Genomic DNA, 72,089 nt, shown 5'->3' with positions numbered 1-72,089 from the left:
ATGCCATATTGGAAAGTGTCCTTTCATCAGAGTGATAGAGATAGGAGAAATGTTGACTGGTTAGAATAGAGAAAAGGGGAAATAGATGCTAGGGTAAATCACTGTTTGAGAATACAGGCAGTGAGATAAATAGGAAACTAGGATCAAGGGATTACCATTAGGTTCAAACATCATGTTATAAGATTAGGAAATATTGCATTACAATATATAGGAAATATTGTGTTGTAATATTTAGTCAAGTAGATTGCATGCTTGCAGACAAAAGGGAAAAAGAGAATGAGAAATGAAAGATCCAAAATAAAGAGAGAATAATCGAAGGACAAAAGGAGATAAAAAGAGGGGACCGAGGACCCTGGCTGAAGCAATATCCCTTTAAAGCTGTGATAATGCATCTTTTGATAAGCCTGAAGAGATATGTTATATGGTAGGTTTACATCAGGATATTCTTAGCTATCTCAAATTTATTTTGAAATTATATATGGGACAAGTCAATCAATAAAAAACAGAATCGCTTCAGTCATCTTTATGTTGTAGGAGATGAGATGACCCTAAAAAAAGGGCGGGGCACAAAAGGTAATTTTGCCTGCCTCACAATCTTCCTGATGTTCATTGCTGAGTAAAAATCTGGGTTCTAATGTGTGAATCAGAGTTTGCATGAAGACCATTCTGTCTACATGCCTATTTAAATCAAATAACACATGAAAAGCAAATTGAGCCTTTTTGTAATCCTGAAGAGTTGCAATAGTAGAGCCTGTCGACCAATGTTCTAAACCTACCTGTTTTCATCATTTAGCTTTATGGGCTTTTATTTTTCCATCTTGAAAAGCCAGACATTAAAAGTCTGAAATATTCTGTAATTTACAAACAGCAGAGCAGCAAGTCTGCTGGTTATATTTGATCCCGACTGGTACAGAACTGCTGGTGAGATGTCCTGCCTGTCAAATTTCCTCATTCTTGTGCTGATCTGGTTGCAGACCCTCTGACCTTGCTCTGCTCTTTGCTTCCTTTGAATTTTCTGATTCCTGACTACCTGCTCAGCCGTTCACTCACCCAGCATCTTTTCTAGGAACTCCCTACCTGTGTACTTTTGATCCCCCAGCTGCCTGTCTAGCTGATAGACTACCATGCTCTGACCTCCTGTACCTAGATTGTTGTTGATCAAATATTGCTTACTTGAGTCCTAAATTGCCTCTTCCAACTTGGTGTAGGATGTGTCGATATGTGTAGACTGCCTGCCTGAACTCCTGTACCCTATCTTCAGCAAGCCTTGCTTGGCCTTTCCTAATCCTGACTCATCATCCTCCTTCAGAAAAGCATTTTCCCTTAAGTCCTAATGGAACAGCAATTAAAGAGGATGCCAAGGTTTATTAATCCTGGGTGATGGGGATTAAATGGATAGGAAAGAGTGAAGGAGGTAATGAACTTTGTTGTGGATTTATTTTATGTAGGATTATAATAGATGTCTTATATTGGATGTTCACAAGATTTAAAGTATATTTTCTACTATTTCTCCATCAGGGAGAAAAATCATCAACTAATCTCATTATAATGTATTAGCTATTATCTAGGTCTAGATAGACTGGGTTCTGTTTAATATTTTTTAAGGTCCCAATTGTGGACTATTATAATGAATTGTTTCTAGGAGTTAAAACTATGTAACTCTCTTAAGACAGAACCACTTCAGACTTAATTATGGCTGAAAAAATCTTAATTGATTCTATTATGCACATGTATATCTTACCCATATGAATTCAATAACAGAGAAAGTACCACCAATGTTTCTTTTGCTTCTTTTCTGAAAGATTTATTATGGCATGATGTTTAGGAGAGGGGTAATTATTATTTGTGTATAAATTCTTCATGTAGTTTCTTCCTACTTTTCCCATACCACATGATTCTTAGGAAATGAAAATATGTTAACATGGATCTGAAGAAATGTAACAGGCTTCTCAAGATTTGTGGGGATGTGTTGAGGGCTTCATCTACCCCAAGCCATAGTAACCATTGTGAGAGCTTAGGGGATCATAAAGTCTGCTAAATTTCAACCGGTTACCATACTGGGTTGGAAATTCTGCTTGGGAGTCATCATCCACCCAGTCAATCAACCTGGAAATGTGAGGATTATCCCTCAACTGTCTTTCCCTCTCATCCTCAACCTTCACCAAAACATCTAGAAACATTTTGAATCACTTCCTTCCTTTCTATATCTCTGTGTCTTGTCCTAGTTCAGGCAAAATCATATTTTCCTAGAATGCTTGTTACACTTTCCTGAATTGATCTTCTTTATTCTAGGATTTTCTCCCTTCTTTGACATTGGTCCCATTGCCCCTCTGCATGGAATGCCCTTTCAACAACTACTAGTAGGACTAAAGATTCCAATTTTTGAAACTCAGCTCAAGGGTCACCTTGAGATGACTTTCCTGATACTACACATCTCCACATTAACTTGGTGCTACAAATAGGCTGAGTGCTGCTTCTTTTTCTATAAAACCCTGTACGTATTTCTGCTTCTGCATGTACAACATAGTGTCACTGTTGTTCTGGGTCTACTTTCCCCATTAAACTTAGATTTGATTGAGGGTAAAAGCATATTTTATTGTTTCTCCAGAACTCAGTTTAATGCTGAATATATAGTAGGCACTCCATAAATGCTTGTTAAATAAATGAACGAATATATAGATCTGTCTTTATACTCTATTTTCCATGGGCAAGAGCTCTTATTTTTATGTTACATTTGGCACTGTAACAAATATGTGACAGATGCTTAACAAGTATTTTTTCAATGACTGTCTCGATAAACTGCAATCATTTCCCCTTTCAAGGTCTTATGCAAGAAGAGCTCATATCATATATCTCTTTCCAATAATTTGATTGTACTTTGTGACAAATTTTTAGATTTTACTGTAAAAAAAGGTGGTGGAAAGTTTAATTCTACACATTGTTGATAGATGTGGAAATAAATATAATACTTTAAGAAGGTAATTTTGTAGTAACTATCAAAATGTAAAATATGAATACCTTTTGACCCAGTGTTTTGGACTTCATGCTTGTGTCTCCCCCAAAATTCATATGTTGAAATCCTTAACACCAAATGCCATTGCAATAGTATTGGGAGATGGTGCCTTTGGGAAGTAATTAGGTCATGAAAGTGGGCCCTCATGATGGGATTAGTGCCCTAATAAGAGACTTGAGAGAGTTTGCTTCCTTTTTCTCTCACGAAACCACGTGAGGAGAGTGAGAAAGCAGAGAGCCAGGAACAAGGCAGCAGAACTGTCCCCCATAATTGCACTAATTTTCTATTGCTATTTTGACTTTCTAGAAGTCGTTTGCTCTGCAAGGAGTAAACATTATAGAAATGTGCATTTGTGGAAACATTTGATCTTTTTAACATTTAAAGATATGTATTTTCAGCAATTTAGAGCAGTGCATTTACTTTATCATTCTCTGAGAAATGTAAATTTAAAAAAAGTAGCTTGTAACACAGAACTAAAGCAAACTTCAAAAACCTTTTTCAGTTTTCAATGACTGATTTATTTTCTCCAACCCTAATTTAACTACTTTCCTTTAATCCCCATGTTTTCATCTCAGTTATTTTATATATTAGAAATACATTTTCTCAAAGTACAAATCCAAACAAAATTCTATCATATCACTCATATAGTATAGTTGCTTATCCAGTAACATTTTTAGGTGCTTTCCCAAATACATATGAAGCTTAACTTAGATCTTTAGAGAACTAAAGCAAATTTTCAGTGATAAAATAATGGGTGCAATAGCCCAGATACCTACCATTTTTAAAAAGTGAAAATTGTTTATCTACAGACTTGAGAAAAAAGAGGATCAAGACCTTTAAGGGCCCCAAACTGAAATGTCTTAAGAAGCCATTCAGGTGACTCAAATTGCTGAACAAGGACAGGTACTGGACAACAGGTAGCAATGGGGGTTTTGTTGAATTAATGAGTAAAATTTTGGCGTCAAGAGGTCCTCATCTCCAGACAGATTCAGTATTGCTATACTTTCTTGGATTATTTAAAAAGTAGCTGGAAACTGAACTTTTATAGGAAGTTTCTCAGTTTTTCAAACTTTTGTCTGCTGAATCAAAGGGCACAGGAAGGTTAGATTTAGCTCTCCAGGTCCCCACTTAGAAAGAGTTGAGGTAATGGAAGTGGGGCAGCCTTGAGCTGGAGAACAGAGAGAAAGGGAGCAGGTCACTGGGGATCCAGTAAACTCTAGAGGGAAGAGAAACCATCCAGTCATATCCATGACTATGCTAACCAGCTTAAGACACTGCAGATAAGGCTTTCACAACTATTGGCAATTTTTGAACATTGAGGATATTTTTGCCACAGTGTAGTGACATTTGTTGCTTGACTCCTCAGGAAGATAAGAGAATATCAAAAACCTAGAGCAGGGCTTCCCTGGTGGTGCAGTGGTTGAGAGTCTGCCTGCCGATGCAGAGGACACGGGTTCGTGCCCCGGTCCGGGAGGATCCCACGTGCCGCGGAGCGGCTGGGCCCGTGAGCCATGGCCGCTGAGCCTGCGCGCCCGGAGCCTGCGCTCCGCAATGGGGGAGGCCCACGTACCGCAGAAAAAAAAAAAAAAAAAAAAAAAAGCTAGAGCAACTCCTAGTTCTTGTAAACCTAGCTGCCTTTGAATACAGGCATTTTCAGAACACAAACAAATGAACGAACAAACAAACACAAAAGGGTAATTTCTTTAGATAGAGCTATTTACTGTATATTGTTATTCTTAATGCCATATTACTCTTGATTTTCTTTCTTTTTAGATCTCATTATCAAGCTTTCCTTTGGCTCTTATTTCTTTGGATATTAACAATGGATCAAAGGTTATCATTGACATGTTTATCTTTACTTAAGTTTCAGTGCTAAGCACATGTTTCTGGACTAATACACTCAGAAGAACCTCTCGTCAGGGAATTAGCCTTAATTCTTTTAGAAGCCATCAGTGATTCTGCCATCTTTGTCAGGTCCTCAGTCGTGTGCCTCATTGGATTTCTTTATATCTTCTTTTAAGGAGAACCTGTAATTTCTTCTCTCAATGCTACCCTGGTATTTGGAAACAACACTCGGATTTTGGAAGGGAGAAAAGGAAAACATGGCACTCGTTGGAACACGTTTTTTCTCTCTTCACAGACGGCTTTCTTGTTTTCCATCCATACAATCACTTTTGTTAGTTTTTAGGGATTCTTATTCCATTCACCTTTCAACCTGACTTTCAGATGCATTCCCATGGCTGCTTCCAGTCCCTAGCTATGCTGTCATAAGGATTACACTCAGTTATATAGAAAACAAACATACTTTTCTTCGTATAATTTTACTATAACGTCTTTCTGAACCTAAAGATTCTGTATGCAAGTGTGTATGCACACATACACACACACTCACATAGTCACACAAATAACTCCCCCCTTATTTCCCACATACACCCTTTATGATATTATTTCACATTAATGTGCTCTGCTGTCTCCTTCAAGGTTCCCAGAAGAAATGAATTACTTCTGGAAGCCTAAATGATCTAAATCTCACCATCATTTTCTCCTAATAGTCCAAGGTCTAGCTACCTAGATTATGTGTTGTTCTGTAAAAGACAATAAGTCCAGCTACAAGAGTTGTAGCTGATGTGCAAATGAGGGTCCAATTCAAGGGATACCAATTATTTCATCTTCTGCAAATTTAGTCGATGGTCTTAATTTTATCAATTTCTTCTCTCACAATGCTTCCTCTATTCTAGTGTCTTTAGTAAGGATCCTATTGTCCTTTACTTATATTATTTTGAAGTAAACCTCCCAATGGAATATAACAGTCCCCAAAATATGCAACCAGAAGCATGCTATCACTCATGAATTTGCTCCAATATCAGCAGAATTTATCTAATTATCCCTCAGAATCAGGCCTTTGTAGCCTAACTGAACCGTGTCTCTGCTTCACAGTGATGATCCTGACGTGGGACCCAGTGTACAGAGGACCTCTGCCATTAATAGTCTCATTGCAGTGCCCCATTAATAAATATTACCAGATCAAAAAAATTTTTCAACTAGTGATCTCAAACATGTTTTTATGTTTTCAGTAATTTCTGTTAAAATTCTTTGTCGTCAGTTGCAGGTTAGGAGCATGGAAACAAAATCTGCAATTAGGAATAAGCACAGCTGACAAAACGAAGAGTCATGGGCACACGCAGAGAGCATGGCAGGGTGAAGCTGCCCCTGGAAAAGTTAGAAAGAAAACACTTAGCTGACATTGCAGTATCAGCAAATGTACATGGATTTTTTCCCCCCATTCTTTGTTGTAACTATCAAATTAGCCAGTGTATTCGAGAGAGTGCCATGCTCCTGGGAAGGGGCAATCATTGTTTCTCCTCTCACTCATATTCCTAGTTGACAGTTCCCTAGGGGGACAGCAGAAATAAATTCAGGCTGTCCTGATGAAGGCGAGTCAGCTCATTAGCAGCTGCCATCACAGCACTTTACCTCGAGCTCACAGATGGAGACAAGGGGTCTTTGAAGGCGATTCTAAGGCAGCTTCGTATGGAGCAGCATAAGTCGGGATCCTGTAAAGTGTTGTCTCCCTGGAAACCAAATGCAACAATTACCCTGTTTTCATCAGTTCAGGATGTGTATAGTTCACACATAAATGCCGAGTTTGTGGAGAAATTTGCACAGTGGATTCCTGTGTTATGGATACACATAAACGAGAGATCTTTAGGACTGTCAGTCAGATCCTTTATGAAGTCATGGACCGCCTTTGAAAGAGTGGCATGTTAAAGGTCTGAAATAAATGACTCCTGTATGATGTATGTGTGATACTGAATCCCTATGTGAAATACAGCACTCCCTTATGCAATTCAGAAAGAGGTATCAATTTTAATTGAATTAGATCTTGTTTTAACATAGACGTTTACCTTGTTCATTTAATTCCCAGATTCTTATTTGTGGGAACACCAGTAGTGGAGTTTTATCTTATTTCTCAAGTAACAATATCATCCCAATTTCATGCATATTCATTCGATTTGAAATACAATTAAGAAAAGAGGCATTATTTTCTACAATGCTTTGTATTTAAGCCCATGAAGATTAAAAAAAACTACCAGTTTTTGAGAGGACTCTGACTTTAAATTGTGTGATTTAACCTTCTGAATATTAAGTTTAGGCTATAATGAGTAAAAAGTAAGTTTAAAGAGTTAATAGTTTATAATCCTGGATTCCAGCTATCTCATCAGAAAATAGATGCCATCAAATTAAGATACCAGGAGAGAAGTTCCTCAGACAGGAATTCAGAGAATGATTATTCAAGTAGAAAAGTTTATAAAAATAAGTTGCCCACCCATAGTATAGATTAGAGACATTTTTAACAGTAGCAATTGTAAAGGATCTCTAAACGTCTCTACAACCTAAACACTAAGCTAGAAACTGGCCTTATTTGTCAGCTTAGCTCTTAATTGCATAACATGTGTTTTTAACTAATAATTCAATGTTGATACTTTTATATTTTGGTGTTTATGGAAAATGTTAGTGACACCAAAGATAAGCAGTCTTTATACTGTTTGTACATTTATTATTTATCTTTTCCATATTCCCCATTTGAACCTTCATTCATTTTGAGTGGAATTCGTTATCAAAAGTATCCTAAAACTATCAGGTCCAGGTAGGGATCATCTTGGTTTAACATATAGAGAAATGGGTGGTACCAAGAACCTGTCCTTTATCTGTGTTCACATTAATAGAGCCAGGTCCTCGGATTTTCCTTCTTACCATTTAATCACCAGTTTGCAATAGGCTACAATTCAATTCTACTTAATTAGACTGTATAATCATAATGATTGATTAGTTAATACAGACACATGTACTTATTTTAACTGCCATTTGATCTTGAAATATGGTTTTGCACTGTCTAGACTGTCAAAAGAATGAAACTCTTCCTTTTTTATCTCTTGTATATTAAATCTCCCCTTGGCATTACTGCATTATGGCAGTGTCTGGTCTATGGTTTCTATATGCAAGTAAGCTCAAGTTTTCATTCTTTAGCTGTTAGTCACATAGTTCTAAATGTATTCCAAATAATGCTGATGTTGAATGTTTTTTACTCCACTGTGTGTTTCTAATGGGATTTTACCAAAGAGCATAACCTCTAACCATATTAATAGTTAATCAAGCAATAAACATGCTTTGCTGCAAGCTCAAGCCAACAGACTTTTCTCTGATGATGAATTTTCTATTCAATTGACAAGGATTTCTTTTGCTTTATCTCATTATTGTAAAACTGGGGTAAATGCCTGAGTGTTCAATTCCCAGTAAGTGCCCTAAAGGGCTTCTTCCTAACTCTTTGACCTAAATAAATGAAGTGTCCCAAACTGCACATTAATATATTATCCCAAAGCTTTGCTTCTTTAGAAATAACCTCAAAAAACATGGATCTATTAGATAAAGCGTTTTGAAACAGGAAGACAAAGTAAATGTAGTCATTTATTAAATTTAAGAGCTTGCATTATGAAATATTGAGAAATTAAAAAAATACGAGTGTGCTAAAGAAAACTATGATGATTTATATAATACTAGGAAAACTGGCCCAAAGTGAAAGCAATGTGCTTAGATTGTACTTAGGTATTTATCCTATACAGGAAAGTGAGACAGGGACAAGGTTACACAGTCACCATACTGTTTCCTCCTCCTGCAGACACAGAAAAACATTTACTACATCATCATGTTTCCTACACTTGCCTGCAGTCAGGATGGGGTGTTACTGGCTGAGCTTTGGTCAGTAATTTATGGGCAGAGGTGATGTAAGCCACCTCCAGCTCTTGTTCTTTCTTTTTTTAATAAATTTATTGATTGATTTTTGGCTGTGTTGGGTCTTTGTTGCTGCGCGTGGGCTTTCTCTAGTTGCAGAGAGCAGGGGCTACTCTTCGTTGTGGTGCATGGGCTTCTCATTGTGGTGGCTTGTCTTGTCGAGGAGCACAGACTCTAGGCACATGGGGTTCAGTAGTTGTGGCACGCAGGCTCAGTTATTGTGGTGCATGGGCTTAGTTGCTCACAGCATGTGGGATCTTCACAGACCGGGGCTCAAACCCATGTTCCCTGCAGTGGAACACAGATTCTTAACCACTGCACCACCAGGGAAATCCCACCAGTTCTTGGTCTTAAAAATCACCCTACAATGTCCCCCAGGCTCCTCTTTCCCATATGCAGTAACCTTGAAAGCCTCTTCTTCTAGATGGCGGAGCTACAAGACAGAAGAAGCCTGGGCCCCTGTAGCTTATAAATGTGCTATCTTCCATTAAAAATACTTATGAGACACAGCTAACCTCCTCAAACCTCTTAAAATTAATTTATAGATTGATTCTGGCAGTCATGAAATCAATTAAAACACATAATCCTTAAGTTATCTTTTTGAAGACATTCTAAATTGTATAGTAGTCATGGCAGAGCTCAGTTCATGGGTCAGCCTTCTTATTTTTGTCTTTGTCCTTCTTATAATTAGAAAATTAAATTTATGGCTAATAAATTATCTTCAATATCAAGCAAATTAGTGTGTGTGTGTGTTGTGTCTTACCAAAGTGGGAGTATATTGCTCATCTCACTCCAGGCCTTTGTGTGGCATTTGTGGCTTCAGCTGTGAAAGGAGCAGTTCTGGTCAAGGACTCAGGGACCAGCCTGAGACTGGAGGAACCTCAGCATTGTTGGTCTTCAGGCTTGGTCAGACCAGGGACTATGCTGGGAAGAGTGGAGTTGTACTGGGCTGTCTAATGTTAAACTTGTCGTGTCAGCCTAGCACTGGCGTTGCTTCCATTCCTTTCATATTTTGGGGAATATGGTTGTGATTGCCCAGCATCTATTCCTAAAATGACAGTGCATTTTCAGCGGTTCTTTCGAGAGGGCCATTTTGATCACAATGTTGAGTTCTCTTTGTTTTGGTTTCCCTGATGTTTCTCTCAGTTTACTTTCTCCAGGACTGACTCTAAGGAACTGCCAGAGCAATAATTATTTGTTCAAAAGGAATTGCCCTCTAATGTGGGCCTTGTATATTCCTTCTGTTTATTCGATCAATGTACAATGGTTTGTTTCTATGCATATCAAATTATTAGTCTGCAAAATGAATGAATTTGAGAGTAGTTGGACCTTTGCTCTCCCTTGGTTAAATTCTATCACACAATATTCCCTTGAAAGACTCAGGAGGTCTTTCTATTTGTTGACAAATCTAAGCAGGGGCCTTGGAATGAATGGTCTAAAAAAATATAAATGCTGCAGTAGATTTATTAAGTAGTAGTTCCAAACAAATACTGTGGCGTACAGGAGTAATTGCCAACATTTGTGCTCTTAACTCAATTTCCTACAGAAGGAACAGCTGAAAAAACAAAAACTATTAAAAATCCATTACCTGTTGTTTAAGAAGCAAAATAGCATTTTTCATAAGCTCCTTGTCAAGCAATTGGATGCAGCAGGATGATGAGCAGTGAGAGTGAGGGTTAGGCTGGCATTAACATTTTGCCTAGTAACTTAAGTGATTACACCTTCACTAAATTAGATCAAGGAATTTAATTTCTTTTCAAGTCTTTATGAATTTTCTCTAATACAGAAATGATCCGAGACAGAATGCTCAAGAAAGTTAAACAGACACAACACTAAAAAGAAAAGTCTGCATTGCTCTCTGTGGAGGGCACTCATGGACCATGAAACACACAGAGTCTCTTGGACAATTTTCTCAATACAATTTTCAAGGCAAATTCGGATGTGTTTGCTGTGTACTCACAATGTATTCATGAGTTAAGACTTGAACGGGGCTTCCCTGGTGGCGCAGTGGTTGAGAGTCCGCCTGCCAATGCAGGCGACATGGGTTCGTGCCCCGGTCCGGGAAGATCCCACATGCCGCGGAGCGGCTGCGCCCGTGAGCCATGGCTGCTGAGCCTACGCGTCCGGAGCCTGTGCTCCGCAACGGGAGAGGCCGCAACAGTAAGAGGCCCGCGTACCGCAAAAAAAAAAAAAAAAAAAAAAAAAAAGACTTGAATGGTAGAGCTAAGCCTAAATTGGAAGCTTCCACTCTTTCTTAAGGTCGTGTAAGCTACCTTATATACTTGAAATCTGGTTGCAGTGTTAGTTACTAGGTAAATTCAGTATATATAATAATTTTTATCTATATCTGACATGGGCTGAACGAAATCCACAAGGTGGAAATCAATACAAAAACTGCCACATATTAACATGGGTTATATTGCATATGACAGAGGGCAGAGGGATTTAACATAATGCAGTTATCTTTCACAGCAGCCACAAATGCGCTGTCCCTCAAGTAAGCAAGGTCAGAAAGCTGCCAGGTCTTTCCCTTTGAGGCCAGGGCAGAAAGAGCATCTCCTGCTCCTGAAAGAAGAGAAAATGGGCCTCACAGGTCAGCGTGATCACTGCTAGCCCAGAGTCTGCACTGTTTTATCATCTAAATAATAGAGATGCCAAGGGCAGCTTCTAGGGAGGTTTTAGACTTCCCCTCTAAAGAAAAATAAGTCTCCATTAGCCTTAAAGTCACTCTGTTCATTGTCTGGATGTTGTTTTAAACTATTTAAATAAATGTACAATCTAAATGAAAAAATCCAGGTGCATGCTAATTACAACAATTTGAGGACACTCAATCATTTGAGTCCTTCTAAGCTTGACCCCATTCCAAAGAAATTGCCCAGATTTAAACCCCTTCTCAAAGCATGCTCCACACCTTAGCCATAATAGGATCAGGGCAAAGAAGACATATATATTTTCTTCAGGAAAGAAAATAAAACAAAAATAGAGCAGACCAAGAGTCTTGTTCCTTTAGGTCATACCTCTGTAGACAAAGAAAAACACATCACTGCGGTATAGTGTATGAGCACGTACACACATATACATACATGTACAAATTTAAGGAGGATTTTTATCTGTGAGGATGAAGAGGGAGTCGGTGTATTTGGGCAGAGAGGGGTTGTAAAGGAAGGGAAGTAGCATATATAAAAGTATTTTTAATATTATATGGAAAATTAGTGAAAATAGCATGTTCATTCACTGAAATGCCACCTGATAAAGAAAAAGAAAACTAAGAGCCTCCAATGCCTAGAATATTCTGTACAAAAGCTTGAAAACTTCAGTAGTCAATAGGTTCTCTTCAGTTTGACTCATAGATGTCATTGTAATTTGCTGAGGGTTGTAACTTAAACTATTAAGGAGGTGGCTTTTGTCATTTCCTTTTTTGCATTCTCCTACTGCTTAAAATTAATCGACAATTTAGTATTTTTAAAAACTTGTTAAAGAAAAGCATATTTAGGGATTCCGTCAAACCAGTGAGTCTAAAGCTAACTGCCATGACAAATGGAACTGCTTCAAGTGAAATAAATAGCCATTCCTTTGTGACTATGTGTTATATCTGAGTGATATGTTTTAATATCCCAAACATAGATAGCATATAAAGAACATGCAAATCCATAAAATAATAGACAGTCTGAATTGTTATTTATTTCATAAAAAATATCATGGTAATGGGATTGAAAAATGAATGGTAAAACCTCATCATTCTCAGAACTGACACTAAAGAATTTGATAATTAAGACTTCAAGGTCAAGTGGTAAGTAATTGATGAAGCCTTGCTTTTCATAATATTTTTAGTGAGGATATTAAACTGAAGTGCCCTAAATTTCTTGGCTGCATAAATTGAGTCATGATTAAAATAGCCAAAATAAGGTTTCTTTATAATTTGTTTTTACTCCGTGAGACTGCTGAGTGGGATATTGTGTTAAGCTTTTTTCCTTTTTTTTTTTTTTGCGGTACGCGGGCCTCTCACCGTTGCGGCCTCTCTCATTGTGGAGCACAGGCTCCGGACACGCAGGCTCAGCGGCCATGGCTCACGGGCCCAGCCGCTCCGCGGCATGTGGGATCTTCCCAGACCGGCGCACGAACCTGTGTAACCTGCATCGAGCAAGCGGACTCTCAACCACTGCGCCACCAGAGAAGTCCTGTATTAAGCTTTTATATTCAGGTGTTAGTGTCTCTGCTCAAGAAAAGCTAAGAAGGTGATAAGCAAAGCCAATGATTTTCTAAGGGACACACTGTTGCACTTTTGTCCACATTACAAGATGCCTGAAGTGCTTGCCAGGGTTGTCAGACTCTACTTATTGGGATGCTGGAATCTGAATTGAAGCAGGAAAATGAAATGAAAAATGAATGGCTATATCATTTTGCTTTTCTTGCAGTTCCAAACGTGAACTCAGTGCAGAAAGAAAAAGAATTCTCTAGAGCCTCGGAACCCTCTAATCATGATATAGGTCTCTGTGCCACCGATAAACTGTGCCTAGTTCTTCTGATGAAAGAAACAGATATGATTCCCAAAGCACCAAGACTGACGAGATCAGACAGGAGAGCCACTCCTGATTCCAACACTTACACTGGAGAGGGAGGTGCATCCAGGGTGGCTGCTATTTCCTGCTTTTCACCAAGTGAGGGTGTGTGAAAGGCATACAGTTTCAAACAATCCTAAGGACTCATAGTCATTTTACATTTGAAACTATTTTTCAGAGAAAGGTATTTAGCAGTATCCTGCAAGAACATGAGTGTTTATTTCAGCAGCTTTTACTATGATTTCACTTAGCTCTGCTTGCACTTTAGTTAAGGGTCATTTTTCTGTGAACTTTAATTAAATCCATTGTCTTCAGGGACTGATTTGCATTGGTCCTCCTTTCCTCAAGGTCCCCAACTCATATCAGGCCTCCTTGAAATATCCTAAGTTAATGATATCTGTTAAGGGGATATTTTCTCACCACTGAAAATTTCAAATCATTCAATATATCATTTTAGGCACACAGCTGAATCTTCTGCTATGATGTAGTCCTTGCCATTTTTTAAATATAATAAGCCTCCTCCTAGTTTCTGGATTCTGATGATAATTGGAAAAATCTTCTATTTTTAAATATAGTTTATTTGGTTATCTTTCAAAGTAATTTAGTGAATGATTTGGTCATTACTTTATAAATTATGCAATTAATTTTAAGAATATTATCACAACATTTAAAATGCTTTTGAATTTTCTCAAAATAATAGGGTTAAATGCCTAACAGGTCAATGCAAAAGTTTGAAATTTTTTACCTAAAAATTAAGGAGAGATAGGAAAATGAAATACAATACATATTTATTTGCCGCAAAGCAAATAAAATCTATTACTAGTCACAAAATTTCCATAACAAGCGTATTTCCACATTTTAGTCCCAGTGAAATTTAACGTGTATGTTACCTAGATTAGTTAAATGCTATATCACTTGTTGTTCTTTAAAAACACATTTCAAATCATTGTATGTCTATTAAAATATGTTAAGTTGATCTATGTTTAATGTGGAATACATTTTCATTTTTTTTTATCAATTATAAGGTTTCCAGTCACAAGTAATAGAAATTCTAACTCAAATTAATTTAAACTGTAAGGTAAATTTATTAGCCCAGGTATCTGCGAAGTCTGGAGGTAGAAAAGCTTCTGGGTTGTTTGGTTTAAGCAATAGGATAATATTATCACTAACTTAGTATTATTATTATTCCCACTGCTTGCCCTTCCTCCATCTCTCCTTTCCTTCCTTCCTTCTTTCCTTACTCTCTCTCTCTCTCATATTTCTTTTCTTTCCCTTTCTTTCTTTCTTTCTTTCTCTTTCTCTCTCCTTCCTCCCTCCATCCCTCCCTCATTCACTCTTTTCTCTCTCTCTCTCTCTTTCTTTCTCCTTCCCTTTTTCAGTAGTTTTATCCAAAGGCTGGACTCCATTATGTTGGGAAATTTGCCACAGTCATTCCAGATTTCATGTCTGTCTACCATATATTCAGTAGATTTTTCTTCCCCAGAAGCCTTCAGTATCAGTCTTGTTCAGACAGATGTGCTGAATTGGATCCTATACTTATCAGTATCTGTGGCTCTGATGATGAATTTCAGCAAATTGTCTTAGGCTTCAGCCACATCAGCCACATGCCCCAATCCTTGAACCATGAGGATATCAGTTTCTTTAAAATGTATGGGTTCAATGGGGAAAGTCTGAATATTTAACTGAAGAAAATAGCTATTGGGAAACAGCTAAAAACCCATTAAAATAGTCCAATGAGACTCACCCCACCCTTCTCTCTCTGTGTCTCTCTATCTGTCTCTCCAGGCTTCATCTCTCTCTGTTTTGTGTGTGTGAGTGTGTCTAGAAACTTTGTTCTTATAAAAACCAAAAAGCTTGTAGACATGGTAACATGTTTCTCCCCGTCTCCCAATTGCTTAACCATTTCCATCCTCACTTTTTTTTTTTTTTTTGTAATTCACTTTTTGTTCGATAATACTTTTAGATTTATGGAGAAGTTGTGAAAATAGTACAGGTTTCCATATACCACCACATCCAGTTTCCCCTATTATTTATGTTAACATCACTATGGCACGTTTGTCACAGTTAACACAATTAATTAATTAATTATGGAGACATTGTTATTAATTAAAATCCACATTTTATTCAGATTTCCTTAGTTTTTAACAAATGTCCTTTTGGCGCTCTAGAATCTTACTCAAGATTCCACATGTACATTTAGCCTTCATTTCTCCTTAAGTTCATCTTAGCTATTAACGGTTCCTTAGACTTTCCTTGTTTTGGATGACAGCTTGACCTTGACAACTTTGAGGTTTCAGTGAGTTTTTAGAATGTCCTCAACTGGAATTTGTCCTATTTTTTTTCTTATGATTAGAGTGGGCTTATGGGTTTTTGAGAGGAAGATGTGGAATAAAGTGACTTTTTCACCACATTATATCAAGTATACATACGTCAACATGACATCATGTTGACATGATGTTAACATTGATCGCTTGACAGATAGTGTTTGACAGGTTTTTCCACTGTAAAGTTCCTCTTTTTCACACTTTCCTCTTTGGAAGCAAGTCACTATGTACAGCCCACACTTAAGGATGGGGAGTTATACTCTATCTCCTCAAGAGGGGATTATCTATATAAATTATTTGGAATTCTGCACAGATTTGTCTATTTTCCTTCAATTATTTACTTATACAATTATTTCATATCAGTATGGACTCATCAGTATTTTATACTTTGGGTTATAATCCAAGATTACTTTATTTTTGTTGCTTAAATTATTCTACCTTTGGCCAGTGGGAACTGTTTCAGGTGGTGCCTATTTCACTTTGAAATACTCCCTTCTCCACTGTTTTCTTTTTAAATTTCTATCCTACATGCAGTTTGAATCATTACTCTAGAGTAATGGCTCTCAAAGGTTGTTGCCTAACCAAGAGCATCACTGATGTCTGAGAACTTGTTGAAATATAGATACATCCTGGATATACTGAATCAGAATCTCTGGGTGTGGAACCAGCAATCAGTCTTTTAAGTCCTCTAGGTGATTCTAATGCACAGGAAAAATGAGAACCAGTGACCTAAAGGTTCATGAGAAGAAAGGAGGAGGCAAGTATTTACTCCATTCCACAACAGATAACTGAAGAATAAAACAAGTAAATGATTCATTCCGGCACTCCCAAAATATATTACATTCTGCATGAAATGTGCTGATTTCTAGTCTGACATTTTTTGAATAATAATTTGGATTCTTCTCTTGAAATGACTGTCTTTTTCTGTTTTAATCATTTATCAACTTTTGGGAAAATAGAGTTTAAAATCCATTTCTGTTTATTCTAGATTCTCTCAACTTCATATCATTTCAAATATATTTTTTTATTGGGGTATAGTTGCTTTACAATGTTGTGTTAGTTTCTGCTGTACAGCAAAGTGAATCAGTCATACATACACATATATCCCCTTTTTTTTGGGTTTCCTACCCATTTAGGTCAGCACAGAGCACTGAGTAGAGTTCCCTGTGCTATACAGTAGGGTCTCATTATAGTAGTGTATATATGTCAATCTGAATCTCCCAATTCATCCCACCCTATCCTTCCCCCTTGGTATCTATACGTTTGTTCTCTATGTCTGTGTCTCTATTTCTGCTTGCAAATAAGATCATCTGTACCATTTTTCTAGATTCCACATATATGAGTTAATATACAATACTGTGGGATCTTAGTTCCCTGACCAGGGATCAAACCCATGGCCCCTGCATTGGAAACGCGGAGTCTTAACCACTGGACTGCCAGGAAAGTCCTCAAATATTTTTTATCCTGGGATTTAATTTCTCTTTCATACAATTATTTGTGAGGACAAAGTCAGCAGAATGCATCTAAAACCCCTATGAAGAAACTAAGTACACATATCCTCTGGAAGTGAATATTAAACTATTTTTCTTACTAATCCAAATATCTTTTCGTCTGTGTGTATGTGTGTATGTGTGTGTGTGTGTATGTGTGTGTGTGTGTGTGTAGTTGGTTTCTCACCAAAGCCAACTAATATCACAAGACAAATATTGAGGTGTACTTGGTTTTGGAATAAGTGTTGAAGAAGAATGCGAACTTTTAGTAAAAACTTTCCATTCTGACTCAGGTGAAACCCACAGTCAATACATTCTTAGATTAGTTTTTCTGACATTTGTCTTAATTGCTTATCATATTTTATTTGGAATCAATAATTATTTTGAGTTTAAAAGAGTTTGTTACTGGGATCTTTATAAACTCTCAGATCTTAAAAAAATTAATAATAAATACATGCATAACACAAATAATTTATAATGATATTTACTTTAAATGAAAAAACTTAGTATTATTCCCCATCTCTGAGAAGAGTTTCAAATATCTATCATCTGTCCCACCTGCAAAGGCCATTGTTAATTTGCCACAGAACCCCAAGGAAGATTAAAATATATATGACAAACTGTGATTTCCTACAACATTGAACTTATCCTTTAATGTGTCATTTTTATGTTATTTTTTTCACAATTACCATGTTGAGTTGTAAAGCAAAACATAATGGTTTTATAAAGGTTTTGTATTTCTAGGAAGGAAACAATTAGTGTTATTAGGTTAAGTCTTTTCCATTACCTTTCTATTATTTTCCAAGTTTTTATATACATATTTTTAAACGAGTTGGATAATAATACACAATTCAAAACTATTTCTTTGAGTTGAGTTTTACTCTATGAAGTCTGAAAGTCTTATGTCGTAAAGGATTCTAACATTGAGGAGGTCTGTTTCTTTTTGTCTCACTCACACCTCCCAACTTCACAGTACTCTATATAGAAACACAGCTGTCACTGCCAAGGACTTCGGTGCTTCCACTTTCAGGCTGGATGATATCTGACTGACAAAGTGACACATCAGTCATTACACATGATGACTCACACCATCCTTGTCTTGGCAGGAATATACATATTGCTAACACTAGCATTTCTCTGGAAAGGCTGAAGCATTAATGCATTCCTATTTTTATTCTAACCAAAAGCTCCAAATCATAGGAACATTGCAAACTTCTCTTACAACCGTACAATTAATCTGGGAAGTTTTAAACTGTAACTAGAGGGTGCATTTTATTCTTTAATGACATTCTTATAATTTGTTCTTAAACACTTAAAATTATTGCCAAATTATAATTATACTTATGGTGTGCTTGTATTTGGATCTTCTTTGGTGTCTATTTGTGATTCAAAATACATTGGTTTCATTATTAGGTTAATAATTTTAATTAAGAAAATATTAAAATAAATGAAAGGAAAGCTTTCATATGAATAGTAAATCTGACACTCAGAAATCAGAAGATTTAAAATACTAAAATTTTTTGTTCATCTAATAACTTCTTTCTTTTCTATTTAGCAAAATTTTCAATCAAGATAAGACTAAAAGCAGAGCTTAGTATATAAAGCATCTTTCTATTTCAAAAAAACATATATTTGATCTGCTCTTTACCTTTAGTTTCTTTATGGTGTGACTCATTTTTAAGTGCACAATAGTGGTAATTTAAAATTAATTGCAAACCATAAAAATGTATAACTTTATACTGAATATAATAGGTATATTATGTGCCATGTTTCAAATACTGTATCATTTTTAACATATATAATGTTTAAATGATCTCTGTGGTAGTTTAAATTGATTTTTAATGTAAAATGAGAATTAAAGATTTTAGATTATTAATTATTCATCAAAGGGCATATAATGGTTCAATTCAGCTGGTATACATTGACATGACAGTCAATAATGAGCTGAAATTATTAAGGAAATAATATCAGTCAATATTAATATGAAACAAGTAACGGCATTTCTTTCTTAGGAATAACTGCTTTATCTATTGGGTAGTATTTCAAGAAGTGAAATGAACAAACTCTTGTTGTAACACGTCTTCCCAGGTTTTATTTTAGTTCCAAAGTAGAGGACAATCCCAGGGTGCAGTCAACCTGATTTAATATGATTACCTGATTTAGAGGTGGTGTGTAAATCTTGGGGTCTAGAATATGCCATTTCCAAAGTTTAATCACTTAGCACATTTCAGGTGACCTTCTCATGTGATGTTTCCACTACTATCACTTTATAAATTATTTTTCTTAACTTTTATTATATTCAGTATTTAAAGAGTGTTTATGTTCTTCTCTAGGAGAGAGAATCAACAGTCAATAGTTGTCAGATAATAAATTCGTATTTAGAATTCCATGTGATTGGCATAATCACCTGGTGTTTTTTGAGTGATAACCAAGATGAAATATTTATTAAAAGTATTCTTAGGGGTTTCCCTGGTGGTGCAGTGGCTGAGAGTCCGCCTGCCGATGCAGGGGACACGTGTTCATGTCCCGGTCCGGGAAGATCCCACATGCCGCGGAGTGGCTAGGCCCGTGAGCCATGGCGGCTGAGCCTGTGCGTCCGGAGCCTGTGCTCTGCAACTGGAGAGGCCACAACGGTGAGAGCCCCGCGTACTGCAAAAAAAAAAAAAGTATTCTTAGGTTAAAATTAAGTGTATAAAAGTACAGCGAGACACCCTACAGAAGGTGTTCAGCAATCACAGCAGCTTACAAATATGTACATTTTGAAAAACTTCAAGAAACCTTCCTCATATCTGCATAATCTTTCATTATTATATTCTTACATTTTTCTTATTTTCCAGGTTCTTTCCTGAACTGACTTACCTGTAAATTCAGCATCCTATTCTGACACGGTAGGATTATAATCAGTATGTTTCTAGAGTTGTAGATGTTGTATTCTGAATGGTAGATGTAACAGAGGCATCTAGGAATAGCACATCATAGGAGAAAAAGCAGATGGAATATATTAGTACATATTCATGCCACATATATTTCATATATAATAGAAAGCACCCTAGATTGTTACATGCCAAAGCCATAGAGATTCACATATCTGTGGGGCATGATATAAAAATTATACATTGTCCTGCTGGACAAAAGCAAGTTTTCAATGTGTTTTGTAGAATTAATGCATTATGACTAAATACAAAGGATAGGTTGGTTGATCAATTATTGTACAACTGAAGGAGTAAGTTGAATCTCTTAGAAAAAATCATTTTGCTGGGTACTGGTTAAGCAAGAACAGGAACAACATGATTCAAATGACACATTCTGCCTCCAAAAATATACCAAAACATATTCATAACTGTCTACATTTTTGAGACACCTGTTACTTAACTTTATGTATTTATGTGCTTGCTTATTTATTTATTTTTACAATGTTATTGACTATATTTCCCATGCTGTACGTATCAGTCCCATGACTCATTGACTTTGTAACTGGAAATTTGTACCTCTTAATCTCCCTCGTCTATTTCACTCATTCCACCATCTCCAAACCCTCTGGGAACCACCTGTTTGTTTTCTGTATCTATGTATCCATTTGTTTTGTTCTGTTTGTTCCATTTGTTGTTGTTTTTTATTTTTTAGATTTCACATATAAGTGAAATCATATGGTATTTGTCTTTCTCTGTCTGGCTTATTTCACTCTAGGTCCATCCATGTTGTCTTAAATGGTAAGACATCATTCTTTTTTATGGCAAAGTAATATTCCATTGTATATATACATACCACCTCTCCTTATCTATTCACCTATTCATGACACATAGGTTGCTTCCATATCTTGGCTATACTAAGTAATGCTGTAATGAACATAGGGACACATATATGTTTTTGAATTCACGTTTTGTTTTCTTCAAGGTAACTACCCAGAAGTGGAATTGCTGGATCATATGGTAGTGCTATTTTTAATGTTTTGAAGAACTTCCATACTGTTTAACATAGTAATACTGCACCAATTTACAACCCCAGCAACAGTGTATGAAGGTTCGTTTTTCTCCACATCCTCGCCCATACTATTTATTTCTTGTTTTTTTGATAATGGCTGTTCTGACAAGTGTGAGATGATATCTCATTGTGGTTTTGATTTGGATTCATTTAAGCCTTATGTTTTGAACTCCAATGAAATAATCAAGCTCTTGATTGCTCTTTGAACCCTATACTAATGCAAACTAAAGTTCTGTTTGACAGTGCATTCTACTGGTTCGTATTTAATTTAACACTACTACTTTACTTATTTTTCTGACTCTGATAGTTTATCTTTGAAAAGCAGCTAGTGCTTTTCAAGCTGGACACAGGTCAGTACTGATGATGCATTTAAGTGGGGACTGTCAAATCATCTTTATTTCATATATATGTCAAATATATATATATATATATATATATATATATATAAAACACATATATTATATTCATATATAATGGAATAATGATATTTCCCTTAAAGTATTTTTTCATTTTGTCAACTCTCTTTTCAAATACGTTTTCCTTTGCAAATCACGTTTCATCTAGACTCCTTTTATAGTCTCTAATACCACTTGGACTTCTTTTGTAGCCATAAGGCAAAGTCCTCAGAATATCTTAGTAACTGGTAGCAATTACCGTGATTTTTATTGAAGTCACTATCCTTGCTATTTTTCAGCTTGTTACAAACAACAATCTTCTTTTTACCATGTTACTGTTCTATCTTAGTCTGTTCAGGCTGCCATAATACAATGTCACAGACTACGTAGCTTATAAACAACAGAACTTTATTTCTCAAAGTTTTGGACGTTGGAAGTCTGAGATCAGGTTGACAGCACAGTTGTGTTGGGGCTCTTCTCTGAGTTACAGACGTCTCATTGGGTCCTTACATAGTGGAAGGAGCAAGGGATCTTTCTGGAGCCTCCTTTTTAAGGGCATTAATTCCATTCATGAGGACTCCACCTTCATGACCTCACCACCTCTTAAAGACCTCACCTCCTAATACCATCACCTTGGATATTAGATTTTCAACATATAAATTTTGGAGAGACACAAACATTCAGAACATAGCACCTTCTTATTTCTCAATCTGTTCTTATCTGCAATATTTTTGTACCAGTTTACTGCTCAATACCATTTACATTTCCCTTGCTTATAGGGACACTTTTATATACCTCAGAATGGCATTCAAAGTCTCTTCCCTTAATTGGTCTTCTATCCTAGCTAAACATTGCTATTTTTTCAAATATGTTTACTCCTATTGACCTCAAACACATACTATTTAAGTTTACTATAAAACAATGCCAACAAATTGGTCTTCTTTCTTTGAACATGTAAAATCCTGATCATTTTACATTTAATTGGAAATTTTAAATTATATATTATGATAACTTGTTATCTCAATTTTTATATATTTTCTTCCTCAACTACATTATAAGCTATTAAACAGAAAGCATTATGACTTATACTTGTCTTGCATATTTTATGTAGCTAGCACAATGCTTATGACAACTCTAGCCACTTGACACATCTGCCCAAGAGAATGAATGAATGTAATTCATTACCATGTAAACTGGCTAAGTAATTACTAATCTTCTTTATCATTCCTAAGGGCATACAGCTATACTACATTTCCCAACCATCCTTGTAGTGAGATGTGGCCATGTAGCTGAACTGGAATCAATGGAGAGAGAGTGGAAGTACCATATGTCATTTCATACTAAGGTCCATCAAAACCTTCTATGAATGACCTTCCAAGTTTTTTCTTCCAAGTAGGCTTGATATCAATGATAATGGAGAAATTTTGGAAGTCACACATTGAAGATGGAAAAAATACAGAAGCAGCTTGTACTCCCCGCTCCCAGAAATAATGCAAAAGAAAGAAAGAAAAACACACATGCACAAAATTAGATAAAACCCAATAGTTAATAAAGAACTAGCATTTTGGACTTATGAGGAAAAAAAGAAAAACTTTTATCATGTTTGAAGACTCTCTCTCTCCCTCCTTGAATAACACAGGGATGAAGAACAACAACTTTCAGGCAGCTGAAAATTTGTGTATAACTTTATAGTCAGCCTTCCTTATCCACTGTTCCACATCCTCAGATTCAACCAACTACAGATCATGTAGTAGCTGTAGTACACATTTACTGAAAAAAAATCACATATAAGTGGACCCACACAGTTAAAACCCTTGTTATTCAGGGGTCAACCACATTTAATTTGTTTGTTGTAACAGGTAACATTATCTTAACTAATACATTACATTGCTAATTAGGTATAAGTTGTGGCTACCAGTATTTATAAATAATCTAAGTTTTACCATTGAATGAAGACTTTTAGCAAAAAGGAGATACTTCCAAGTCTGAATACATAGATTTTACCTGACTCTGGCCTTTTCTCTATTCACCAAGATTTATAATCAATATTCCGTATATGTACAACTTATATCTAAAACTATTTGCTTTTATAAATAACAAAAATAATGGTATCATTTTAATGTACAAATTCCTTTCTAAATAGTAAAAGTATGTATCATAATGCAAACTTATGAAAATTAATGATTTTTGCCCATTTTAAAGAATGTGTTGAGCCATTTTCTCCAAAATATGGTGAATGCCTTCTAATCTTTCCTATTTAAAATCTACTATCCTCTTAAAATCCAACTAAAATGCAAACACTTCTGAAATAGCTTTATTCTTTATATCTAAAGATATCTTATTTTGCCCTGTGCTCCCAATGTCTTTTTGGCCTTCCAGAGCAGCTTTTAATTTACACTGCCTCATGTGACACATCTTTGTGCACAGGAGTTCTAACTAGAGAATAGCAATCATGGAAGCCTCACCATTATATTCTGATGCACATGACATATATCTTATTAATAATTGTTGTATTGATGTTATGAATTGACTCTTTTTAATTCCTTAACCAAAGGTTAGATTTCCTTTTTGCTTGTTTTTATTTTTTGATTGTTTTGTTTTGTTTTTTTGCTACACCACTTGCTGAAGAAAGAGTAATAATTTCCAAATGAATTTACCCTTGTGATTTCACTTAACCAGAACTAAAAGGGTATGAATTGATTTTTTTTTATAGGTGAAATGTTTCTCATCTTTTCTTGAGATCTCAGTCTATTAAGATTTGGTAATGTATGTGGTTATATATTTTTTTAAAAGATATTATTCTTACAATCTAACTCATGGTGTCAAAATTCTATGAGCTGCAATTAGTCTTCAGAGACTGTCAACACCATAGAAGACATCCCATTCCTAATCATTTTTATAATAGGAAAAAATCTAGCCTCATTATGTAAGTCAAAGTATTATCTTACCTTTGGAAGGCATGCATGACTAATGAAGGATACTTTAAAGTTACTACATATTTTGTTAAAAAGAAATGAATATTTATTTTATTTTAAAAGCCACTCGTATTTAGGACAGTTAGAAACCAGTGGCTTCTTCTATAAAAGCTATGATTGTTTTACTATTCTTTTCACTAAAGAATAAAACTATAAAATAGTTTTTATAGTTTTAGTCTTTAAATAAAATAAATAAAAAATAGTTTTTATATAAAAAAATAAAAAAAATATATATAAAAAGGATAAAAAATTTAAAAAATGTGGGCTTCCCTGGTGGCGCAGTGGTTGAGAGTCTGCCTGCCGATGCAGGGGACACGGGTTTGTGCCCCGGTCCGGGAAGATCCCACATGCCGCGGAATGGCTAGGCCCGTGAGCCATGACGGCTGAGCCTGTGCGTCCGGAGCCTGTGCTCCGCAATGGGAGAGGCCACAGCAGTGAGAGGCCCATGTACTGCAAAAAAAATAATAAATAAAATAAATAAATAAATAAAAATTTAAAAATGTACTTCCTTATAAATTTTCAAAATGTGAACACAGTCTTATAATCACTGTTCAGATCACAAAGTTTCTTACCAATACCTTAACACCCATACAGCTGCTCCCCACCTTCTTCCTAAAGGTAACCACTCTCCTGAATTTTATCACCACAGATTAGTATTGCTTCCTTTGAACTTTATATATATGGAATCAAATAATAAACCTTATTCAGCTCTGATTTATTTAGTGTTATGTTTTCTTTGTGTGATTTGCCTATATTTTTCATGCAGTGGTTCATTGTTATTATTACATTACCTTTTGATAAACATTAAATTTGATTCCAGTTTGAAGCCATTATGAATAAAATGTACTGAACATGTTTTACATGTGTTTTTGTAATTATATGCAAATTTGTGTATTGAGTACAATTTTAGGTCTTACAGTATGTTCAGCTTTGTTACATACTACCATAATAGCTTGTAACAATTTTTTTTTTAACAGGCAGTGTTTGAAAGTTAATATTTTGTTCCAAATCATTGCTAACACACTATATATCTGTATTATTATCTATTTAGCTATCTGCTTTCCTATCTATATATGCTTATCTAGATAAACCATTATAACATGGCTTGTATTTATTTAATTAATTAATTAATTTGCTTGGATGACAATAGTTTTTATTTATTATTTTTTTAATTGGAGTAAAATTGTTTTACAATGTCGTGTTAATTTCTGCTGTACAATGAAGTGAATCAGCTATATGTATGCCTATATCCCCTCCCTCTTGGACCTCCCTCCCAACCCCCAATCTTACTCATCTAGGTCATCACAGAGCACAAAACTGAGCTCCCTGTGCTATACAGAAGATTCCCACTAGCTACCTATTTTACACATGGTAGTGTATTTATGTCAAATCTAATCTCCCAATTCGTCCCACCCTGCCCCTCCCCCACTGTGTCCACAGGTCTGCTCTCTATATCTACATCTCTATTCCTACCCTACAAATAGGTTCATCTGTACCATTTTTCTAGATTCCACATATATGCATTAATATATGATATTTGAAAATTTGGTTCTTTGAGAAGATAAACAAAAATGATAAACTTTTAACCAGACTCATCAAGAAAAAAAGGGAGAGGATACAAATCAATAAAATTAGAAATGAGAAAGCACAACTGACACTGCAGAAATACAAAAGATTATAAGAGACTACTACAAACAACTATGTACCAATAAGATGGACACCCACGCAGAAATGGACAAATTTTTAGAAATGTACAATTTTCCAAGACTGAACCAGGAAGAATTAGAAAATATAAACAGACCTATCTCAAGTAATGAAATTGAAACTGTAATTAAAGATCTTCCAACAAACAAAAGTCCAGGACCAGATGGCTTCACAGGCGAATTCTATCAATCATTTAGAGAAGAGTTAACACCAATCCTTCTCAAACTCTTCCAAAAAATTGCAGAGGGAGAAACAAACTCGTTCTATGAGGCCACCATCACCCTGATACCAAAAGCAAAGATAGCAAAAAGAAGAAAATTACAGAACAATATCACTGATGAACATAGATGCAAAAATTCTCAACAAAAACTATCAAACAGAATCCAACAACACATTAAAAGGATCATATACCATGATCAAATGGGATTTATCCCAGGAATTCAAGGATTCTTCAATATACACAAATCAATCAATGTGATACACCATATTAACAAACTGAAGGATAAAAACCATATGATAATCTCAATAGATGCAGAAAAAGCTTTTGACAAAATTTAACACCTATTTATGATAAAAACTCGCCAGACATAGGCATAGAGGGAACCTACCTCAACATAATAAAGAACACGGCTTTTAAATTTAGCTCTTCTCTTGTGAGTGTTATGGTATCCAGTTTTGTTTTTAATCCACATGCCCTCAATCACTAATGAGGTTGCCTACTTCTTCACATGTTCACACAGAGACCTTACTTAGGCAATGCATGCATAGCCATACTGCACAGTCTTCTCATGGGATACTATTCTTCTGCTGGCAGAATTCACTTTACTATTTCCTTTATTGTGAGCCTGATGCTGAGCACTTATTTCAGTTTTTTTCTTGTAAAATACAACTGTATTTCATCTTTATTTTGAAAGTTTATTTTCACTAGACATGTAACTCTAAGGTCTTTTTTTTTTTTAGCATTTGAAGATATTTTCAATACTTATGTGACTTTTGTTTCTTTTACTTTTCCTCCCTCCCTCCCTCCCTCTGTTCTTTCCTTCCTTCCTTCCTTCCTTCCTTCCTTTTCTCCTTTTCTTTCTGAGGTCTTAGCTGTCAATCTAACTGTGGCTGATATTTCTCATTTTTAGGTAATGTGCATTTTTGCTCTGCATGCTTTCAGTGTGTTTTCTCTGTCTTTGCTTTTCAGCAATAATATATATATGTTATGTCCAGTACAAGTTTTATTCATATTTATTTGCTTTGAAATTTAAGTGCTTGTTAAAACTGTGGCTTGATGTCTTTTATCAGTTTTGAGACAGTTTTTGTTATTTTTCTCTTCTACATTGCTTTTTCCCCATTCTCTTTTAGAGAGTTCAGTCACTAATATGTTAGACCACTTCACCATTTTCCATGTATTTTATATGCTTTTTCTTTAATTTTATCATTTCTCTAGAGATTTTTATTCATTCATTCTATTTTATTCATTCAATTTTCAACTTTATAATTCTTTTAAACTCTGTAGAGTCTGTTAAAATTATCCATAAATTTTTTAAGTTTACTTATTTTATTTTTCAGTAGAGAACTTTCACTTGACTTTTTTTTAAGTTTCCATTTCTTTGTCAAAATTCACCAGGCTTATGTTATTTTCTTGCACATACTTAAGAGTTATTTTAAGGTCTACAAAAATGGCTTCAATATATGGATGTCCTTATATATTGAGGTGCTCCTATTTTGGGTACATAAATATTTACAATTGTTATATCTTCCTCTTGGATCAATCCCTTGATCATTATGTAGTGTCCTTCTTTGTCTCTTCTAATAGTCTTTATTTTAAAGTCTATTTTTTTCTGATATGAGAATTGCTATGCCAGCTTTCTTTTGGTTTCCATTTGCATGGAATATCATTTTCCATCCCCTTACTTTCAGTCTGTATGTGTCTCTAGACCTGAAGTGGGTCTCTTGTAGACAGCATATATATGGGTCTTGTTTTTGTATCCATTCAGCCAATCTGTGTCTTTTGGTGGGAGCATTTAGTCCATTTACATGTAAGATAATTATCTATATGTATGTTCCTACTCCCATTTTCTTAATTGTTTTGGGTTTGTTATTGTAGGTCTTTTCCTTCTCTTGCGTTTCTTGCCTCAAGAAGTTCCTTTAGCATTTGTTGTAAAGCTGGTTTGGTGGTGCTGAACTCTCTCAGCTTTTGCTTGTCTGTAAAGGTTTTAATTTCTCCATCAAATCTGAATGAGATCCTCGCTGGGTAGAGTAATCTTGGTTGCAGTTTTTCTCCTTCATCACTTTAAATATGTCCTTCCAGTCCCTTCTGGCTTGCAGAGTTTCTGCTGAAAGATCAGCTGTTAACCTTATGGGGATTCCCTTGTGTGTTATTTTTCCCTTGCTGCTTTTAATATGTTTTCTTTGTATTTAATTTTTGACCATTTGATTAATATGAGTCTTGGCATATTTCTCCTTGAATTTATCCTGCATGGGACTCTCTGTGCTTCCTGGACTTGATTAACTATTTCCTTTCTCACATTAGGGAAGTTTTCAACTATAATCTCTTCAAATATTTTCTCAGTCCCTTTCTTTTTCTCTTCTTCTTCTGGAACCCCTATAATTTGAATGTTGGTGCATTTAATGTTGTCCCAGAGGTCTCTGAGACTGTCCTCAGTTCTTTTCATTCTTTTTTCTTTATTCTGCTCTGCAGTAGTTATTTCCACTATTTTATCTTCCAGGTCACTTATCCGTTCTTCTGCCTCAGTTATTCTGCTATTGATCCCATCTAGAGTATTTTTAATTTCATTTATTGTGTTGTTCATCGTTGTTTGTTTCATCTTTAGGTCTTCTAGATCCTTGTTAAATGTTTCTTGCGTTTTGTCTATTCTATTTCCAAGATTTTGGATCATCTGTACTATCATTATTCTGAATTCTTTTTCAGGTAGATTGCCAATTTCCTCTTCATTTGTTTTGTCTGGTGGGTTTTTATCTTGCTCCTTCATCTGCTGTGTGTTTTTCTGTCTTCTCATTTTGCTTATCTTACTGTGTTTGGGGTCTCCTTTTTGCAGGCTGCTGGTTCGTAGTTCCTGTTTTTTTTGGTGTCTGTCCCCAGTGGCTAAGGTTGGTTCAGTGGGTTGTGTAGGCTTCCTGGTGGAGGGGACTAGTGCCTGTGTTCTGGTGGATGAGGCTGGATCTTGTCTTTCTGGTGGGCAGGTCCACGTCTGGTGGTGTGTTTTGGGGTGTCTGTGGACTTATTATGATTTTAGGCAGCCTCTCTGCTAATGGGTGGGGTTGTGTTCCTGTCTTGCTAGTTGTTTGGCATAGGGTGTCCAGCACTGTAGCTTGCTGGTCGTTGAGTGAAGCTGGGTGCTGGTGTTGAGATGGAGATCTCTGGGAGATTTTTGCCATTTGGTTATATGTGGAGCTTGGAGGTCTCTTGTGGACCAGTGTCCTGAACTTGGCTCTCCCACCTCAGAGGCACAGCACTGACTCCTGGCTGCAGCAACAAGAGCCTTTCATCCACAAGGCTCAGAATAAAAGGGAGAAAAAGTAGAAAGAAAGAATTAGTAGAAGTAGAAAGAAAGGAAGAAAGAAAGAAAGAAAGAAAGAAAGAAAGAAAGGAGGGAGGGAAGAAGAGAGGGAGGGAGGGAGGGAGGGAGGAAGGAAGGAAGGAGGGAAGGAAGGAAAAAAGAAAGGAAGAAAGAAGATAAAGTAAAATAAAATAAAGTAAGATAAAATATAATAAAGCTATTAAAATTAAAAAAAATTAAGAAAAAAATTAAAAAAAAAAAAAAAACGGACGTATAGAACCCTAGGACAAATGGTGGAAGCAAAGCTATACAGACAAAATCTCACACAGAAGCATACACATACACACTCACAAAAAGAGGAAAAGGGGAAAAAATCATAAATCTTGCTCTCAAAGTCCACCTCCTCAATTTGGGATGATTCGTTGTCTATTCATGTATTCCACAGATGCAGGTACATCAAGTTGATTGTGGAGCTTTAATCCGCTGCTTCTGAGGCTGCTGGGAGAGATTTCCCTTTCTCTTCTTTGTTCTCACAGCTCCCAGGGGCTCAGCTTTGGATTTGGCCCCGCCTCTGCGTGTATGTTGCCGGAGGGTGTCTGTTCTTCGCTCAGACAGGACGGGGTTAAAGAAGCAGTTGCTTTGGGGACTCCGGCTCACTCAGGCCGGGGTGAGGGAGGGGCACAGAGTGCGGGGCAGGCCTGCGGCAGCAGAGGCCAATGTGACGTTGCACCAGCCTAAGCTTCGCCGTGCATTTCCCTGGGGAAGTTGTCCCTGTATCCCGGGACCCTGGCAGTGGCGGGCTGCACAGGCTCCCCGGAAGGGGGGTGTGGAGAGTGACCTGTGCTCACACACAGGCTTCTTGGTGGTGGCAGCAGCAGCTTTAGCATCTTATGCCCGTCTCTGGGGTCCGCACTTTTAGCCGCGGCTCACGCCCGTCTCTGGAGCTCCTTTAAGCAGCGCTCTTAATCCCCTCTCCTCACGCACCAGGAAACAAAGAGGGAAGAAAAAGTCTCTTGCCTCTTCGGCAGGTCCAGACTTACTAACCCCCTGCAGACTGTGTTCACGCCGCCAACCCCAGTCCTCTCCTTGCGCTCCGACCGAAGCCCGAGCCTCAGCTCCCAGCCCCACCCGCCCCGGCGGGTGAGCTGACAAGCCTCTCGGGCTGGTGAGTGCCGGTTGGCACCGATCCTCTGTGCGGGAGTCTCTCTGCTTTGCCCTCCGCACCCCTGTTGCTGTGCTCTCTGCCGCGGCTCCAAAGCTTCCCGCCTCCGCCACCCGCAGTCTCCACCTGCGAAGGGGCTTCCTAGTGTGTGGAAACCTTTCCTCCTTCACAGCTCCCTCCCACTGGTGCAGGTCCTGTCCCTATCCTTTTGTCTCTGTTTATTCTTTTTTCTTTTGCCCTACCCAGGTACGTGGGGAGTTTCTTGCCTTTTAGGAGGTCTGAGGTCTTCTGCCAGCGTTCAGTAGGTATTCTGTAGGAGTTGTTCCCCGTGTAGATGTATTTCTGGTGTATCTGTGGGGAGGAAGGTGATCTCCGCATCTTACTCTTCCGCCATCTTCCCCTCGTCCCTGGATGTCCTATAGAATAGTTTATGTTCCAGGTTTCCTTTTTTGTTGTTTTTGGCCAATTCTTATTTCATTATTTTTAAATTGAATAACAGATATTTTTATTAAAAATATAGATACGTTTTAATACTTAATATAATATTTTCCTCCATAAAGGTTTGTTTTGACTAGTCTGCCAGTTAGATTGAGGTTATATTATCAAATATTTAACTGGACTTTACTTCTTGTGTTTATTAATGTATACTTTGTTCAACTTACTCCTGAGGTTTATGCACAATTGAAAGTCTGTGTTACTTAACAGGTCCTTCATCCTTGGTAGATCCTCAGCTGCACTTTTCATCCATCCAGCCCTATAAGTTTTCTAATATTTCTGTTCATCCTATCATCCATAGCTTTGTGGCTGGCAAATAACCTAAAGTAGAAGAATATTGGTCTGATATCCATGGGATTCTCTTCTCTCTGATAGCTTGTCTTTTCTCCCCCTCAAGTCCTTGTAACCTTAGCAACTTTCCAATGCTTTTAAACAGATTTTTAACATATGTATATTTTCTTTTTCTTTTTTGTCCAGGTTTTATAGTTCCCACAGTGTGGTTTTTGAAACAGAAGATCTACAACTTCTCTACATAATTCTTTGTACAATCTTCTTATAAATATGAAATTACTTGAAGCAAAATGCAAAATATCACAGTTCTTACAAATAAAAATAACAAATGGAAAGAGAAGTAATGTATTGTATTATGTTGATTATGATGAAGATGTGTTTGATTTATACCACCCATTAACAATTTTAAATTAGACATTCAAAACAATTACTGGAATTATGTACAACATTAGGTAAGACTTTACTTAATATATCTATCTATTTCTTGGTAACTGATCTTTGCACAATAACTTATTATTGATTTTTATTACTACTCACATAAATTTTATTTTATAAATGTGTTAAATATTGATTTTACATAAATAGTTTTCAAAGACCATTCAGTAAGCAATCTGCTGATACAAAATAATATTAAATACTTTTATACTTATGTTTTAACTTTAATTATGTATTTTTGAGCATTAAAATCCCATATATAAATAATTTAAAAACTTTCTTTTTCTGTTTAATTTGTCTACTTTGCCAAAGCAGTTACTGGATAATTATACAATTGTCTCCTCCATGTCTTTTGATGTAGGATCAAAAGTATGTAGGATCATTACTTTTAAAATACAGTCCCAAAAGATATTCCTTTTCACCTCAAGAAATATCCAAAGTATGAAAGGAGGCCTGCTTGGTTTTTTTTTAATTTTCAGATTTCTGTTCTCTAGTCCTCTTTTATATATTTCCTTTAGTGTAGCATGTAAATCACTATACATCTAAAACATTGTTTTGGAAACAAGATCTATTTAACACCATATATGAAATCTCTGGTCATAAGTTATTGATGCAGAAAATAAAGAAAAAATCTCAACAGGCATTACTTGATTATAATCTTTGTGCCAGGCATTGTACTAAGAGTTTGAAATTACACTGGTGAAAAATATATGGCTCTTGTACTCAAGGAAGTCACTGTCTAGCAGATATAAACACATGTAAATAAAAGTAATATAGTGCTATAAAGTGCCATAAAAGAGGACTTTAGAAGGCATTTCACAATAAAATATCATATATCATATGGAGTGTTTACACCAAATTGTGAATTTTGTTTCTGCTAATTAGAAAAAAACTCCTAGCATTTATAGAAAGACGTGAAGTTAGAGGGGTGAGTCGGATGAGATCAGACACAAGGCAATATTTTCTTCTATATTTATACCTTATCTCTAATTAGTGGCTTTGAATATCATTTATATGTTTATAACCACGAAACATAACTTAAACCTTGATTTCTATTGATCTCTAGTAAGCAGTGTGTCAATATTTCATGAGAGACTTGTTATGGTGGGACATTGGAAGAGTCCATAAGAACACAATAATTATGCTACTATATGTGGGTGGATTTGGGGGCTTATTGACAATACTAACACTATTACTACTCATAATAATAGTAATAACTATTGAATCTCAATTTTGATTCATTTAAAATATGGTCTTATTTCAAATAATGCTGTGATACAGGCATTATTTTCCTGGTGTTATAGAGAAAGGTTTGAAAGCATAGAAAAATCCTTAAATAGCTGAGTCAGAATTCAAACTCAGTCTGTCCCTCTGAAGTGGGAGTGTATGTTATGAAATATGGAAAAAAGATAATGGGTTGACATTTGAACATTTTAATTTTGAGAAGGGTTTGGGACACCCACCCATGTGTAGTAAAGAGGATATTGAATATTTTTGAATGAAGCTCTTGAAATGATCCTACATAGAGATTTGTTCTTAGATATCATATAAGGGGCAGGTAGAAGATTGCGTGTTTGAGACTGCTGAGATATTTGTGTAAGGAATAATGAAGAAGTCAAGTATAAAGTCTTGAATAACACAATACTTGAAGGAAAATGAGCAGAGGAAAAAGAATGAAAGAGTTTAAAACTTAGAAGAAAAACTAGAATCTTCTGACATAGAAATCAAAGAGAGTCCTTCAATTAATTGAAGATAGTCAGTGAGTGCCGCAGAAAGATTAAGATGAAAAGTCAGCTCTAAAGTTCAATTTTACTTGGATTCTGCCTCTTCGACTCACCTAAGCCAAAAAGAACCTTTAACTTAGAGCCAAAGAAATTCTAGGATTTTTATTCAGTCCTATATCTCTTCAATTAGGACAAAAATATTCTACAAAATTGTCATAAATTGTCAATTATGTTTTGTTTGAATATTACCATCCAGAATTGAATTGGTGAAGTTACAATTAGTGCAAGAAACAAAGTGTATTTTCAGGTATAATTTTATCTATTTAGGAGAATTTCTAAAAGGGTTTGGAAATAGACTAACAATACCCTTCTCAGTCAAGACTTACTAAAGCTACAAAAATAACGAAAGAATCAATATAAACACATAGAGATGTATTTTGGTTGAATCAGAGGTAGTAACACTTTAACTCTTACCTACCAATTCTGAACCCATATTCCTCTACCTTCTTAAAGATTCTCTGCTTGTGGCAGCCATAGTTTTCTTTAGTTATCAAGGGATATTTGACATCATGTAAATATTTATTCTGTCCATGTCCTCTTTTGAAGGAAATCCAGGAACTTCATGGGAAGGAATGCATATTAAAGTTCAGATTTTCACAAATATGTCTGATAGACTGGAAAAGTTCTAATAGAATCAACTCTGCAGGAAAGAAAACAGGAATATGGGTATTTTGTTCAGAGAGAGGCAGGAGGCTGATGTGATGATCCACAGAGACCAAGGGGGCAGTGGTTCCAAGTGAAGTGTGAGTCCATGTGAAAATTATTTTGTTTCCATGTCATTACTCCATCAAAATCGAGATTGATTAAGTTCTGAGAGAATCCATACTTCCACTTAGAGTAGAAAACAATTTTTCCATGCATTTTCTAATGTTTTCAAGCCACATAGGTACCCAGGCTCTTTTCCCTTAGAGATAATTGGTTACAGGAGGACAGTTTCACAATACACTGAACTCTGTTGACTAATGAAAACATATATTTTCATTACTAGAGACTACACTAATCTACTAGAAAACAATATGGTTTAATGAATTACCTACTTTTTTGAAAGCAATGAACAAATTGCTTCATTTATAGAAGTCAATAGCAGACAGAAAATATGTTATATATGAAAAATAAAATATCTTATCCATTCTTTAGTGCTTAATCCAATTTTAGTTAGGGTATGTAGAATTTTGCTCACAAATATTTCTAGAGCTCCTAAATCCCGGGTCAATTAGCTAAACCATCCTTTACCCCTAATCAAATATAGGTTATCAAATGTCTTGTTTTCCTGAATTAAGTGGACAGCAATTTTTCTTTTTCTGTTTGTCATTGTTAATTACTGACTTCCTTCTATTATGAGTTTCTTTGCTTCAGTGGCCATTTATAATTTCCACTGCTCTCTTTTTGTTTTCAACACATTTCTTTTTAAATTCTTTCATCTTCTGACATTTGGCTCAAAAACAAAAAAAGTAAAAGAAAGAAAATCTGTTTTATTGTCTACAATTTGGATAGCCAAAGTTTTACTGCCTATATACTGAAAAGAATCTTTCCATTTACCTATAGCTCAATGAAGACTTCTACATTATGGTAAAACCTTACATACTGCCAATAGCTCAATTATATATACTTTTATAGTTCATTACCCAAACCATCTCTCTTCCTGAGAAATCCAGAAGTTTAGCTATGCCTCATTGATTCACAGTAGATACACCAATCTGGATGGAGTTTAAAAAATAAGAAAATTACAGAATTAAAAACAACTGCATTCATTTACATACACACTATACTGATGTTCTTGTTTATTACTTTATTACACCAAGGGTTCTTTTTAGCCCATTGAATACTGTTGTATTAGTTTAAAGAAGATTCTAAAACCATGTTCAGAATCTGATCTCTCTGTCGGACAATGGACCTTCTTCTCAGCCAGTCTTATTCAAGTCTGCAGTGTGTTCAGTGGACAGCAGATGTAAAAGCACAGGAGAGTTTCTTACACTCAGAGTCAACATTATTTTGAACTGTGTGCCCTTGTTCCTGAGAGGTGTATGTGGATGTATCAGAACATAGGGGTTATCACTAGAGGATACTATCACATTATCCCAACCATTAAGTTTTCTCTGGTCTTTGATACATGTAAGGACAAGTATTATTATGAATGTTAGTATCATTATTATGACAAGAATTTTACACAATTACAATCTGAAAGAGTGATTCACCATTCCTCACCTTCTTTAATATTTTAGACAGCTGTGTCTGTCATGACCCCATTTAAAAGACATTAAGTACATTTCAAAAAATTTAGGTCACACATAACCCATGATGTTTGATTTATGATCTACAAATGGACACCTGGGGCATAATTATACATCTATAAAGTTGTTGTAGGAACCATTAATTATCTTCTACATAATGGCAGGTTCTAATTGGTTTGCTAAAAAGTTTATTACTGATTATCACACAGAACTTGCCACTGAAGTCATCTTTGTTATAATCCCAGCAGCACAGATGAACACATTTTAATGCAGGTATCAGACATAAAGTAGGAAGCATGCTGAAAATCTATTAACAAAAACTATTTCAAGAAAAACAATTTTGTAAAAATTCTATTTATCTTTTTTTTTTAAGGTCAAATCTTTTATTTATTTATTTATTTTTGGATGCTTTGGGTCTTCATTGCTGCGTGCAGACTTTCTCTAGTTGCAGCAAGCAGGGGCTACTCTTCATTGCAGTGTGCAGGCTTCTCATTGCGGTTGCTTCTCTTGCTGTGGAGCATGAGTTCTAGGCGCGTGGGCTTCAGTAGTTGTGGCATGTGGACTCAGTAGTTGTGGCTCACGGGCTCTAGAGCACAGGCTCGGTAGTTGTGGTGCATGGTCTTAGTTGCTCCGCGGCATGTGGGATCTTCCCAGACCAGGGCTTGAACCCGTGTCCCCTTCATTGGCAGGCAGAGTCTTAACCACCATGCCACCAGGGAAGTGCCCCATTTATCTTTGATATAACTTTCTAATAGATTCTTGTTTTTCATCAAAAATAATACTGAGCAAACACTCCAAATAATTTCAAAATTATTTTTTCAAATCAAGCAAGACTTATGTAGAATTCTGAAAACCATGTCTAAATTAGGTTAAAATCTTCAGTTTAATGAATCAGTCATGGTATTAAAATTGATTCAATGTTTACTGACAAACTTACAGTAAAATATGGGCTTTTTCTCCATTTTATTTAAGAAAATTAAACAATTCAGCCAAAGAACTGATTACAAAAGAGAATGGCATTCAAATTCCTACTCCTCACTCTGTGAATCTAAATAGTAGATTATGTTGTCCATTTTACCATTTTGAAAATTTATACTTTTCCAATACTTAAATTGGTAATTGTCAAAAATGGCATTTTAATGTCCAATTATAAGGCAGATGTTGCAGATGTATGATATTTTTGCAGGTGTTGCAGATGTTGTATATTTTTCTTTCTTCTCATCTGCAACTCTTGAATGTTTACATATTGTTTAAATTGCTACTCGTTGTTTCCAAAGTTGTTTTTTGATGGATTATAAATAATTTTTAGTGGGTATTATTACATTGTGATGGCTTTATTTACACATTTAAAAAAATAAGCTTATAGAATAGAGTATCATGGGAATAAAATATGAGGATCCAAAAAGAACCTAACAAAAAACTAAAAATACAACAAAAAACTGGCTTCTCATGAAGGAAGTGAGTACTTTATGCAATCTGGGGTCTATATAATCAAGAAAGCTAACCAGTGAGTTATAAAGAGATTGGAAGAACAAGCCAAAATAGGAATTCTTTTAGGACTGTCAGTGCTAAATGAACTCTATCAGGATCACAATAAGATACAGAGTATTCAGGAGTAGGCTAATTACCTTTCTCAGTATGAGATGGCTCAGGTCTCATTGGAAACAATTAGGAATAAATATGTTCATTTATAAGGTCCTTGTTCTACTCACATATATTCAATGTATTTACATGCATAATATCTGAAGTTTTAGGAAAACTACTACACTTAAGGAAAAACTCAAATATATGTATATGCATGTATTTGTAGATACCTATCTATCTATCATCTATCTATATCATCTATCTATCCATCTATCATGTCTTTCTTTTATGGGAAACTGAAGCAAAATATCATTGTAAAGTGTTTTAAATTCATAAACTCTTTAATCTTTAGTGAGGAAGTATCTTCAGGGAGATAATTCATCTGCTTTTCTTCCACCTTCCGTTTTGTAAAGTTTACCTTAGCAAGGCTTGTTAATCCTAAGAAACATTTTCATTACCTGAAGGCTTAAGCTTAAAAGCACAATTGAGAATCATTCATAATAGTCACATAATTTTCCAATGACTGATTGCTGCCTGCTCTCAAAGAACAATCATTTGTAATCTTATGATAGGATGGTGAGTAAGCATCATCTTACAGCAGTTTCTTTCCTATTAACCTTTCTGCTAATGCCACAATCTGTTTACAACAAAAACAAATCAGTCAACACTTTTGTAATTTTCATTAGTGGTACAGATTTTCCCTCTGATTCAAAAGCAAAATGCTTAGTTGATGTGTTCATTAAATTCTGACTTTTTTTTTTTGTCTCCATGCAGTATTAAAAAAACAGCATGTGTGATTCTTTTTAAAGAGAATTGGAGTCTAAGAGAAATCAAAACCAGAGTTCTGTCATCCCTAATATGCCCTTGAGAACTGACTGGATTCGTTAGCTGAGTCCATTTTAGCATGTTTCAGATTTTGCCTGTGTGTGTGTGTGGCTGCCATGAAAGCCAGATGGATACTTTGTGAATACTTTATACTTAAGAAAAAAAAGAGGGGTGAGATGCAGAAACTCCAGCCACTAATAGATCTCAACCCATCTTATTTAGATAACAATTGAGTAAATGTGGACACATATTGATTACCTTTCTAGAAATGATTTCTTTCTTATTTTCTTTTTGGCTCCTTATCCTTGGCACAAGAAATTGTTACATTAATATTGTTTTACCACAAGATATGAAGGTTTATTGCCTGGAAATTATGTATGCAGTTTCAATTAATTTTATAAAACATCTGTGTACATGTGATATACAAAGAATTTATAGTTAATCTTAATCCACCCAATGTAAACCACATAAAATTATTCTTTTTTGGGCTTCCCTGGTGGCGCAGTGGTTGAGAGTCTGCCTGCCGACGCAGGGGACACGGGTTCGTGCCCCGGTTTGGGAAGATCCCGCGTGCTGCGAAGAGGCTGGGCCCGTGAGCCATGGCCGCTGAGCCTGCGCGTCCAGATCCTGTGCTCCGCAGTGGGAGAGGCCACAACAGTGAGAGGCCCGCGTACCGAAAAAAAAAAAAATTATTCTTTTTCCCCACTGCATAACCTACTATTAATTTTATTAATAAGCCTAATTGTCAGATCGCACAAAGACCTTGGATAATGACAAAGGACATATCTTCTGTGAGTTGGGCATTTAAAAATATTTTTGAAAGGTCAAACAAATTTAAAGCACTAGGTTATTTCCCTTCAGTCATTTTGTTCTACAAGTATTTCTACCACTGTTTGTCTGAGTGGAATGTACACTCTCTAATAAAAAGAAAATAAAACAGTGACTGTCACTGACAGAGGTCAATACTGAAAAGACTTCTACAAGTTCTATTAATAAAGTTAACAATTTGAGTAAATGCTGACATGCATTACTTTATCAACCGCTCTTAAAACACCTACTACTTCTGTATGACAATTTTCATTGCTGCGATAATTTGAATTGCCACCATCAAATAACATTTCTGAGAGTCTGGCACTACATAGTGTCAGGTTTAATATTGTATCTCAAACAGGATGACAAGGTTCCTGCCTTCTACACACATCATGGCTGGTTAAGAAATATCTGGTGAAAACAAACACAATGATATCTTATTATTTCAAGGTTGTCAGCAAATTTTCTCATACTGATTAAAAATGTTGGGTAAACTGGAATACATAAAACAGATAAATTATGCATGACAACCCACTTTGTCAAGGGCTTATCATAAAATTCTGTTAAAAGGTACTGTTTATTATAGCATCCTAAGTGTAAGTGAATTTATAAAAGTACAGTGGAAACACACATTTTTAGTAATAGTTTTACCACCTAAAGTTTCAAACAACTTGCATATACATACAAAGTTATATCCATATGACATTTCACGTTTTTGAAGCTCTGGATGGACCTAATCATGGAAGGATGTAGAAAGAAGAGCACCAGTTTTCTTCAATCTTTATATTATTTAGAGATACTTTGTTGAGAGTTTATTTTCTACCCAAACTTTTCTTTTAATCAACTTTTAACTTCCATCTCTTACTTTCTTTTTAAACCATATGGTATAATCATATGATGTAAAAGGGAAAAAAACGTCCTCTTAAAATGGTTCAATTTCGTTTCCAACCCCAGCCAACTGGATAACATTTTCAGTGCTTAAATGTGATGAATAGGAAACTGAGTCATTTAATCCGATGCATCACGCAGGAAATGTATAGAAAAGGAATCTGAAACCTAAGAGACTTTTTTTGAGTGTGATAATAAGCTCAGGATTTCATCAGACTTTTACAGCAGCTAATAGAGTGAAGGACGGCATAGCTTCACAAGGAGAGAGATAATGCTCCATTCCCTCAGTAGTTATATAATACCAATCACAGGAGCACTTAGTCTAACAAAAGACCAGATGAGTTCTTTCTGGGAATTACTTAAAATATAGGCCAGGACAATAAAGAGACTGAATGTTAGTGTGTATTGTTCACAGGAAAGGACAGAGGGCAGTGGGAGTTGGGCAAAGCAATAGGTATATCTCAGACAGCCTTGCTACCAAGTTTCCTTGATATCACATTTGTACTTACAAGTATTAGCACAGCCTCAGTTCCCACTCAGTCAATTCCTATTAAAGACTTCCGAGGCCAAAGAGAAGTGGAAGGATTAATTCTGGTAGTCATTTGCCAAATTCACATTAGAGAGAGTAATTCACCACATTTGGAAAATTAACTAAGACTCTTTACAAAGAAGATTTAAGACTTCTAATTTTATAAATGATTTCACTTTGACACATTTATATGATTCAGTTAAACCCTTTAACTTATAGGGGAATGGTCACTGAATCCCTATCAATATCTTGGCATATAGAGCTTAATTGATTTAATGTCTTATGCAGTTTGCACTAGAAGTAGAGAAGAAAAGTTTACAAATGTTGATGAACAAAATAGAATGATTTCAAGAAAAACATGAAAAATTAGCCTCCTCTGTATTAATCAGAGTTATCCAGAAAAACAGAATAAATAAGAGAGAGAGAGAGAGAGAGAGAGCAATTTATCATAAAGAATTCACTCATGCGATTATGGAGGCCTGTAAGTCCCAAGATCTGCAGTCTGCAAGCCTGAAGACCAGGAGAGTCGATAGTGTATTTATACTCCAAAGGCTGGTAGGCTCAAGATTCAGGAAGAGCTGAAGTTTCAGTTAGAGTCCAAAGGGAGGAAAAGAGTAGTGTCCCACTCCTGGGCATAAATACAGAGAAAACCATAATATAAAAGGATACATGCACCCAGATATTCATTGCAGCACTATTTACAATAGCCAAGACATAGAAGCAATCTAAATGCCCATCGACAGATGAATGGATAAAGAAGATGTGGTACATATATACAATGGAATATTACTCAGCCATAAAAAAGAATGAAATAATGCCATTTGCAGCAACATGGATGGACCTAGAGATTATCATACTAAGTGAAGTAAGTCAGACAGAGAAAGACAGATATCATATGATACCACTCATATGTGGAATCTAATTTTTAAAAAGATGCAAATGAACTTATTTACAAAACAGAAACAGACTTATAGATATTGAAAACAAACTTATGGTTACCAAGGGGGAAACACGGTGGGGGAGGGATAAATCAGGATCTTGGGATGAACACACACACTACTATATGTAAGATAGATAACTGACAAGGACCTACTATATAGCACAGGGAACTCTACTCAGTATCCTGTGATAACCTATATGAGAAAAGAATCTAAAAACAACCAAATATATTATATGTATAACTGAATCACTTTGACGTACATCTGAAACTAACACAACACTGTGAATCAACTATACTCCAATAAAATTAAAATATTATAAAAAATAAATAAAATAAAAAAAAAAAAAAAACTATGTCCCAGCTTGAGGGCAGAAGTGCAGGAAGAAATTCCTTTACTCTCTAGAGGGTCACTCTTTTTGTTCTATTTAGGCTTTCATAAGATTGGATGATGTCCACCAATATTGGGAAGGACAACCACTTTACTCTGTCTACTAATTCAAATGTTAATCTCTTCCAAAACACCTTCACAGAAACACCTAGAATAATGTCTGACCAAATGTCTGGGCACCCTGGGGGCCTACTCAAGTTGACACAAATTAACCATCATAAGTCCACGCCTTGTCAACATGGCACCCATACGCATTTCCTTAAAACCATACTTAATCTCCAATGAAAGACAATAACAAGGTCATAATTTTACCTAAAATTATACAGCTATTCTGCATACAATAAAGAATACACTAACTCCTTCCACAGAGGAAAAGGTAAAGTTCATGAGTGATGTTTACTTTTTTTGATATCCCATAACTAAAATACTATGATGTAGAATTGATAATACTTAAATACTATAATATAAATTCAACACATTTTACATTATATAATAAGAGAATAAGAGAGGTATGAAAACAAAGATCTTTTCTACACAAACACACACATACACACACACACACACAAACACACACACACATCCCCCAACATAGTCATTACATAGTGAGGAGGTCCTTATTTCTGTAACTGATTTTGTGCTCAAAGCTGGTATTTATGACTAACTTCTTCTATTATCCATTCTGTATTCCCTCTGCTTTTAGCAAGCACCTCAGCTGGTAGAAGTTCTTTAACTGGTAGGCTGACCCACACCTTTATTTCTGAATTCCTCAAGAGTCAGAGCCATCAGTAGTCCTGCCTGGATTGGACTGTAGTTTTCCATTGGCCATAGTCACAAAACATGGTAATATTAAGAGATGTCCTAAGAAATCTATATTCCAGACACATTCTTCGTTATGTCCACTGTAGAGTAGTTGTCCAACATCCCCTTGGTAGTCAGGATCAATCATCCAAGACAACACATTAACTCCCTTCTTTGCCAGTTGATTTGGAGGCATAAGGAGCCCAAAATGGCTGAGCAACAGTCTTAACTTTCAGTTTAATGGAAACGTTGTATCTCCTAGTGAAAGCATTCCTTCTTTTGGAACTAAAATCTCTAGGACAGCAGAGCATAAGGTCATGGTAACAGGAAGCAACAATTTTGCTAGGGTGTGTCACTAGAGGTAAAAGTAAGTGGTACCATTCTCATTTTCACTTCTTGATTCCTGGACCCATTAATCCTGGCTGTGGAAGAAAAAGCACCATATATTGAATGGCGATTCAGAGCATATGTAGCCTCTGGAGAATCTTACCTCAGCTTAGCAAAGTATTGCCACCTAGCTGGTGCTGTAACTGAGTCTTCAAAAAGCTATTATACCATTCTGTCATGGAAAACAGAGAATTTCATGATTATGAGCACATTGACATAATTTTTGTGCTGTGAAGTGAATTCCTTAATCAGAAGCAATGCTGTGTAAAATATCAGGATGGTGGATAAAGCATTTTGAAAGACTACAGATGAGGGTTTTGAAACATTGCTTGCAGGGAAAGGAAATTTGTATTCAGAGTAAATCTATTCCAGTAAGAGTAAAACATAGCCCATTCCTAGATAGAAGCTGTCAAAGTTAGTCAACCTGCCACCAGGTAGCTGGCTGACAACCCCCAGGGAATGGTGCCATATCAGGGATTCAGTGTTGGGCTCTGCTGCTGGCAGATTGGACCTCAGTGGTGGCTGAATCCAGGTTGGCCTCAGTGAATGAAGTCCATGGCGCTGAATGCATGCATAACCTCCATCTCTGCCACCATGGCTACTTTGTTCCTGAGTCCACTGGCTGAGGAAAAATGCTGACAGGTGGTAAACACAGAATGTGTCATTCTATCCACTTGATTGTTAAAATGCTCTCTTTGATGATCATTCACATGGGGCAGACATATTTTCTTGTTTTCTTTCCATTCAGAGAGGTCTACCCACATGCTCCTTCCCTACATTTCCTTGTCACCAGTTTTCTAAACATGTTCCTTCCAAATCCCTGACCATCCAGCCAAACATTGGCCACAGGTCATGAATCAGTATATAGTCTCATGACTGGCCATTTCCCCTTCCAAGCAAAGTGAACATCTGGGTAACCATCTCGAAGTACTGTCCATTGGGAGGATTCCCCTTCACCACTGTTCTTCATGGATGTCTCAGAAAAGAACTGCAGTGCTAAAGCTGTCTACTAAGGTGGTGCCTGCCTATCCTGCAGAAACATCAATAAACCAGGCCCAAGAGTTCTCTTTCTCTGTCAGCCAATCGTATGGAATTTTTCCTGAGGCCAAAGGTGTAGGCTGGGACAGAGAAAACAGTGTAGCAAGAGTGGGGACCATGAGTATTTGGGCCACTTCATGTAACTAACTTTTGCCTTCTGGTCTAGCTCAAATCTGATCAGGTACATTTACTTCCATTCAAAGATGAGGTGTTGGTGCTCGTGCTTTATGGCTTGGTGGGTCAGATTACACCCAGTTCATAATAGGCAGCTATAATGGCAACTTGGCAGCCCATGGTTAACTGTTCAGTCTCTACTATTGCCCGGTAGCAGGCCAAGAGCTGTTTTTCGAAAGGATAGTAATTTACAGAGGATAGCAGGGCTTTGCTCCAAAATCCTGAGGACCTGCACTGTGATCCACCTATGGGGGACTTCAAAAGTCTCCAAACAGCATCCCTATCTGCCACTGACACTTCAAGCACCATTGGATCTGCTGGATCATATGAACCAAGCAGCAGGGCAGCTTCCATGGCAGCCTGGGTCTGTTGAGGAGATTTATCTTGTTTTGGGCCTCACTCAAAACTAGCACCTTTTTGGATTACTCAGTGAATAGAACAGAGACACAAACCCAAAGGAAGAATATGTTGCCTCCAATATCAAGAGAGGTCCTCTAGGTGGTGTGCTTCTTTTTGGTTGTAGGAGGGACCAGATTCACCTTTGAAGGGATATTTTGTCATGCCTCACACCACTGAACTCCTAGAAATTTCACTGAGGTAGGGCCCCTGAATTTTTGTCATATTTTTTCCCCCACACTCTGACAGGTAAATCTCTTACCAGTAAGTCTGGAGTCATTGTTCTTTCCTGCTCAGGAGGTCCAATCAGCATAATGTCATCAGTGTAATAAACCAGCATAATACCTTGTGGAAGGGAAGTGATCAAGATCTCTAGGAAGTAATTATGACATAGAGCAGGAGAGTTGATAGACTTGAGGTAAGACAGTGATACTGTATTGCTGGCCTTGTCAGCTCTAAACAAACTGCTTCTGATGATCCTACTGACAAGTATGGAGGAAAAAAAATATTTGCCAGATCAATAGCTGCATTCCAGGAACCAGGGGATACATTAATTTCCTCAAGCAGTGAAACCACCTCTGGTACAGAAGCTGCAATTGGAGTCACAACCTGGTTAAGGTTATGATGATCCACTGTTATTTTCCGAAGTCCACCTGTCTTCTGCACAGGCCAAATAAGCAAGTTCAATGGGGATGTAGTAGAAATCACCACGCTGCATCCTTTAAATCCTTGATGGTGGCACTCTTCTCTGCAATCCCTACAGGATTGCTTTTGGCTTATTATTCTCCTAGAGACAGTTAACAGCAGCTTCCACTTGGCCTTTCTGACCATAATAGCCCTCAGTTCACCGGTCAGGGGACAAAGCCAACTTATGAGTGTATCTAATCCAATTATCCATTTCAGAACTGGGGAAGTAACCACAGGATGGGTTGGGAGATATACTTGTCCCATTATGAGATAGACTTGAGCTAAAACTCAACTGGTCGCCAGACTTCCAAAAGTCCCTACTCTGACTGATAGACAACAGTGATGTTTTGGGTCTCCTCGTATTAGTGTCAGTTCAGAGCCGTTGCCCCCCAAAGTCTGATGATTTCCTTTCCCCCAACACACAGTTACCCTGGCAAAAGATCATAGGTCCCTTTGAGTAAGGCTAGGAGAAAAATGAATGATACATTTTTAGCAGTGTACCAGGGGCCCTCCTCAAGGGGGCCCAACCTTCTCTTCATTCAAAGTTTTCTGGGTCTGCAAACTGGCTCAGAAATCTGTGTTTGATTCAGCTTAGACTTTTGTTCACTTGTTCTAGAATTTTTCTGCTTTTACAGATCAAGTAACACGTTAATAGATTTCCTATTTATTTCACTTCTAGGAACTCCAGGATCAACTAGCCAATGTCATAGGTCTCTGTGAGTCAAACAATTCTTATTACTGCTTTCACCCTAAGGTCTGTTTATGGGAACCACACTCACCTTGCCTTTGGTGGTTGATGCTGACACTTTGTTCCTACCACTCCAGGATCAATTACTCCCCTTGTATTTAGGTTTCCCAATTCAGTGACCACAGTGCCCACTGTAAGGTCTGTTCTACAACAAAGAGTGATCACAGAGCTTACAAAAGTATTCCTCACAGATGTGATGAAAGTTGTATTTCTGGACCTTCCCAGTGTGGGTGAGTAGTTTTTAAATGACAAATCTACTCTAAAATTCCAATCCCACTAAGCCTTTGAATCACTTCTTCTACATTAAATCAAGGTAGGTTCTGAAACTGAGCAGAACCCTGTGGGGTTCCTGGGCACAAAAGCCTTTCTGTGTCCCCCATTTCTCAATTACAGGAAATAGGCTTCATTCAGCCTCCATGACCTTGCCCCAAACAGTTGCTAATTAGAGAAGGGAGGCAATACAGAGAAAAGGGAGGAACAGTCAAGAAACAATAGTGCAGCCTTGGGGCAAGGTCCTGGTTCTCCCTCAAGGGGTATACATAACAATATCTTTGAGCAGTTTTGCAGATACTGAAAAATTTCTGCGTACTCACCAAGTGGGAGAAGTTAACGGTATGCTGCCCACAAACACGTAGACCCCAGACAGGTTGGAACCAAAAGGTTGATGCTGACTCCCACTTACCTCACCACCAACCAATCAGAAGAATGTCCATGAGCTGTTCACACCATCTTTGGACCATTATTATAAAACACTTCACTACATGTTCCAGGTTGGGACACACAGTTTTAAGGACATTAGTCTGCTGTGGCCCACTTTGCCTGGCAAAGCAATAAATCTATTCTTTCCTACTTCACCCAAAACTCTGTCTCTGAGATTTAATTTGGTGTTGGGGTACAGAGGCCAGATTCATCTTCAGTCTGACATTTCTAACTCATTCACTATGGGCCACCTGTCAATGATCTATGTTTCAGGCAAACAAACTGTTAGTCATTTCTAACTCTCCAAGTTGCAATATTAAACATAGAATCTGCTTAGAGAGCCCATATCAATAAATTCAGCCTGGTCCAACTTTATATTTTTTTCCAACATTATCCCACACCCTTCCATGCCCGGATGACATGTGCCCCAAATTTCTGTCTGTGTAAATTAGAAAACTCAAGTAGCTATTTGGAGGTGTTAGTGCACCTCCTCATAGGTTACACTTTATTCCTCACTTTTAGGGGTCTGCTGAGACTTGAGTCTAATTATAGGCCTAGAAGCAAAGAAGACTGGGGGAGGGGACTGAGTCCTGAGGAGAATCTGCATTGTCTTGCGATAACAACTGCCTCTGGGGAGGTCATCACAGTTTCCTCAGGGAATGCAGAGTTGATCTTTTCAGACAAGGTGGAGAGGCATTTACACGGAGGATGTGGAGGCTGCTTCCTCTGGGAGTGGGGAGGCCTCTTCCATAGGCAAAGAAGACTCACCAGAATTTAGGGGTTTGATATCCCCAACTTTACTGGAGTCTTCCCACAAGTCCCCTTTCCAGCTTATAGGATCCCATTCTTTACAAAGTAATGCCCTCACATTTACAGTAGACACTCTGTGAGGTTGGGAATTTAATTTGCATTGAAATTCATCCATTGGCAGGAAGGAATTCTGGGTTAGGTTTTCAACATTCTCAGTCTTGTGCCTATCGAAGATAAGTCTCTTTCAGGGCACACACAGAAGTTTCTAGGTCTTCATGTGACCCTTGACCTTGGAATTAAAATCCCTGATATCATTCATTTCTTTCCCTACTTTGTCCATTGACATTAGGAGCACCCCACCAGTCTCACTGACATTCATTAGTTTGAGAAAAAAATCCCAAAGTATCAAATACACAGTTATCAAGCTCCTTGCGTCTTACAAAAGGTTGATTAGGATTACCCAGTGGTGACATTTTGTATACCTCCATTGCTAGATCATTCTGTAGGCTATCAATGATCTCTTTTACTATTGGAAATAAAGTCATTCATATCTTTAAATATAATAAGATTTGAGAGCCAGTTCCAGAACCCCCAGAACTAAATTAGAAAACTTATCCTTACAATTCTGTTCCTCTTCAATCATTCTTGGTACCAAAATCTGTGTTAGTCAAGGTTCTGCAGAGAAACAGAAACTCTATATATATATATATATATATATATATATATATATATATATCAGCAGCCCTCAAGCTGGAAGCCCAGGAGAGTCAATAGTGTAGTTCTAGTCTCAGTTTGAAGGCCTGAGGACCAGGAGATCCAACAGTATAGCTCCAGTCCAGAGATCAGTAGGCCTTAGGCCTAGGAAAAGCCTGTGTTTCAGTTTGAGTCCAAAGGCATAAGTAAATCCATATTCCAGCTCTAAGGCAGTCAGGTAGGAGATGTTCCCTTTACTCTCTGGAGGGTCAGTCTTTTGGTTACTCAATCCTTCAACTGGTCCCACTTGTATTGGAGAGGGTCTGTTTTACTCACTCCACCAACTTGTAAAAAATTAATAAACAGAAACTTCAGTTAAGTGGAGTTGGGAGACCAAACGGGGATGCTCTCTCACCCTGTGACAATAGCAGAGACCATTAAGAAGAAGAAAGACTCCTTGTCTTTCCTGGCAAGGAGTCAGCCAATGAAAAGCCATGGATGGGCTCTTTGTTTACTATATCTCTCCCAGCTTCCTTTTTCCCTCTATAAAAGTGTTCTCCTTTCTTTTCCATGTGGGAACTTGTACATGGCTTTCCATGGTTACAGACACTGAACTGCAGTTCTCTACTGATCCCAAATAACTCCATCTTTTCTGGAGAAAAGTTTGGCTGTCTATTGTTTCAGGTCAATGTTTTGGAAGACTGTACAGGGACCCCTCACAGCTCGAGGGCTGTTGAGCTGGTAAGCAAAAGGTCCAGTACCCACAAATGAGACCTTTGTCACTCACTGCTTTTCTCACAGAGCCTACTGTTTGAAGGTACATCCTTCTCCTGGATTCAAGCTCATGCATTCCTTGCATCTGAACCTCTCCAAGCTTTACTGGGGATCCATTTAAGGGTTCTGCCTTTCTGGTTAGGCCGTGTTTTGTATGCGAATACTCATTTGGCTTTTCAGTCTGATTTTGAGATCACACTGTTTCCCTGAAACTGGCAAGCCTCTGGCCTTTTCCATTCAGAACAGGGGCTGCTTCTCCTGAAGCTGTCTAGCCTCTACCCATTCCTTTGTGAACAAGTGTTCTTTATCTGAAACGGTGCCAGGTTTTCAGCTTTTGGCCTACTCCTTTGGAAAGCTGTCTTCTGGGCACTGGCTAAAGAAAAGGTCTCTGGCCTGGCTCCTCCAAGACCAAACTGTCTCCTTAAGACAGGCTGGGGTTAGCTTGCACACTATTTGAATTGAGCCATTTGTGCTGTAAGCTGTTTATGCTGCTTGAAAATTGTTCTTTGCTCTAGAGGAAAAACCTCTAGGAAATGGGATCCCAGTTATCTAAGTATTTTGAGGGTGCTTCTCTCACAAAGGCTCTGTCCAGTTTTATGTTTAAAAGCAGAGGTCCTTCCTCATGCTCATTTCCTTCCTTTTTTTTTTTTACGGTATGCGGGCCTCTCACTGTTGTGGCCTCTCCTGTTGCGGAGCACAGGCTCTGGACGCGCAGGCCCAGCGGCCATGGCTCACGGGCCCAGCCGCTCCGTGGCATGTGGGATCTTCCCGTACCGGGGCACGAACCCGTGTCCCCTGCATCGGCAGGCGGACTCTCAACCACTGCGCCACCAGGGAAGCCCCCTCATGCTCATTTCTAACTAAAATAAACATGCATGACTAAAGGCAATTTAGAATATCAGTGGCCACTATGGGAGACTTGTGAAATCCCCAAACTTAATTTCCTTGAAATTGAATTGGACTATAATAGCTCAAAATTTTCCAGAAGTGAGTGGACTGCTTATTCCTGTTGGCATTTTGTGGTTTCTCAACTTTTCAGGAGCCTAAAATTGCCTTTCTGCATAATAAGATTTTAAGATTAACTGAGATAAAAAATATTTAAGAAAAACAAAATGTCTCCTGAAACCTCAGGCTCTTCTTCCTTGGTTTCTTTCTCTCAGGCTCCACGTCTGGCTCCATCTCCTTCCTTCCCTTCTACACCACCCCCATAACCTCAAATTCACCATACTAATGCTCCCAGCAAACTTCCCCTTTTCTCTGAAACTCTCCCTACTCCCTTTTCCTCTAAACTTATCAGAACCTGTCCCTTTAAAATTAAGTCTTCTGAGGATTCAGAGGCTAAACGCTTCATTTCTTAGACTTCCTGGGTTAAAGCTGAGCTGTGAGCCATAGTAAAGATTTTCCTAACATAACTGAAGAAATTCCTCACGTTTGCTGAGGAATTTAATATAGTCATTCAAATTTATCAACATGGTTTCTCTGACCTATATCAGCTAGTTCTTTTGCTTCTCCGTGAAAGGGTGAAAGCCAGGACTAGCATTGAATGAAAACTACTAATTGGGAAAATCCTGAAAGGTCTCTAGAATTACAACCCAGAAAACAGCCCACTAACTTATATGGGCAATCAGCAATCATTAGGTAACTTCAGAAAGCAATTACTATTGATTGGAACAAAATTCAGACTTGCACAAGAAAATCTTCTGAACCTACTATTAACTATTACTATCAACTGTAGATTGTTTTTTAAAAAAATCTGGTCTTCCATCAAATGTTGATTCCACCCAACTAGCTTTTAACTGTATGTTTATTAATGGACTGAACTGAGACTTTTCCTTTCTAGTAAAAAAGGACCAGGAAGGAATGAGAAACTGTCCACTTCAGATTTAGTTAATCTGACAAATCAGCTCTCTCATACTCTACATGAGTCACTTCCAAGAGAGGTTGCCAAAATTCTTAATCTTCAACTCCAGCAAATGAAGGCTCCTAAGTGAAACCAAATCCTCCTAGTTTTTGCTGTTATTGCAAACAGCCAGAAGATTGGGAAAGAGATTGATACAAATAAGCCCTTTAGGTGCCTTCAGCCCTCAAATCAGCCTTTCCAGCATCCTCCTAATTCTCAATGACTGGGCTCCAAGGAACTACGGGGGCTCTTCCTTCCTCTTTTTTTTTTTTTGCGGTATGCGGGCCTCTCACTCTTGTGGCCTTTCCCGTTGCGGAGCACGGGCTCCGGACGCACAGGCTCGGCGGCCATGGCTCACAGGCCCAGCCACTCTGCGGCATGTGGGATCTTCCCAGACCGGGGCATGAATCCATGTCCCCTGCATCGGCAGTCAGTCTCTCAACGACTGCTCCACCAGAGAAGCCCCTTCCTTCCTCTTAATTGGCTTGGAGAAACATCTCTCCAGACTGGAGATAAATCTCTTCCAGTCCTAATGGACAACAGAGCCACTCTCTTGGTGCTCAACCCCAGTACTATAAAACTGTCCCTACCTCCCAGTACTAAAATAGTTCAGATAGTGGGAATCTCTAATAAACCTCAAGAGGATCCTGTCTCTGAACTTATTTCCTTTTGTTTAGGCCCTTTGGAAGATACACACCCTTTTCTCCTCTGCCCTTGTCCACTTATTAGGTGGAGACTTCTAAGAGAAGTATTATGCTGGAATAAAATAATTCTAGAAATCAATGTAACCAACCAGGTGAATTAAATGACACTTTGACATCTTTTATTTGTTCTGACTCTGACAGTAGGTACTAGAGCTGATTCTGGAAACACTGATTATTTGTTCCTGTTGAATCAGCTGCCACTTTCCTTATGGGCAAAATCTCCAACTGTTGTTGGCAAATTTCACAATGCACCTCCCATCAAGATTCAAACAGACCCCTCAAAACTTCTTCGCATTATTAATCATATGCTATAAGTAAAGAAGACCTTCAAGGTATAAAGGACATAATGGAAGATTACAAGTCTCAAGGCCTCCTTATCCCTTGTACTAGTCACATTAACACTCCCATTTTACAGGTAGGAAAACCTAAGTACTGAGGGTGAAAGTTTGTCCAGGACCTCTGAGCAATAAACAACATTGTTATCCCTTGACACACTGTTATTCCTAATTCTCATACATTACTAATATCTATTCCCAACAAAGTAAATCTTTACTCTAATTGATTTATGCTGTGCATTCTTTAGTATTCCAGTTAATGGAGCCAGCCAATACCTTTTTCCCTTTACTTAACAAGAAAAACAATCCACCTAGACAGTAAGGCTTCAGAGTTACACTGGGAGTCCTTCTTATTTCTCCTAAATCCTAAAGGCTGATCTGGGTGACACACACCCTTGAGTTTCTTAAGTTCCCTAGAGTTTCTACTCTGTTGTAATATGTGGATGATTTGCTTCTTTGCTCTCCTTCTCAAGCCCCCTCCCAGGAAGAGAACATTCACTTGCTAAAGTTTTTAACCTTAAAGGGACATAAGGTCTCCAAAGAAAATTTGCAATTTGTCCATCTGGTTTTGGGCATCTGATATCAGAACAAGGGGTACACGTAGATCCAGATGGACTTCATGGCGTCCTAAGTTTCCCAAACCCAAAACTAAGCACCAACTGTGAGGCTTTCTTGGGCTAGTTGGTTATTGCCAAAATTGTACTCCAAATTTCTCTCTTATGTCCGGACCTCTATATGTTTTACTCAACAATAACAAATCCAACCCAATTTTATGGGAAGAACCAGATGACATGGTCTCAAGGCCTTAAAAAAAGTTAAATGGAATAGAATATGAAAAAGAATGTGCTACCTTGAAAGTAAATTGTTCCTAGAATTGAAGCAGATGACTTCTGATGAAACAGCTTTCCAAAGATATCTGGACCAGGCCTGTTGGAAGTTTGTCACTAAACATTTGATGATGACCTAATGCTTCAGATGATCTCCAGTGTCTATAACCTTGATAACATATGGACTTTATACAAAAAGTGCCTGAGAGTTCTCCCTCCTACCCCTCCTTGTTACTTGAATGTAACCTTAATAAATTTCCAATATGTGCACTTTCCTTCTGACATGGGACATTATACCCAGGAAAGGTCTTTTCTGGCATTGAGGGACAAAAGCTGCAAAAACTAGTAAACCTGACTCTTTTTCGGGCCTCTCACTGTTGTGACCTCTCCCATTGTGGAGCACAGGCTCCGGACGCACAGGCTCAGCAGCCATGGCTCACGGGCCTAGCCGCTCCGCGGCATGTGGGATCTTCCCGGACCGGGGCAGGAACCCTCGTCCCTTGCATCGGCAGGCGGACTCTCAACCACTGTACCACCAGGGAAGCCCATAGAAAACCTGACTCTTGACCAGCAGTGTTTTCAGAGAAAGATCTTGATGAAAAGGGGAAAATGTAAACAATAAACAGAAACCTCAGTAAGAGTTTGGAGACCAGAAGGGGAGCTCTCTCACCCTGTGACAATAGCAGAGCCCAACAGGAAGAAGAGATTTCTTTTCTTTCCTGACAAGAACTCAGCCAATGAAAAGCCATAGACTCTTTGTTTACTGTAGCCCTTCCACCTTCCTTTTCACTTCTATAAAAGTGTTTTCCTTCCCTTTCTGTTTGGGCATCTATATATGCCTCACCATTGTTGTAGACCCTGAAGTGCAATTCTCTGCTGATCCCAAATCAACGAATCTTTGCTGGAGAAATATCTGGCAGTCTATCTGTTTCAGGTCAATAAAATGAAATGTTAATCTCATTTAGAAACACCATCTCAGACACACCCAGAATACTGTTTGACTGAATGTCTGGGCATACCTTAGCCCAGTCAAGTGGGCACATAAAGTTGACATATTACACTCTCCCAATTTTTTTCTCCATAATTTAAATATTTTACTCCCCCAAATTATAGCTGCTTTGGGGATGAGAGTTAAGAAGGGGCATGAAAGAAATACAGTTAATCAGATATTTGAATTTTAAATAATTTACAGAAGTCCAAAGGACTATTTCCAATATTTTTCCCCTAAAGATCCACCAATAATTCTGTTACTTTTATGGAGACTTCATTATAATTAACTCAATTATTTTCCCCAAATGAACAAAAACTGTCTTAGTAGCATCACCTACATTGCTCACATATATATTTTAATGAGATATTAGTGGAATATCTTATAACTGATGCTGGTTTATCAGCTAAGTTGCTATTTTGATGTTTAAAATAACATCTACTATTTAAAAATATTGTATAAAATAATTAAGATTAAAATGCACAATTCGACAAATATCTCTTGTCAATATGTCTGGGAGGGAATGCACTTTATTGGTGAATAGATGGGTGGTGATGACTAGAACATGGATGATGAATATTTCTAGGTAAACAGCATACAGTATAGGAAACATTATCAAGCTACTCTCTATCACAAACAAATGGTCAATAATAATTTGCTAGTCTGGTTTACAATAAACCAACATAGAGTGATTTCTGGTGCAGTTATAAATACTAGATTGTTTAACACATTTAAAAAATCTATTCAGTAATACTACTGCCTAGAGGAGGTATTAAAGAATTGTCAAAATAATAATGTCTGTCTTATTTATGACAAGCATCTATATAATTCACAATTTTAAAATAAGTATTTTTAACAAGATTTGTGAGTGACTCAGGCTGCCCCTTCCTTATTCTAGATATCAGCTTTATTGTGGTGTGATTAACTTCCATTAAACTGTATGAATTAAAAATGTATAATTTGACAAGTTTTGCTCTATGTATATACCTGTGAAGCCATCACCACTGTCAAAGTAATCAACATATCCATTATCTCAAAAGTTTCCTTAAGTCCCTTCCTAATCATTTCTTATTGCCCACCTGCCCACCATTTTCAGGAAGCCACTCATCTAATTTTGTTCACTAGACATTAGTTGGCATTTTGTAAAATTTTACATAAATGGAGTTATTTGTAGTGTGTATTCTTTTCTCCGACTTCTTTCACTCAGTATAATTATTTTGAGAGTAAACGTGTTGTGTATTATCAATAGGTCATTTCATTTGATTGTTGAATATTATTCCACTGTATGTATATACCACAATGTGTTTATCCATTGATCTGCTGATGGACATTAGAGTTGATTATTACAAATAAAGCTGTTAACAACATTTGTTTATAAGTTATTTTATGGACATGTGCTTTTATTTCACTTGAGTAAATACCTAGCAATAGAAGGGATGACTCATAAGTGGAGATATATATTAAATTTTTAAGAAACTGCCACACTGTTTCCAAAGTGGCTTTATCATTTTACGTTCTCAACAGCAGTGTATGAGAGTTCTAGTTCCTCTACATTCTCACAAAAACACTTGGTGTGATTGGCCTTTTTATTTTAAGCCATTCTGATAGATGTATAACAGTATTTCATAGCAATTTTACTTTGCATTTTTTTAATGGCCAGTGATGTTCAGCATCTTTTCATAGGCTTATTTATCATCTATATATATTCTCTGGTAAAATGTCTGTTCAAACCTTTTGCCTCTTTTTTTTTTAATTGAAAAATCCAACATCCATTCTTGTTAAAAACTTTTAGCCAACGAGGAATAGAAGGTAAATACCTCTACCTGATAAAGCATCTATAGCTAATATCAAGATCTATAGCTAATACTAAACTTAATGGTGAAAGTATAAATGCTTTTTCACCAATATCAAAAACAAGACAAAGATGTCCACTCTCACTACTTCTCCTTAACATTGTATTTGAGACTCTGGCCAGAGAAATCAGGCAAAAAAAAAAAAAAAATTATAAAGAAAGAAGAAAAATTGTCTCTATTCATAGATGACGTGATTATCTATGTAGAAATTCTAATGGAATCTATTTTTTAAAGTAACTAGAACTAATAAATGAGTTTATTAATTAAAGTTCTATACACTAGCAATAAAATTTTAGAAATTAAAACATATAATTTCTGAAGTATAAAAGTATAAAATATTTAGGAATGAAACTGATCTAAAAAATGTGAAATATGTGTTCCCTGAGAACTGATGAGAACTGCATAATATTGCTGAGAGAAATCAAAGAAGACTTAAATAAATAGAGAGATATACCATATTCATGGGTCTGGAGACTCAATAATTTTAAGATGTAAATTCCTCCTAATTTTCTCTATAGATTCAAGAAAGTTCCAATTAAAATCTCAGCAAGTTTGGTAGAAATTAGAAAATTGATTCTAAAATTTATATGGAAATGCAAAGTACCTACAAGAGCCAAACAACATTAAAAAAGAATAACAAAGTTGGGGAATTAATATTACCTGGTTTCAAGACTTATTATAAAGCTACAATAATATTTGTTGTTAAAATAGAGAAATAAATCAAATAACCAAAAACCCAATCTAGAAATATATCTATATACATGGGTATATATATGTGTGTGTGTATATATGTATATATATATATAACTGATTTTCAAAAAGAGGTATAAAAGTAATTCAGAGGAGTTAGGTTAGTCATTTCAACAATGATGATAGAGCAATTAGATATCCATAGGTTTAAAAAATAATAAACTTTGTTCTATACCTAAAAATGTATACAAAAATGAACTGAAAATGAAATATAAACATAAATGTCAAAACTTAAACAGTAAAAATCATCTAAAAGGAAGTTTTAAGATACAAAGAGAAGGTTTTTCATATGAAATGGAATAACGAGAGATGCTTATCTCCTCAACAATAATAAGTAAGGCAAGAATTATGAAGAATAATGATTTCTTTTCTTAGCTGAGGCCTGAAAATATCCACAATTATTGAGGGAAGATGTAGAGGAGGAGCGAGGAGTCAAGCTGATGAGACAAACAGGCTAAGTCCTAGACAATGATGGAAATTACGCTGCTTTGTCTTAAAAGGGAAGAATTTTTATTCCTTCTGTTTTTATTTTCACATGAGTATTTAATGCCTTGAAGAATTATAAAGTTGGTGAGTGGGTCCAGTCTTGACATTCATCAGAATAAAATTCATCTATCAATTCAGTGATCTGAACTTTCATTTTTTAATAAAAGTATTTATTCAAGAGATAGAGAATAGTAGTAGTAATGATGAAATATTTTTATAGAAGATGTCAAAATTTCAGATGGTATGATGTTCTGGCCATCAAGTTGATTATTTTAAAAATTCTAATATTTGATATTCATTTTTTACTTTAAGTTTTTTTAAATTGCCCAAAGGATATAGACCTGGAGTATGTGACAAAGTGAAATGTTATAAATAATGAATAAGTCCTGTATGAATGAATGAATATTTCAGATCCTTCCTGACTGACAGTATTAGCAGGACGAATACAGATGAAGCAGAGCATTAACAGATTCAGACGTGCTACAGAAGGTATAGATAGGGAAGCTGGAGGACATTATGGTCCTAAATACCAACACTGAGAAAAATAAACCTTTTCTACATGCCTTTGGGAGTTAAAATATGAACTAAACATTGTTTTGCATCTTTACACTCATTTTCAGGAAAAATTTCACCTACGTTATGATTTTTTAGGGATAGCCTCTATGAATACTCAGAAAATATAAAAAAAAATTAAAATAAGACAGATTAAAACAGACTTAAAACAAAATACCTGGGGCAGAAGTTATAGTGCTTTCTACCTCTGAAAGGAGCCCAGGTTCTTTTATTTTTCTATGGTGTCATCATCAGTGCTGATATACACCATCAAGTCCACTCATGCTTCAAGATGGTTACCAGGATATTGGGTCTGCACCTTAATACAAGATGAGGAAAACGGCAGAAAGGGTTCGTTTTCAACTGAGTAAGCTTTCTTTAAGGAGCCTTTTGAAAGTCAAATACAGCACTTCTGTTTACATTACGTTAATCAGATTCTATGTTACATGGCCACACCAAGCTGCAAGTGTGGCTGGGTGATGCCCTCTTTGCTTGGCTTTACTGATCAATTTAGTGTGCCTTTGCATGGGGAGAGGAGAATGGATATTGGGTAGGCAACTAGAAAGCTCTGCAGAAATCTCTATGATTATTTTACCACACTAAATTTTCATATCTCTCTAAATGTACTGAAATGCCAAATTACCAGTTAAGAACACTCATCCTTGAATTTATAAATGTATACACATGACCAAGTATCCAATCACAATGCTGAAGACAATCTGTGTTTGTTTTTCCACATATGTGCTTGGAGAGTACTTTTTAAATACCTGCCTTAGTGTCATAATCACATAGTATTGTATGTGTTTATATAATTGTAACCACTTCAACATGAATCACTGCAGGCCACAAACTATATTCTATGCGTCTGTATCAGACAGCTGTTGCTATAATACAAACAAAGCTACAAAATTTCAGTGGCATATAAAAATAACTTTTTTGCTTGTTTGTTTTTTTCCCTTAAACCTCTGTGAATTGGTTAGGGTAGCCTTTCTGATCTCAGCTAGGCTGGCTCATTTACCTGTTGGCTGATCTAGCCAGAGCTCAGCAAGGTGGTTCTTCAAATGAACAAAGGTGGCAGTGGACAAAGAGAACAAGCTGAACTCTGTAAGCCCCTGGTTGTGTCATATCTACTAACATCCCACTTGTCAACCAAATCACAAGTCCAAAGTCAAAAGACATGGAAGCAGATTCCTTTGTGAGTGGAATTGTTAAATTACCTGGAAAAGGGCAAGGCTATAAGGCAGGGTGAAGATCTGGGACCAGTAATTCAATCTACCACAGTTCAACAAATCTCCAGGACAAAATTTAGGGCCTGACCCATAGCAGAACTCATTGAGTAGATATAAAGAAAGTGTATTAATCAGGGTTCTACAGAGAAAGAGACCAATAGGGTAAATATGTGTATATAATGAAAGATTTATTATTAAATAATAATAATGTATTATTGCGTCACACAATGATAAAGGCTGAGAAGTCCAACCATCTGCCATCTGCAAACTAGAGACCCAGGAAAGCTGGTGTGAGTCTGAATATAATATAATTCACTCTGAGTCTGAAGACCTGAAGCCCTGGGAAGCTGATGGTGTAAATCCTAGGCAAAGGGCAGGAGATGAGATGAGATGTCCCAACTGACCAGTGAGGCAGGAAAAAAGAGGCAAATTCCTCTTTCCTTTGACTTTTGTTCTATTCAGACCCTCAGCAGATTGGATGATGCCCACCCACATTGAGAGGGCAATCTACTGAGTCCATGGATTCAAATGCTAATCATATTAGGAAACATCCTCATAGGCACACGCAGAAATAATATTTAATCTGGCACCCCATGGCCAGTCAGGTTGACATACAAAATTAACATCAGAGAAAGGAATACATTTTAAAACACCACTTTGTTCAGGTTTCTTAACTCCACTGCTTTCAAAGTGTCTCCTAAGCACAGTTTCACCTTATTCCTTAAAAATAATTGGTGAACTTTAATATATACCAGTTTTCCACTTCTTTAATATTAAGAAATTATTCATATTTTCCCATCTGAATCCCACCCACTATAGGCCACGCAATTGGATCACCATTTTGCCAAAGTCTTCCCTTGTGCTAGAATTAACTATAAATACAAATGAAAACTAAGCAATGTGGCATAAATCAAGATTCATTAAAGTCCCAACATTATAGGATTATTGTGAGGAATAAATAAATTTATATACGTAAAGCATTAAAAATAAATGCCTGGGGCTTCCCTGGTGGCGCAGTGGTTGAGAGTCCACCTACCGATGCAGGGGACACGGGTTCGTGCCCCGGTCCAGGAAGATCCTTCTTGAATGTCAATCTTGCAAGCTTGAAAAGACATGTATATAAGTAGCCTATTATCTTTTATGTAATAAAGAGATACAGAAAATTATATGTGAGTTCAGAGAATATATGAGATCATTAAAAAAAAAAGTATGGTTCCAGGCACTTTCCATGATCTTATTCAGTTTATTAAAATCTCACAATAACAGGACCTAAGATTTGAATCCAGTTTTTTCAGACTCCAGTTGTCATGTTTAGTTTTTCCCCTACCTCACAGATCCCAGTTCATTTGGATACTTGAGAATGAATAATTCAGTCACTGCCATTTGAACTAGGTAGGCCTCAAAGAAAAGTGAAAATGTAGATAAGTTGAAAATATAGAACATCATAAACACTACAGATTTGTAAGTGGAATAAGACAAGAAGTGTTCCACAAATACTATGCAATAAAGTTAATAAATTTAAAATGTATAGGGCTTCCCTGGTGGTGCAGTGGTTAGAGTCCGCCTGCCGATGCAGGGGACACGGGTTCGTGCCCCAGTCTGGGAGGATCCCACATGCCGCGGAGCGGCTGGGCCTGTGAGCCATGGCCGCTGAACCTGCGCGTCTGGAGCCTGTGCTCCGCAATGGGAGAGGCCACAGCAGTGAGAGGCCCGCGTACAGAAAAAAAAAAAAAAAAAAAAATGTATAAAATAATTCCAATATTAAAGAAAATAATTATTTGGGGAAAGTGTTTCTTTCAGCTTTCTTAACATATAAATGCTGAGAATTTTTAAGAAGAAATATGAAAGATAGCATCTCTTATATACCAGATTATAGTTTATAAGTTAATTAACTGTACTTGGCAATTAAAACATAGTTTTCCTTAGAATGTTGAGTTGTTCATTAACTTGTGTGTTGATACCAATTTCAAAAGCTATAATATTATCTTGTTTGGGAGGATTAATATCAGCTAGTGTATTCCCTGGTAAAGAGATAACCTGCATTCAGATTTATAAAAATAAAAATACAGCTACATATTGCAATCACTAGAGATGAAAAAACAATTACTTTACTCTTTGTAACTGCATTTGAAAGCTTCACAAAATATATGTAATAGAATAAGTATACTGTGCATGTCGCTAAAATCACCTAAAATACAAAAGCATGAGTATAAAAATGACTAAAATAGTGCTTTATGAAGATAGTTTACACCCATATTTATAAATATATAAGCATCCTCAAATGAGAGTAAAAGTATCAAAAGATTCTTGTTTAGTTCAATATTTATCTGTCACTAAGTTACCATAAACTTCAGCTGGACTACTTTTTGGTGTTAGGGATTAGAAGAGGTCCAGGAGATTATAGGTCCAAAACTGAAGGCACAGGTAAACCTGCAAAAGTGGAGAGAGAGAGAGAGTCTGAGAGAAGAGAGAGAAAGAGGAAAATCACTTTGATTATCCTGGATATAGGTGGAAAGGGATAGCAGGCTGTGATAATCATAAAAATTTAATCCTTTAGTCTAATTTTTACATGTTAAATACAAATTCTATTTCTTTCCCTTCTCGTTAAGATTTTCTAATGAATACTGCATTTGAACAATTAAAATTTAGTTGTCTTTATTTATCCAGCTCAATATCCAATGGAGATTATGATCACATTACTAATAAAGAGAAAACATCTTCAATAAACTTAAATTGTATTAGGGACTTCAGGTAATTGTCACTGCAAAATAAGGTTCTTTGGGCTACTCAGGGATCGATTTTGATTCTCTTTCTGGATATACAACCTAGTTCTTTGTACATAAGAACTTCAAATTAAAAAAATATATATGAATATTATATTGTTATTCAATGATCATAGACCACTGCATTGAACAGTTGAGACTGATTTTAGCCAGTCTGTGAGATAAGAGAGCAGGAGGGTAAGGAGGAAGTCTAGTGAAATGCATTGAAAACTGTTTTATCTCTGGCACCAAGTCATTGACCCAGAATCAAATTCAGAAGAAAGATTTCTTACTAACCATCGCCTCTAGGAGTGAACAAAAGCTATGTTCACTAAATTCTTAACATGAGACTCCTTGTCTCACAAGGATACATGTAACCAGTTACAGCATATCTGGGCTCACTATCTGAGTCTGGTGAGCACTGATGCTGAGCCACAGAGCTACGGAGCTCTCTCCATCCTTACTTACCTCTAGCCCCTCCCTTAATGATGCTTCTCACTGCCTTCACATCCATGGAATTCTGGTCACTGGATGTACTACCCTGGTTTACTATTCTCCTCAATATACCTTATTGCCATCTTATTATAAATTCTGTACCCATCATTTACAATACTATCAGATACTTCATCTCCCAGGAGCAGAAACATAAACATACACACCAGGTGTACTCTTAATATTTTAGCTATCAATCTGTAGCTGCCAGTGCCAACCTCTATTCCCTTAACCCCCTCAGCTTTGCAGGACAGCTATTATATATGTCCATTTCTTCCTACTTTATGAAAATGTGTCCCTACTTGAGAGCTTTCTCTGGCTGCAGGGCATGACCAGCTTATGCCCAGGACAGAGAGGAAGTGCCAAGAAGCTAATGCTCCAAAGTAGGGAGGTAGTGGATTATATGCTAGTTTCTATCAGAGAACATAGTAAGATTTCCATTTAACGTATAGCAGTGACTGACTGCCCCCTGATCATTGTGTTCTTTTCATGTTGACAAACTGAAGTTTTAGATTAAAAGTTTAGATAAGTGTTACTATCATGCCTGTGATTTTTGACATTGATTATTATAGGTGACGAGAAGTGGTCTTACATAATGGAAAAACAAAAGAGTATGTCTGTGATACAAGATATTTGATTGAGTATCTCATGACGTCTCTATGCCCAGGGATAAGAGTGAACAGGAAATTATAGCAACCAGGGCCTGACAAGGACATGGTAAACTAAAACTCAGTCCTTTCTATTGCATCCTATGTCCAAGATCTGTGTCACCCCACTAGTCAAGCAACTTAGATGAACAGAAGTGCTAGGTGAATACGAAGAAACTAAAAGAAGTGGTAGACAAAAGATAATGAATATTAGTTATGTTCTTAGAATTGACTGTGTCAGTTTAAACTCTAGTTTTGGTAACTTCTTTGTGGTAGATCTTATTTTCCTAGGAATCATAATCATCCATTACCTTGAAGAATCAGTGAAGGCCTAAGTGGATTTAATGTCTAAATGGTGCAAGGCATAGACTGCTCGATGAACCTAAGATGTGCTTGGTGCTTCCCTCAAATTCCCTTAGTTCACCCTAGAAGATAATTGTGACTGAGGTGGAGTCACACTATACACAATGCCTTCCTACATGAGGTACTTATATCTCTCTGCTTGACAGTTTTCTTTGGTTACATGGGCAAGATCAACCTGCCTGTAGGACAGTTTGGAAGTGCCAAGGGACTAGTGATTACAGTAGCAAACTTCAAACAATGAGGAGGAATGTTGGTGAATAAACAACCAACCTTACTCCTATGTCAGGGTACTATTCTGAAATATTTTCAATGCAGTTACTCACTGGCATTGAACTCTGGTTCCTGCAGTAGTTATTAATGTGTGTATAACGGTCATTAATGTATCTTTTTATTCGTTATCCCCCCTTACCCATCTTACTTTCCTAGTCTCTCACCGTGTTTCTGGTTTACCTTCCAAATAAACTCTTACACAAAAGCACTTCTCTTAGGAACTACTTTTCAGGGGACAAAAATTAAGACACCATCATCATACAACTTACTATTGGCCTCTTTGACTACCAAAAGTCCAACTTATAGAGAGATATTTGGTTGAGTAAAAATTACAACCACATGACCTACAATGAAAATAAAATATCCGTAATTTATAGACAAAAGTCCTAAATGAAGGAAGCAAAACACTTATGTATGACTATGGAGTGATTTTCAGAGCCAGATTCATGAAAGAGGTCAAGCCATTAAATTCATGACCAGACAAGAACACGAATCTTGGTAAAGAAAATGAACATTTAATTTTTTCTAATTAAATTGAATTTTATTATTTTTTATACAGCAGTTTCTTATTAATTATCTATTTTATATAACTAATACAAAATAGTGTATATACGTCAATCCCAATCTCCCAATTCATCCCACCACCACTATACCCCCACCCCCTGCGTTTGTGAAAACGAACATTTTAAATGAACCATAAAAGGCAACTTGCCAGAAAAGGGCTCCCTTTGAGGGCATTGACAGGACTTTGAGGTCACAGAGCCAACTCTACATCAAAAGTACATGTTCTTTGAGTTATATTTTCAATAGATTTGTTAGATTTACATTGTGTATCAAGGTAGCTCCCAAGAGTGAAGGTAATAGTCAGTTTGCTAAGGGTAGAAAGCAAAACTGTTTCCCGGGGAGACCAGTGCCACAAATTAAATTCTTTGGCTTTAGCTCCTGTTATGTCTGCTTTTATCATCTGACCCTTGCCCACAGGCTCAGCTCTGCCTACAGTTCAGGATCAAACATGCTTCTAGTCTGGACAAATTTAGAAAACTTAAATTCAGTTGCACAGGGTGGTCAGTACACACACACACACTTGCTGTCAGTCTTTTGTCTCGGAATAGCTCCATTCTCCCTCATTGCCATCCTCCTCCAACCATGCACTAAGGCTGCTCTCCACAGTCACAATGAAGCTGAAGATAAAACCCCATGCTCTCTTTTTACTTCTCGTTCTCAGATGTCCCCGTGCTTGCTGCTTTTCAAAACTTTTTTCTTCCTGTCTTGATCCAATCTTAGTCCTTCTATCACTCAATGACTAGTCTTTTTTTCTGAGATTTTGTTTCATTTCTTATCCTGCCTTATCCCAGAAATACAGGAAATCAAGTTACCTATTATACATAATAGGTAACATTTACAATACGGATAAAAGAAAAAGAACAATAAAGAAGCAAGAACATTGTACAAGAAAATCAAAGATCAGGATACTTATTGCAATCAAGCCCATGATATAGATCTGAGCAGACAGCTGGTCTTTCACTCTATTTTCTGCTTCTGCAATTTCACCCACACTCCCTGTCTTGCCGAGTTAATATGCAGATGTCTTGCAAATGTGGATCTCTCTTACCAACCTTTCACCAAGCTACAGACCTCTATTTTCACAAGGCCTGCTAAACAATTCCAAAATTATTATTTGTCTCATTTTCAAACTCAGCTTATTCCACAATGAACGATCATTTTCTTTTTGTTTTTACTTATCCTCAAATTCTATCATACCGTTAGCATCTCATTTAACACCTATGATCACCAAGGTATTGTTCTAGCCTCTGGTGATACAATAGTAAACAGAATTTTACTGCTCTCAAGGAGTTTGGTATTTATTGCAGCAAGCTGTCTCATGAGAGCCCTCACCTGAGTCACCAGGGAAACCACAGACTTAATCTTGTCGCCCTCAAAGACCTGCAGTGGGATGACCTCCACATCTTTGGTATGTCTGACAGCCTGTTGAAGAAGACAGTCACTCAATCACCCAAAAATCAAATACCAAGACATCGTATCCAGACCAAAAGAGTAGGTCCAAGCCAAGACTAGTAAATAGGGGCAGAGAGGAACAGGACCTGCCCATGACTTTCTTGGGAACTTAGCCAGTGAAAAAATAATATGTTCAATCTGAGCAAAGATAGCATGTGTAAGGAACTTAACCATGAACAGAAGGTGCATTTGCTCTCCAGTAAAAATTAAAGGTGATGGTCTAGTGCACACAAATCTACAAGTTCATCTCCATGTACGTTAATATTAATGTTGTTTCTATGTTTCTCTACTGGGGAGATCTCTTTCCTCCTTTGCCTCTGCGTTCAGGCATCAGAGCATTATCTCACCTGAATCCCTTAGATCTGTATTTCGCAACCACCTTATCACATGTGAATGTCCTTGACAATGTATACTGTGATAGTCATCACATTGAAGATCCTTGGTGCAAATGTACAAGCTAAATTCTCCATAAAATCTTAGAGCTTAAGTAGCATGAAAAGTCCTGGGCTGTCTCTTCATGGTGCAGCCTGTGACCATGGAGGCCTTAAGTTCCCTCCAGCAGAGGGACCTGGGGTTGGGTGTGCTAGTGGCTGATTTTCTCTAGCTCAGATCATAATTAAAGTATGAATTCAGTTCAGAACAAAATTTTAATTTACAGATTTGTATATTAACCTCAGGCAATGGAGATGTTATTGTAGATACTGCTGTCGAAATGTGTTTATACGAAGCTGCCCTCCTCTGTTCATAGTTCTTTTAAAGATTAAGAGTAAAAACTCATTAAAAAAAAAGACAAGTACAATTAATTTCTGTGTAGTGTCCTCAACTATATAGAAAGGAAGGCTAACACTAAGGTATAAGGTAAAATACTCACAAGAAGCTCCATCAAGGTTGAAGTTTGAATGGAATGAAAAAGTTAGGTAAATAAAGAGGGAGAAGAAACTGACAGGTGAAAAGGAGAAACACTTTTGGTAGAGGAAATGTTATAAGGCAAGGACTTGCTGCCCAAGGCACATAGAAGCTGATACTATGGCACTGGCTTTTGAGAAAAGAAAGAGCTTTATTGCAAGGTCAATGGGCAAGGAGACAGGAGGCAAGGCTCTCAAATCTGTTTCCCCAGCTGGGGTTCGGTCGAACTTGAGTTAGGGAAGGAGGGTTGGTATGTGGAATTGCTGGAGGGATAGGTTTTGATTAGAGGGCTTTGAAATTTGGCCATTTATGGTAAGGTAGGATAAAAGGGCTTCAGCAGCAGATCTTCCTGGACAGTGAATCCTTCCCTCTGAAAGTGTTCTTGCATTCAGGTTTTGGTCATGACCCAGTCCTTTGGTTCTGTTGGGGGGTAAGGGAGGCTTTGGTTCTAGGGGTTATTTATGGTCAAAATTTTCTCCTCTGCTCATGCTTCAGCTGCGTGACTTGCAGTTTTGTCTTGTTGTCTCCAAAAAATAACTTGGTATCTTGTTGGAAACAGGGTAGGGCCAATTTGGGCTTTGTTTTGCAGTTTTGAAGTAGCTCAGGAGAAGGCACAGAGGAGAGGAAGAATGGTGCACTCAGAAAATGGTGAAGAAGTCACATTAATAAAAATATGGGGGATTTCTTTACATGGGGCTGCCTAGGCTGAAAGGGAAGTGTCATTTTAATCTCCCCCACCTACCTACTTCTTTTAACCAAGAAGCTATTTTGGACTTTGGGGTCTGGCTTCATTTTAGCTGAGAAGATATTACCAAGTTATATGGATCCTAGAAAACAAGGAGTAATGATATAAAAAAATCAAGAAACTGTGGAAAGCTTGTAAGGGTAAAGAAGTTCAGATGAGAATGAGGATTAAAGAAAAGACTTAAATTGTGAGCAGGAACCCAGCATAACAAGTAGGGGAGGCATATTGAGCTTTAGCAATTTTTAGAACAGTTAGATGCAGGAGTCAAACTCTTAGCAGAGTCAGGCTTGGTCTGTACTGACTATATTACTAATGAAGTCTTGGCTCAGTTCTGGTCCCAGTGGATCCAATAGATCCCAGAACTCTGATTAGAGTTGGGAGCAGTTGCATACTCAACTGAAAGTGTGACCTTTGGAAAATGCAACCTGGGACCTGGATTCTGATGTTACCATTCTACTAGTGGCACCAATGTTCTCTAACACCTAATTTATTCTGATTACCACCATTCTCATTACACAGAATTTATTTAATTATTTTTTATGGTCAATTGACTTCAAACTATTGTAAAGAAGCAAGTACAATAAAACTGCTATTCCATTAAAATAATGGAACTATTAAAACAAAATGGAGATGAATATATCTGAAATTCAATTATTCCTATAATTTAACCTTTATTCACATATATTAATTTTTCCCCCCAAATATCTTATAATACATCAACTAAACTAAACTATTGTTTTCTCTTCTTGATTTTCCTTGTCATTTCTATTTTTGCACCTTTGCTCATGATATTTACTTAATCAAAGCATTCTCTCTGTGATATGTATTCATTGTATTCATATTCGTGTTTGTTATCCAACAGACATCTCAGATATAATATATATAGATAGCTCAAGTGAAGAAAGGCTTCATGAAGCCTTTCTTAATATTTCCATCCATATATTATCTTTCTTTCCTTTGACTCTCCATAACAATTTGTGTATCTGTTAGCACGCTAAAGACATGATGAACCTATGATATACTGTATTCATTTGTGGTAGGTGCTGGGATGCACCTCCAAGAGCCCTTCTCAGGGCTTTCATTGCTTCAGCTTCTGAGAGTGGGACTGCTGACAGCCCTCAGATGTTGTCCAGCTTTAAGGATTGCTTCAATCTGAGAAGCAGAGCCTCGCCCAAGGGTACACTCCCTCTGTTTCCTGCAGCCTAAATCAATGATGATTCAGAAGTGGATATCAACACCAGGGCCATTTCTCCAAATGCAGACCACTTTGAAAGAGTTCCTTGTAGATCAGCTGCAGAGCCCTTCATTGAGATTGTATCACAGAACAGCTCCTCCCCCTGCTTAATCCTGCTTTTGCCCTTTTCTTCCATAGGTGTTAATCCTAAAAGTTTCCTCCATAAGGCCTCTGTGTGTTACCTTTATCTCATATTGTGCTTCTTGGGGGGAATCCAAAATGTATTATCATTCATTCATTGAAACTTATATTGAATTATTCATAAGGCAGGTATTCACTATGCAAGACATAGTTGTAAGTGTGGTGGAAGAAGCAAAGAAGAAACAGAAATTGCTCCTGCTTTCAAAATTCTAGGATGAGAAATGAGTGAAATGTGTATATGAAAGGCACCAAGTGATTAAAACACAGATGAATACCGTGGGGATTCTGATACAGGTATCACACTTAAGCATTTCTTATCTCCTGGGAGGGCTTATCAGCTTTTTTATAGCAGTATGTTTTCATAGACTTTTTGTTACCCAATTGTTGAATTGATCTCATATTGGATTGTTCTGAAAAAAATCAAAAATCTACAAGAAACATTCAACAAAGACTTCCTTACACAATGCCTATGAGTAAGTATGAATTAATTTGAATGCCCAGGGAGTCATTATATTCTTGTGTTTATTTGTTACTGAAAACAAGAATTATAGCTAAATAATGCTGAGTCATAAATGTCAATGTTAAAACCTGAAAAAAGTGCTGAGGTCTACATAGACAGGAAAAACATTTATAATTTCAAAGACTCTCAGATTGATTGGTTCAGTTTCCTAGACAGGTATGTACTGCCCTCCATTTACAATCATACAGAAGCTATTATATTCTGTATTTTTTCAATTCTAATTTGGTTCATCTCTAACATAATCTCTCTGCAAGGCTAATGCACAAGACCATTATTTATCTATTTTTTTTTACAGCAAGTTGTTTAAGAGATTTTTGAGATGGTTATATGGGTCATTAAGTGCTTAGTCTAAAAGAAAGAGAGTTGTATGTCAATGTCCTGCAGAATTATCTTATTTAACCCAAAAAAATCTTGTTTACAAGAAGCAAATAATAGTGTGATTCAATAATCTGTGTAGGAAAATAAAGAATTAAACTTATTTCTTAAATGTATTGCTAAATAGCTATTTTTTTTAGTTTTGTTAGAAAAATATGATAGCCAGAGTAATTCTACTAACATTAATTTATAAAGACCTCTATTTCTCTAAACATTGGTATTTATTAAATATATGATATTCATATTTAATACCATTTATCAATGTGACCAAAGATATAGAGATGTTTATTTCAGGAAAGTTGCCATATATATTTAAACTAGACAAAAACAGAAAGTGATAGTGATTATTCTGAACTTTCAACAAACTGTATTCAGTGGTGAAATCAAAAGGGAGGAAATACATAATTAAGTTTTGAATCCCCCAATATAAAAGCATGATGATTATAAGTTTATGTGTTGTAAGTTCGCTTCAAGATCTAAAATTTCAAAAACATTTAAATTTATTCCCACACCCCCTCACAAATGATTGAGGATGGGTCTATGTGAGATTTCATTTCTATTCCCAGCTGTTTGTTCAATTACTATTTTGAATTCCTTAATTAAAGAACAGTTGATTAATGACTCATCAGCAATTTATTTTCAAAAATGTCAAAACACATCATTACCAAAAGATGTTTTTATAAGCTTAGATACTAATGCCTACATTTCTCCTTCATTCTGATAGACTTGCCTTCTACTCTGTAAAAATAGGTTTTTCCATCTTATGAAATGCATCAAAACCACCTAAAATGAAGAGATCATTCCAAAAGCTTAGTATTTCAAAAATGAAAATAATAATTACACGCATATTATGTTATACATCTACTTCATGTTTTGCTCTATGAGAATCTTGGCTCTGCTAAGAATGCTGTTTCCCTTTAAGCTCTCTTAAGTGCTGTTATTTTTCTCCCAAGTGCTTAATACCATAGGTCTTGAAGAGGAGGAAAAGTTATCTCCCTGTTGTACATCCAGACCTTTCTTCTTTTCTCTTGCTTTGAACTTCAAGTCATTGGACTGTACAAGCCAGAACTCCTCCTGTTGCAGTTGTCCCATTTCCTAGTCACCCCCTTCCCCTATCCACAAACACACCCCAGAGCTTTCTTGAAGATTTTTTACATGAGTCACTGCCCTCTCCTAACTACTGTTACAGTTCCTATCTTATATGTCTATGTCAGTAATCCTTCAAATCACTTTGACTCAGTGTCTTGACTTCTTTTCCTCCAATGATCTTGTCTCCATTCTCCATCAGCCTGTGCCCATTTCTTACCCTGGCCTAGGCATTACTATCAGCATTGACTACAACTCTTTCCCAAACCCATGATCAATTTATGCATTCACTCTCTGAACACCACCTCCTATCTTTCCAGAACATTTTCTACAACACCTGTCTTTCAAACGCACCCTGTACCTACAATTCAATGGTCCTGTTACATTTTCATTGAGACTCCTTCTCTCTGTTCTTCTCACACAAGTTAAACAGTGTGGTTCATCTATAAACACTGTAGCTGAATCATTAAATTTCTTTCTATTCCTTCTTTTATTTTATGTTGGACAAAAAAATCAGCACTTCACTTATTTCTATAGAGATGAACAAGGCTATCTGATCTTACTTTATCTTTATGACCATTTACGCCAAGTGGACCTTAATGGCTCTTGTCTATAGTACTGCATTTCCCTGGTCCAGTCATTCCCCTGGTCTCCTAGACAACACCTTCATTGTCTTTCCTATTCCCACACCTCCAACCCTACCCAAAGTTATCATGTCTGATGACTTTTACTTCCCTTTACACTGAGAAAAGGAAAATACATGTAGAAGATTGCTTCTGAAAGCTTCCATCATCACATCTACCCAATGTATTGAAACTGTGCAATATACTGTTCCCACTCTGTTTCTCTGGATGAAATATCTTGGCTCCTTTGTAAGATTGACATTTACCTCAATTTGAGACTGACTGCATTCTTTGTCATCTTCTCAAGAACAGTGTCTTGGAAAACCTTCTCTTTCTCTGTTTCTCTCATTCTCTCTCTCTCTCATGATTTTTATTCTCAAGAAAGTACACCCCATTACTCTACTGGCATAACTGACATTAATAATAACCTGATATACTCCACTTCTAAAGAAGAAAGTAACTAATTGATGCTCATTCTTTTCACTGGTCCAATCAGTTCTCCTACCACACTAATTCAGCAGGATAATCTTAATCTTAGACTGATGAGCAATTTGTGGTACTTTGTTCTTTCTCTTTCTGGTGTTTTGGGTATGTTTAAATTGATCAGGTAGTGTGCAGTATGAAGTATTAAAGCAAAATTAGAATAGGTTGGAATATTAATGAAAAAGACTGGCTCAGAGGCTAGGGTATCACCACTAGATATATCAAAAGGGTAAAACTATTCGTTGTCTCTTCCACATGATCATACCAGTTTTTGTGTCTGTAGGTGGTTGTATCTGTAATCCTCCCACAAGTATCCTTTTTCTGGTGTACAGAATGTAACTATTCTTTTTGATGACCCCCCCCCCAAAGTCCTTTACAGTCAGCCATGTCTTTTGGGTTGTGCTGACCACAAAGGTAATTACAGGAAGGCATGATTTAGACAAAGCCAAACAAATTCAGTCTCATAATTTTAGCTGGTGAAATTAGAATAGAGGGAAACTGGAGGAACAAAGATGGTGGAGTAGAAGGACGTGCTCTCAATCTCTCTTGTGAGAAC

The 72,089-nt window shown here is 36.8% G+C and overlaps 1 pseudogene; it reads right to left on the bottom strand.

Moving 5' to 3' along the window:
• Positions 1 to 43,132: 43,132 nt before the first annotated feature.
• On the bottom strand, positions 43,133 to 70,433 carry LOC132424358 (uncharacterized; annotated as a pseudogene).
• Positions 70,434 to 72,089: the final 1,656 nt, after the last annotated feature.

Source organism: Delphinus delphis, chromosome 4 (genome assembly GCF_949987515.2).
Source record: "Delphinus delphis chromosome 4, mDelDel1.2, whole genome shotgun sequence".
Lineage (NCBI taxonomy): Eukaryota > Metazoa > Chordata > Mammalia > Artiodactyla > Delphinidae > Delphinus > Delphinus delphis.
This window is presented reverse-complemented; position numbering and strand designations above follow the sequence as displayed.